At 47.8% G+C, this 71056-nt stretch overlaps 1 protein-coding gene across 4 annotated transcripts; it reads left to right on the top strand.

Annotated features, from left to right (window-relative positions):
• The first annotated feature begins 19130 nt into the window (after window positions 1-19130).
• Window positions 19131-41287, top strand: MAB21L3 (mab-21 like 3). Of its 4 annotated transcripts, none has more exons than XM_058302995.2 (8): window positions 19131-20040; window positions 23578-23754; window positions 27504-27644; window positions 29741-30813; window positions 31106-31397; window positions 34707-34888; window positions 35337-35531; window positions 40484-41287. In XM_058302995.2, the coding sequence occupies exons 4-8, from the start codon at window positions 30637-30639 to the stop codon at window positions 40715-40717; spliced, it is 1080 nt and encodes a 359-aa protein (XP_058158978.1). In that variant the 5' UTR covers window positions 19131-20040; window positions 23578-23754; window positions 27504-27644; window positions 29741-30636; the 3' UTR covers window positions 40718-41287. The 4 variants fall into 4 exon arrangements, with proteins under 4 accessions (XP_058158978.1, XP_058158977.1, XP_004478372.2 ...); XM_058302994.2 differs by having other exon boundaries at window positions 27795-30813; XM_004478315.5 differs by lacking the exons at window positions 23578-23754; window positions 29741-30813.
• Window positions 41288-71056: the final 29769 nt, after the last annotated feature.

Below are 71056 nucleotides of genomic sequence, written 5' to 3'. Positions count from 1 at the left end.
TGTAGCTAGACTGCTCAGTCTCACCACTCTTACTCAACATAGCATTAGAAGTTCTAGCCAGTGAAGTTAGGCAAGTGTTGATGGATTGAACTGGCGGTCTTGAAACGTCCGTTCAAGTTCTAATCCCTGGTCCCGTGCATGTGATCCTATATGGAAATAGGAACTTTTAGGGTGTTATTAGTTAAGATGATTAACTGAATTAGGGAACAGCCTAGACCAATAGGACAGTCGTCCTTATAGGGAGAGGAAATTTGGACGCAGGGAGAAGGAGACAGAGAGAAGACAGGCGTGGGCTGGCAGTGAGGGCGAAGGACACCGCAGATGCCGTGGCTCGCTGACAAGCCATCACCAAAACCTGGCTGGCTCAGAGGAGGAGCAGTCTTCTGACACGGGGATTGGGACTTCTAGCCTCCAGACCCTGAGACAATAAATGTCTGTTGTTTAAAGTCTGTGGTACTTTGTTACAGAAGCCCAGCAAGGGAAGGAAATAAAAGAAACGCAGTTTGGAAAGAAAGAATTAGAGCTGTTCCTATCTACAGATGACATAATTGTTGATGTAGTAAAACCCAAGGAATCTACAAAAACAAACAAACCAAAAAACACCCAACAAAAAACACTCCTAGAACTTGGAAAGGAGTTCTGCAATGTTGCAGGACAGATATAGAAAGTAATTGTGGGGGAATGGGCATGATGGAGGCAGAGTAAGGAGCTCCTAGAGTCAGCTCCTGTTACAGGGCAGTTAGCAAACATCCAGAGCTCTCTGGAGCTAGCCAAAGCACCTTTTTGGGGGCCAGAAGAGCATCCTGCCACATCCTTGAAGGAATGGAAGGAGGAGCCTGCCATCTGCAGAGAAGACTCGTAAGTAGAGTGCTCCACGCCCCAGAGGCCGGTGCCCATCCTCCACTGGAGGCACAAGCTGCCTTGGGAGCTATTCCGCAACTGGAATTGAAAGCTCCACTTCCCCAAAACAGGGAGGAAGAGACGGGTGGGCACCAACTTCAGCTACTGATGAGTAAATTCAGTGGGCTACAGTATAATCCTGAGAACAGGTCCAAGTCAGAAAGACGCTAGGAGCCACAATTTTGACTCCACCCCCAGCCTGAGGGGAAGCCAGGCTGACTGAAACTCTCAGTGAAAGTAGAGACCAGTTTCTTTCACCCAGATCATCCTGCACTCCTAGCCTAGGCTTTAGCCCCACCTCTGGCAGGGAGGAGGCTGGTGGTCCCTGTACCAGCCTATCCAGGAAACTGCAGGTATAGTCAGCAGGCACAGACTGACTAGTCGGAAGTCTACTGGGGCAACTGTGGTCATCTTGGACCTGCACTGCATAGATTGTGCCCACACCTGCAGCTCCATCCCCACCCCAGGCAGGGGAGGAAGGGGTGAGAAGCCTCATCAGTTTCTCTGGGCAACTACAATCTAGGCCTGCATGACTTGGATTATTCCACACAGCTGTCCCTATCCCTGGCAAAAGAGAAAGTTGGTTGAAGCTTCATCTGTCCCTGGGGCAATGAGGGCAGCTTGAGCCTCCACAGCTTGGAGCACCAATTACAACCTTGGCTCCTACTGCACAACCAGCAAGGGAGAAAGGGCAGGAAGCCCTAAACTAAAGAGGAAAACTACACCCAGAATAAATATTCTAGTAAGCCAGATGCCAAGACACCAACAAAGAATTACAATCCACACCAAGAAACAGGAAGATATGGCCCAGTTAAAGGACCAAGATAAGCCTCCAGATGACATAAAGGAATTGAGACAACTCATCGTAGATGTTAAAAAAAAATTTCCTTAATAAATTCAATGAGATAGCTAAAGAGATTAAGAAGACACTGGATGAGCACAAAGTAAAAATTGAAAGCATACATAGAAAAATAGCAGATCTTATGGTAGTGAAAGATGCAATAAATAAAATTTTAAAAACATTGGAATCATATAATAGCAGATTTGAGGAGGCAGAATAATTGATTCGTTGAAGAAATGGCCTCTGAAAGTGAACATACAAAAGAAAAGATGAAGAAAAGGATGGAAAGAATTGAACAAGGTCTCAGGGAACTAAATGACAGCAAAAGGCGTGCAAACATATGCGTCATGGATGTCCCAGAAGGAGAAGAGAAGGAAAAAGGGGCAGAAGGAATATTTAAAGAAATAATGGTAGAACATTTCCCAACCCTATTGAAGGACATAGATATCCCTGTCCAAGGAGCACAACATACTCCCATCTGAAAAAATCTGAATAGACCAACTCCAAGACACATACTCACCAGAATGTCAAAATGCCAAAGACAGAGAATTCTGAGAACAGCAAGAGAAAAGCAATGCATAACATGTAAGGGATATCCAATAAGATTAAGTGCTGATTTCTCACCAGAAACCATGGAGGCAAGAAGACAGTGGTATGATATATTTAAGATACTACAAGAGAAGAACTTCTAGCCAAGAATCTTATATCCAGCAAGAGTGTCTTTCAAAAATGAGGGCGAGATTAGAATATTCACTGATAAACAGAAACTGAGAGAATTTCTAAGCAAGAGACCAGATTTTCAGGAAATACTAAAGGGTGCACTAGAGCCTAAAAAGAAAAGACAGGAGAGAGAGGCGTGGAAGAGAGTCTAGAAATGAAGGTTATATCAATAAAAGTAACTAAAAGTGTCAAAAGAGTGGTAAAAATAATTTTTTATTTATATGACAGATAAGATTCAAATAGTCAGGAATAAACTTAACCAGCGATGTAATGTACTTGTATTCAGAAAACTGCAACTCAATGTTAAAAGAAATTTAAAAAGTCGCCTAAATAACTGGAAGAACATTCCATGCTCCTGGATTGGAAGACTAAATATCATTAAGATGTCAATTCTACTCAAATTGATATACAGATTCAATGCAATCACAATAAAAATTCCACCAACATTGAAAAAAAATGAAAACATAATCATCAAATTTATTTGGAAGGGTAAGGAGTCCTAAATAGCCTAAAAACATCATAAAAAGGAAAAGTGAACCCTTATCTCCAGACTTTAAATCATAATACCTACCTATAGTGATAAAAACAACATGGTACTGGCCTAAAGACAGACACAATAGACCAATGGAACCAAATTTATGGTTCAGAAACAGACCCTCACATGTATGGTCAAGTGATTTTTGACTAACCTGTCAAACCCACATAACTCAGACAGAACAATCCATTCAACAAATGGTGCTGAGAAAAATTGGATATCCATAGCTGAAAGAAGGAAAGAGGACCCCATCTGATACCTTTTTCAAAAATTAATTCAAAATGGATCAAAAACCTAAAAATAAAAGCAAGAACCATAAAACTTCTAGAAGAAATTGTAGGAAAATATCTTGAAGACCGGGTGGCAGATGGTGAATTCTTAAAGGAGATAAGAGGAGGACTGTGATGGACTACTAATGTTTAATGTATATAGAAGTTTTAATTAGCTTTACTGTAAAAGTGTGGAAATGTATAGAGTGGATGGTAATATATAGTAAGTAATAGCTAGTTTATAAATGGGGATGTGGCTAAAAATGGTAATCTAGGATGTAAATGCTAATTGACAGAATGCTAGAGAATAATCTAGGAACTGAAAAGCACAGTAAACCAAGAGGTGGATGAGAATTGTAGTTGATAGTACAGATGCAAGAGTGGCCTTTGTGAGCTAAAGCAAATGTACATCACTACTGCAGAGTGTTGGGAATGTGGAGAAGCATGGGAAAAATACAGCTGGAGTGACCTATGGACTGTGGTTAGCAGTAATAATATAATATTCTTGCATCTATGCGAACGATGTCTTGTGCTGATAATGAGGCAGTATGGAAAATGTGAGCCAAATGTATACTATGGACATGGTAACAATCTCCACCACAGTGTGGTGTGTTGATGAAGGGGTGTTGTTTGGGAATTCTCCACATGTGCATGATTGTTCTATAAGTTTACAACTTCTGTCATAAAAAATTTATTTAAAAAATAATAATAGGGTGGGTTGGGGGAAAAACACACAAATTGTGAGATAAGTACCATGATTAGTAGTAAGATTTTTGACAATATTCTTTCACAATTTGTAACAAACATCTCATGACAATGCAAGGTGTTGGTGAAGGGTTGATATGGGACCCCTGTATGATGTCATGCATGTTTGCTTTGTAAGTTCACAACTTTTACTATACATTTAATTGTTGATGTATGTTCATATACAAATGATATAAAGATAATAATAATAGGGTTGGTTTTGGTTAAATAGTTTGGTTAATAGTAATATTTTGGCAATGCTCTTTAATCATTACTCAAAAAGATTTAACAACAATGCAAGTTATTGGTGGTAGGGTGAGTTATGAGAGTCCTGTACGATGTTATATATGTTTGTTTTGGAAGTTCACAACTATTAGTATACACTTTTTGTTTATATATGTTTATGTATGAGTGATATACTTCAATAAATTATTATTTTTTTTTAAAAGTAATCGTGGGGAGCAGATGTGGCTCAATGGTTGAGTGCTGGCTCCCCACATACAACTCAATCCCCAGCCCCCAGTACCTCAAAAAAAAAAAAAAAGAAAGAAAGAAAGGAAAGTAATTGTATTTCTTCATGCTTGCATTGAACACATGGACCACAAAATTAAAAATACATAGCACTTACAGTTGCCACCAAAAAAAAAAAAAAAGGAAGGAAAGAAGTAAGAAAGCAAAAGGAGGGAGAGAGGGAGGAAGGAATTGCGTGGTGTCAACTCAGGAGACATACTGGTCTTGATACCAAAAACATTATAATGCTGATGAAGGAAATCAAAGAAGATATAAATAAATGGAGAGACATACCATGTTCATGAATTGGAAGACAAAATATAATAAAGACGTAAATTCTCCCCAAACTGATATACATAATCCCAATCAAATTCTCAGCAAGATTTGTATAGTTATAGACAACATTACTCTAAAAATTATATGGAAAAACAAAGGGAATAGAATTGCTAAAAATTTGAAAAGGAAGAATAAAGAGGGATGAGTCAACCTACCCAGTGTCAAGACTTATATCTACAATAATTAAAACTAAGTGGAACTGGTAGAAGAATTGACACATAAATCAATGGGCCTGAGTAGAGAATCCAGAAATAGACCCATATAAATATGACCAACTAATTTTTTATAACAAAATCATTTCTATTGAGGAAGTGGTACTGGAACAGTAGTGGGAAAAAATCTTAATCTGAACCTCATACATTACCAAAAACTTAATCCAAAACTGGATCTCAGATTTAAATGTAAAACATAAAACTTTCTTTTAGGAAAAAAAAAAGAAAATTACCAGGATCTAGGACCACACAAAGAGTTCTCAGAATAAAAACATACGATTTAAAAGGGAAAAAAAGATACATTGAACTTCATTCAATTAACAACTTTTACTCTGAGAAAGACCCTGTTGAGGGAATGAAAAGACAAGCTACAGAGTGGGGGGAAATATTTGCAAACCATATGTCCAAAAAGGATTGGTATCTGGGTTTTATGTAGAACTCTCAAAACTCAACAACAACAAAAAATCCTATTAAAAAATATGCAAAGGCACGAACAGACATTTCACCAAGAAAGATACACAGACAGCAAATAAGCACATGAAAAGATGTTCAGCCTACTAGCCATTAGGGAAATGCAAATTAAAGCCACAGTGAGCTCTCACAACACACTTATCAGAATGACTAAAAGTAGCAACACTACCCAAAGCGGGGAAGGATGTAGAGACACTGGATCACGTGCATGTTGCTGGTGGGAATGTAAAATGGTACAGCCACCCTGGAAAAGCGTGGCAGTTTTAAAAAAGTAACTGAACATGCAACTACCTTAGGGTCTAACAATCCCACTCCTGGGTATTTAACACAGAGAAATGATGACATGTTCACACGAAACCCTGTGCAGTAATGTTTACAGCAGCTCTATTTGTGAAAGCTCCAAACTGAAAGCAGCTTACATGTACCTCAAGGGACAAAAGGCTAAACTAACTGTGGTTCAGCCACGCCATGCAACATTGCTCAGCAATAAAAATGAATGAACTCTTGATACATGCAGGAACTTGGATCAATCTCCAGAGAATTATCCTGAAAGGATAAAAAAAAAATCCCGAAAGGTTAGTATTGTAAAATTCCATTTATATAACCTTGTTGAAATGGCAAAATTATAGAAATGGAGACCGGACTAGTGGTTTTCAGGATAGATGTGGGGAAGGAGAGAGAAGTGTGCAGACGATAAGAAGACAATAGGAGGAATCCTAGTGGTTATGGAAATGTTCTGTGTCTTCACTGTATCAAGGTCAAATCCCAGTTGTGATGTACTAGAGTGGTTTGTTTTAGGTACCGGGGCCAGGGATTGAACCCAGGTCCTTGTATGTGGGAAGCTGGTGCTCAGCCACTGAGCCACAGTTCCCCTGAGTTGGTTTTTTCATTTGTTTTGCTTGTTGTTTGTTTTGTTGTTGTTGTTTAGGAGGCAACGGGAACCGAACCTGCGACCTCCCATGTGGGAAGCAGGCACTCAACCACTTGAGTCACATCCACTCCCTGTGAGGTACTATAGTTTTGCAAGATGTTACCATTGGGAGAAACTGGGTCAAGTGTCCAAGGATTTTCCTGTATTGTTTCTTGTAATTGCATGTCAATCTATAATTATCTCAAAATAAAAATTTTAATCAAAACTATTAGGAGGGAAGTGGAAGTTGCTCAAGAGATTAGGCTCCTGTCTACCATATGGGAGGTCCAGGGTTCGATTCCCAGGACCTCCTGGTGAAGGCAAACTAGCCCACATGGCGATCTGGCTCGAGTAGAGAGCTGGTGCAGCAAGATGATGCAACAAAAAAGAGACACAGAGCAGAGACAATAAGAGATGCAGCAGACCAGGGAGCTAAGGTGGTGCAAGAGATTGAGTGCCTCTCTCCCACTCCGGAAGGTCCCAGGATCAGTTCCTGATGCCACCTAAAGAGAAGACAAGCAGACATAGAAGAACACACAGTGAATGGACACAGAGAGCAGACAATGAATGGACACAGAGAGCAGACAATGGGGCGGGAGGGGGATAGGAATAAATAAAATTTTTAAAAAAACTTTTAGGAGAAAATTTTGGGGAATCTTGTAAAGCTTTTGTGGGGGAGACCCTCCTACACAAGATCAAAAAGTCAAGGAGCCATGAAATTAAAAGGAAATATATTTTACCATGTACAAATGAAAAGTAAAAGGTATGATAAAATTCTATCACAAACAAATTCAAGGAACCTATTTGGACTGTGGAAAACTTTGTAATAGATATGACAATTAAAAGATAATGCCCCTGGGAGCAGATGTGGCTCAAGCAGTTGAGTGCCTGCCTCCCACATGGAGGTCCCAGGTTTGGTTCCTGGTGCCTCCTAAAAAAGGGGAAAAAAAAAAAAAAGATAATGCCCCTGAAGTACAAGTGGTTCTTATGAATTGATAGGACAAACACTCAATTAAAAAAATAGCCCATTTTTTAGATCTTTGTCAGAAGAGAAATTTAAATGCCAATAAACCCATTACGAGGTCTCAGCCTCACTAATACAGAAATGCAAATTAACACAACAATGAGATACCGTTTTCACTCTGTGAAATATTCAACCAATATTAAGTGAGTGCTCACATCCAAAGCTATGAACGTTTTGGGGAAATCCTTTACTATATTGCTTATTGGACTATTTATTCCTAGAGCTTGTTTGGAAATTAACTTGGCAATATGATGAAAATTGACGGTGCATATAGCCTCTCATCTAAAAATTCTTCCTTGGGGAATCTCTTCTATATAAATAAATAAAAACACTGGTATGAACGGATACGCTTGTATATCTACAGAAGATGCTTATTGCAGGATTGTCTCCAGGCACAAACATCAAAATAAAGGGGATGGCCATAAAGTGAGTCAACTGGGGTACACTGATATCATGGAATATAACTATTTAAATAATGAAATATATGTATAATTGTATGTAATATTAGTTTTGTAAAAAGAAATGGCACCAAATTTAAGCAATGTTCATGTGAAAATGTAGGGATGGTGTAGAGTTTTAAACTTTTTATATCATTGACTGGTTTCCCTTTGTACTATGAGAATATATTACTTCTACGATGAAAATCCAAAGCGAATCGGTTAGGTTTTGGATATGTTGGTTTTTGAGAAATCATTAACATATCTAAATGCAAATGGCAAGGGGTTAAGATGCTGCCAAGTCTGGAGTTTGGGAGGGAGGTGTGGCCGGGAGGTCAGTGAGAGCCACTCAGCTGTGGCATTTGGAGTCATGGGGATAGATGGTGTTTGTTGGTGGAGAGAAGCGAGTGAAAAATAAAGCCCAGGACCAAATCGGGAAGAACTTTGCCAGGGAGATGGTGAGTGAAGGGGACAGAGTGGACCAACCAGAAGGGAACCCAGTATCAGATACTGAGGGGTCTGGGAGTATAGATGAACCCCACTTAGTGCAAGTACTGGGTATCTCAGAAGCCCATGGCAACAAAAGCTCCCCAATTCCCCTTCCTTTCCCTTCCATCACCAGAGAAAAGTATTGTTGACCAGTTGTCCAGCACACTTCTCTACTTTTTTTCCAAGCTAGCACCAGGACAAGTGTTTGTAAGTCCTTAGTTCAAAGAGCAAAGCTCCCCTGGGAAGGCTCTCAAGCTTAAACACTATCAGTTGAGCATACAGGAACCTGGGATCAATCCGTCGAGATACCGGTGCCGTGGAACAAGATTTCGAGAGCAGACTTTCCTAGCAGAGTCCCCACTGAGGAGTTCAACGGAGCAGATTTGTCAGAGAGGACCCCGCTTTTGGTACATGATATCCAGGATCCCTCAGAGCAGCCACTGCAGGTAGAGTACAGGAGAGTGTGTCTCTTCGACGTATCCCCTTCTTTCCAGTCTTACTGCTGTCACCCTACGTCAGTGCTGATCCAGTCATTTCTGGATGGGTGCTCAGTGTGGATTCTCAGAACCTCCACCTGACGTTGTGCAGGTTGTGCACTGCATGAGGATGCCTGAGTGAGGGGCGAGGTGGGCTGGACTCTGGCATGCTGTGCTCACCAAGCCATGAGCCCTGGTGTGGGCTGGTTTTTTCTTGAAGGAAATGGTGCATTGTGCTCTTTCTCACCCAGGTACTGTCTGCTCGCCAAGCCTTGGCCCCGCAGGCCTGGATGTGCCCAGAGAAGCTGCCCTTCTCTTATTTGCACAGTGGTGCCAGTGAGATTAGCAGCAACCTTAGGACAAGAGTCAACTAGACGCAATCTCTGCCCCCAAGGCCGACAGGCTAATGGAGATGGATAATTTCATCGCCAACTAGCTGCAAAGTAAATCAGCTTAAAAAACAATTTCTAGGGAAGCGGATGTGGCTCAAGTGATCGGGCTTCCACCTACCATATGGGAAGATCTGGGTTCAATCCCTGGGTCCTCCTAGTGAAAAAGAAGATTAAGCGTGCCCACACGGCAAGTCAGTGCCCACGCGAGTGCCCGCGTGGTGAGCCAGTGCCCCCATGGTGAGCCAGTGCCCACGTGCGTGCCCGTGTGGTGAGCCTGTGCCCACGGGAGTGCCTGCGTGGTGGGGCAGTGCCCCACACAAGGGAGTCACGCAGCAAGATGGTGACGCATCAGAGGAGAGACAAGGGGAGAGTCAAGGTGAAGCACAGCAGAGAGCAAGAACTGAGGTGGCAAAAATCGACAGGGAACCTCTCTCCACATCAGAGGTCTCCAGGTGAATCCTAGAGGAGAGGAGATGAGAAGAGAAGACAACACAGACAGCAAAAACAACAGGGCAGGAGGAGGGGAAGGGCAAAAATAAATAAGTCTTTGAAAAGACAAAAACAAAAGCAATTTCTATGTTACTAGAAAAAAATTTACATAGGACTGTACAACACAGTGAGCCCTAATGGAAACCATGGACTATAGTAAATAGTGTAAAAAATATATTCTCTCATCATTTGTAACAGTATAGCACACTAAGGCAAGGTCATAACAATAGGGAGGTACACAGGAATTCTATTTTCTGCATGATTTCTCTGTAAATCTTTGACTTCTAAGAAAAAAGAACGATTTCTATCAGATCCATCTGTTAGAATCTTTCGAAGGGTCTCCATTGCCGAGAGGTAAAAGCTATGGGAGCTCATCTGGCGTACTCTCCCCCCACCCCACCCCCCACCCGCTGTCCTCCACTGAACTGCCAAGACCACGTCCCTTAGCGTGGCTCGACGCTGCGGGGCGCCATCACCCGTCTTAGGACACTGTCTCAGTTTGCCTCAGGGCTGCCAATGCAAAGTACCAGAAGTGGGCTGGCTTTCATAATGGGAATTTTATGTAGGGTAAAGCTTACAGTTCCAAGGTCAATCAAGACATCAGCAGAGATGCTTTCTCACCGAAGTCAGCCCCCTTTGATCCTGGGGTCCTGCCACGTGGTGAAGCAAGAGGGCCGCCCATCTCTGCTGAGGTCCCGCCTTCCCCTCCAAGCTCGCGTCTCCCGGAGCCCGGCTGTGGGAGACCAGGCATACTAGTCGTCTCTATGTCTTTGAGCTGCTCCATGGGCCCTGCCTCTTGAGGGCTTCTGCTTCAGCTTTGGCTGCTAGCGACCTTTGAGTCTTCTCTCACACATGGTAGGACAAAGATGGCCATGGCTCTCTTTTTCTGTGTCTCTCTGCTTCTTCTCAGTTTATATAAGACCCAGCAAGAGAATAGAGACCCAACCTGAGTCATGCCTCACTGGTGTAGTCCAATGAAAAGCGATCTGATCAGAATGCAGATGTGGCTCAAGCGACTGAGCTCCCGCCTACCACCTGGGAGGTCCTGGGTTCAGTTTCTGGTGCCTCCTAAAGAAGACGAGCAAAACAGCAAGCTGACGTGGCAACCTGGCACAACAAGATGGTCCAACAAGGGACACAAGGAGGAAAACTGTAATGAGAGACTCAACAAAGCAGGGAGTGGAGATACCTCAAGTGATTAGGTGCCTCCCTCCTACATGGGAGGTCCTGAGTGTGATTCTTGGTGCCTCCTTAAAAAGGAAGATGACCACGTGATGAGGCGGTGGGGAGAAATTAATTAATCAATCTTTAAAGGAAAAAAAGCAATCTGATCAAAGTCCCGTAACTCAATCTCATCAAAAGGCCCCATCTACACAGCATTCACGGGCATAGGAATGGGCTGGCTTACTAAGGACCGTTATTTTCTGGGGTCCACAAAAGACAAACCAGGACAGACGCCGTCGCCCACCCACTTCTCAGCACTCAGCAGCGCAGCGTGTACTGAGCCTCCGTTCTCGTGTTTCCCTGCAGCAGTGACAGTCCGGGTCAGGAGGACCTTGCCAGTCGGTACAAAGCAGAGGGACAGTCATTCTTCGTGTTCTGGCTTGGCTCTCTCCTTTTGCTCTTAGCTTCCTAAAGCAGGAACCTGTGGAGTCAAGATGATCTTCTCATTTTCCAAATCCAGCCCAGGACTCGCACCAAGAGGACAGCAACAGAAATGAGTTTCCTTGCATAGTCTGAAGAATTTTTTCAAATTTCCTAGTGTCCTCACATGTATTTCTGTTAAATGCTTGCCCTTGAACTTGTGTGGCTACCTTGAGATGTACTGTGAAATGATTTATGAGTGCTCTCTCACTGCCTCTGGCCTACATGTATTTTTGTTGCTTTTTTTGCTTATATCTTTCCTCCCTCCCTCAGCATGATACATCTTAATAAAGGAAACCACTGCAGAAATATATACTTTACAATCTTGCTAACAATATTTTCCTGTTTCAAACATTTGAAGCATTTGCTATGAAATTGGGTCTACTTTCCAATTATGCAGAATGATGTTGGTAAAACTGGAAGGCAAATGAAAAAAGATGCATCAAGGAATGAGTTTATTTTATTTTAAATAGGCTTTGTGGTGTTTATACCTTTTTCTGATAGTAAATAATATAGGCTTAACGTGAAAAGAAAAAAATGCCCATGGTTCTTCCTCCATCTAAAAACAACCACTGTAACTTCTTGGCATATTTTATCTCGGTCTCTCTCCCTTCATCTCTCCTGCACATTCTCAGTATTTTGCAGAATACCTGTTTACTAAAAAGTGTCCTTCAGCAGGGCCACAAAAAAGAAACAAGTATATATGGGTACCCGGGCTGGTGACAGAACATACAAATCCAGAATGCAGGTCCTGCTCTTTCCTTCATAATATTAGACTTAAATATTTAAACACGATTTGCTAGCTGTCTGATGCTTAAAGTTTAAAATAGTCATTAGGATTTTAACAATAAGCAATTAGATGTTTGAGATCTAATGAGAGGTCAAAACACTATTTGAGGACTTCACACAGTAAAATAGCACAGAAAATATTATCCAATAAAATAGCACAGAAAATATTTTCTGGGAGGGACTCTGTACCTTAATTGTGTTTTCATTATAATTGATATCCTTGGATTGCGTCCCTTTATTTTTTTGAATTATCATATGGTAAATTTGACTTTCTTTTTGGTATAAAGTCTTATGAGTTCTAACACATGCTTGCGTTCATGTAAAAGCCACAAAATCAGGATACAGATCAGTTCCATTGTCCCAAATGATTCCCTCATGCTATTCCTGCAGAGTCACACTCTTTTTGAGGATGTCAAAGAAACAGAATCGTACAGTGCGTAACCTTTTGAAACTGGGTTCTTGTGATCAGAAAAATGTCTTTAAGATTCATCCAAGTTCTTTTGTGTGTCAATAGTTGGTTCCTTTTATTACTGAGCAGTATTCCATGGGATGGTTGTACCACAGCGCACTTATCCTGTCACCAGGATAAGGGTGGGATCTGGTTTTTGGCTATCACAAATAAAACTGCAGCAAACATTTGTGTACAGGTTTTTGCATAAACCAAGTTCTCATTATGGTGGGGTGTATACCTAGGAGAGAGATTGCTTGCGGTCATATAGCAAGCGTGGATTAACTTCATTAGAAACTGCCAAAACACTTTCCAGGGTGGCTGTACCATTTTGCATTCCCACCAGAAATGTACGAGAGTGCCATTAATTCCACGTCCTCGGCAGCACTTGGTTTTGTCAGTATGTTTTATTTTCGCTATTCTAATAGGTATATAAGTAATGGTATATTATCATAGTTTTCATTTGCATTTTCCTGATGGCTGATGAATTTTGAACATCTTTCTGTGTGCTTATTTTTCATCCTTATATTCTCTTTGGTGAAAGTTACATTCAAGTCCTTTACCCATTCCTTAATTGTGTATTTGTTTCCTTATGTTGTTGAGTTTGAGAGTTCTTTATACATTCTGAATACAAATATTTCGTTGGATATGTAGTTTGCAAATATGTTCTCCTAGTCTGTATCTTGTCTCTTCTTTCTCTTGACAAATTTGTGAGGACAAATATTTAAATTTGAAGAAGGGTTTTATTTTGTTAAATGCTGCCAAAGCAATAAAGCAGCAACGAGTTGGCCTTTACAGTGGGGATTTGTTAGGTTAGTAGCTTAGTGTTCTGAGACCATGAAAGTGTCCAAACCAAGGCGTTGTCAAAGAGGCTCTCTCCCCGGCCTGCAGCTGGGACGGATCCGCCCAGGGCTGCCTGGCGGTCCCCCCTCTCCTTGGGGCCTGCTTTCAGCGTCTGGCTCAGGGGGCTTCCCCTCAGCCTCTGGGTGCAGTGATTCCAGCTTCTGGTCTCGGGGCCTTCTCAGCTTCTGGGTTCTTCTCCCTCTGCGGCTTTTCCCGCGACTGCAGGCTTTTATTCCTCCTCTTATAAGGGGCTCCACTAAGAGGACTAGGACCCACCCTGGGTCTCCAGTCTAATCCAAGGCCCTTAACTGAAGCGATTTAATCCAACGGCACCTGCAGTAGGCTCGCACGCACAGCAGCGGGTTAGCTGGGAGAACAGGGTTCTGGGCTCCCCACAGCTGCACTGCCACCTGAAGTCTCAGGGATGCTCTTTTTCCTTTTCTGAATGGTTCATTTGGTGTCATTTCCAAGTCCTCTTTGCCTGTCCCCAGGTCACAAAGACTTTATCCTATGATTTCTTCTAAAAGTTCTATAGTTATATGTTTTCATTTAGATCTGTGATCCACTTTGAGGTAATCTCTGTTTAAGGTTTTTTTTCCCTTTGCATAACTAAACCGTTTGTCAAAATGACTATCTTTTCTCCATCACATTGCATTTACACTTTGTCAAAGATCAAATGGCCATATCTGAAGACCTGTTACTGGGCGGTGGACTTGGCCCAATGGATAGGGCATAGTCCTACCACATGGGAGGTCCACGGTTCAAACCCCGGGCCTCCTTGACCCGTGTGGAACTGGCCCATGTGCAGTGCTGATGTGCACAAGGAGTGCCCTGCCACGCAGGGGTGTCCCCCGCGGAGGGGAGCCCCGCACACAAGGAGTGTACCCCGTAAGGAGAGTCGCCCAGCGCGAAAAAAGTGCAGCCTGCCCAGGAATGGTGCCACACACACGGAGAGCTGACACAACAAGATGACGCAACAAAAAGAAACACAGATTCCCGTGCTGCTGACAACAACAGAAGCGGACAAAGAAGACGCAGGAAATAGGCACAGAGAACAGACAACCGGGGTGGGAAGGGGGGAAGGGGAGAGAAATTAAAAAAAAAAAAGACCTGTTAACGGACTATCCTATTTCATTGAACTATGTGAACTTTGGGTCACTTTCAGCTAAAAAAACAAAACAGATTTGTCATGAGTCCTGAGTAAGAGGGATAATAGCAGAGAAATATTAACAGCAGGGAAAAGAGTAAACCCCTTGAAGGAATCTCTTTTCCCCAAGAACTAGCAACAATTAATTCCTTCCGCTGCTTATTTTCTGCCATTGCTAAAGTCAGACATCACAAAACCGAGGTGAGCATCTCAGTAAAGTTACCATTTAGCTTCATGATATAACAAATTAATAAGAACAAATGTCTGATCCCTTAAATTCCTTCCTCACAGTGTTTCTCCAATGGTGTCACCTGAAAAATGCACCAGCCTCACATGGCACAGAGCAAAGGGGAGGGAGTTGCACCCTGATTAAGGAAAAGTTTCAGATGAAAAATACGCCTTTTTTTTTTTTTTACCAACTACAGGGATGTAAAAATAGAAACACCTTCTACTATTTGATTTGAAAATAAAGTGCCACCAAAACCATAGCAGGAGTTCCATTACTTTGGCATCTGGCCTGTATTAAAAATAAGTTTCTGGTTTGCCTTCCAGCATACATCATTTGGATGAGGAAAATCCAGAATGGCATTCTAGCGCATGGAAATAAAGACAGATGGACGCACAGACCAGATGGAATTAGATCTAGAGTGCGTCCCTTTCCCCAGCCCACACTGGGATCAGAGAGTATATATTATTTTGTAACTGAAATAGTCACCTTGAGAGCACAGAAAACTGAGGTTGGCAGCACTAATTATTTCTCACTACTTTTGTTTTTCACAGTCCATTCAAGTAATAGAGCTATTGGCATTAAATAAAAAATAGGTTTTCTCCTTCCAGGCTGATGTTGAAGAACTGCTTCTCTTTCTGGATATATTAAGATAATAATTGCAGCTAGGAAATAATGCACTTTTTATTGAAATGGCCAGATGGGGCCATGACTTTTACAAAGATGTGGATTTTGGCTTCCAAGAGCCACATGGCGTATTCTAATTACCGGGCAGCTTTTCCGTGGCCCGAGGTCTTGGGTTGTGGACAATGGCTTTCTGCAGCGGTGACTACATTTTGCCATTTTGCTTTGTTCTTTCCAAGCTGAAGTCAGCTCTTCCAAGAGACCCTTCCCCATTCCCTTTCTCCTTTTGTTAACTAGTTGTGCTCCCAAATGAAAAAATAAAAGATAACTCAGTATTTACCTTTTCTTTTCCCACTTCATCTTATGCATATGCGTAGAACAAAATCAGCCTGTAGAGTAAGGAAAGGGGCCTCATTCGTTCATGCACTCATGCAGTAATTCGTTCACTTTCAGGTATCTAGTGATCACTTATTGTATCTTAGGCGCAATGACCAACAGGGTAAACCTTTGCCCTCACGGGGCTTACGGTTCACCAGGCGATGGATAGCAGTAAACAAGCAGAACGCAGTGTATCAGAGGCGGGGGTTGGCGTGCAGAGAAAGCATGCAAGGATGAGGCACGATTTAACCAGGCAGGCAGAGAACTTATTGGCGGATAAAGCAAGAAAAAGAAAGTACACCTTTCAGAGTGCAAGGCGGGCATTTTCAAGAGGGAAGTGCGAAGTGCTGCTCTGCGCTGCTGGGCGTCTTTGCGCCAAAGCCGGGGATCTCTACTGGGCGATCTGGTTCTCTCCGCGGGCTCGGGTGCTGCTGGGGGCGGCTGGCCCCCTGGCATGAGCTCTGCAGGCGTGCTGGCTGCTGATGACCGCTCCCTGGTCACTGTCCATGACGCACGAGTAACCTGAAGTGTGGGCGGGGTGCCCCCTCCTGCTTCCCGGCCGTGTCGTGATGGTGCTGGCTCCGCTGACAGCAGCCGCTGGGCGTGTGCTGTGAGCTGCCCCCCAACCTGCCTGTGTGACTAGCAGGCAATGCGAGCCAGCAGGCCGGTGCCTCGGTTTCTCTTACCAGGCTCGTTAGGTTCTCTGGCCCCTTGCTCCTTAGGTCCCCGTTCCCCCCTGCCTCTGGGTGAGGAGCGTTTAAGCCCTGGGTAGTCTAGGAGCACTGGACAGAGACACTGGACAGGCACCGGGCACAGGACAGAGGCCCCTGCTCAGCCTGGAGAATCAGAGGCGCCCCCAGAGCAGAGGGCGGCGAGGGGAGCCTCGCAGGGCAAATAGGAGGTGACCCGGGGACGAGGGGGCTCTCCGCAAACAGTGTCTATTTTAGGATTATAAGAGCGTGGAGTCCAGGGGTAGGTTTTGTGTGTGGTGCAGGGCTGCTTAAAAAAACGTTTTAAAACAGAGCCCAGGTAGGGCACGCCTTCTCGAGTCCCTCGCAGGCCCCCCTTTCCATTGCTCTACCCCGTCTTGGTTTATTTTATTACCTGCCTGGCCCTCGTGGGCCTTGGAGCTCGGGATGCCCTACCTCTGAACCTAGACAAAAGAGCAAGTTCAAACCTTCCTGGGCCTCGGGTCAGACTCTCAGCTGCCATGTCCCGCCTGGGAGAAAAGGAGACTCGTTCTTCCGGGGAACTGGGAAGGCCGAGCTGCCGACGAGCCCGCCCGCTGGTAAGACCAGGACGACTCTCACGGACGTTGAAAGAAGGGTCTCTTTCCTCAGGGAAGAAAAGGGAGTAAGAAGACAGGCTTCTTGGGGTCCTGCTGTATGCCTGTCTCTTTGCTAAGTTCTTTTACATTCTGCCTTTCTAGAAAAGTAGACGCATGTTTGACATTAAATTTATAAAGTGGTTTTATGCATTGTAAAAGGCTTTATTTTGTTTGCCAGACTGTCACCCTCATGTGGCAGTTAGTCAGTAACAGCCGCTGGGGGAGGTGAGGTGCGGTCCTGGCGCTGCTGGAGATAGAGAAGACAGGTGACCGCTGCGCAGGGGTCCTCTCGTGGGCCCAGCACTGCACGATCATCTCCGCCCGCTCCTCTGGCCGGTCAGACTTGAGTCGTCCCAGGATGAAAGGAAATCTTCGAAAGAGAAAGTCAGACGTTATATCTTCAGCAAACTGGAGCAAATCTGCCCATTTAAGATGAATTCGGAACAAGCCGAATCTTGGGGTGCAAATCGTTAAGACAAATGCCGGTAAAGAAAGGCAAGGGGCCCCTTCCAGGCCTGGATTGTTGGCTTCGGGGTTCTGGATACCTTGTAAAACCGACTGTCAAAGGTAACGTCTTAGTCCTCACCACAGAAAAGGGGCCAAGGCTGGTTCACACTTTCCTGCTGGCCCCTGTGGGGCCGCGGGAGGGGGAGGAGAAGCCCCTCAGCCGGCTGCACAGAACCTGAGGCCCGACGGGGCGCGGTGCCCCCCTGCGGATGGTGCCCACTTAGCCCCCGAGCCGGCGTGTGCCAGCCGGTCAGGAAGAAGCCGTCGGAGAGGCTGGACCGGGGGGGCTGCCCCGCACTTCAGGACCCGTGCCCGTGCCGGGAACCGTGTCGTGGCGGGGAACAGGGCTGTGTCCCTACCACACCCCGGTTTCCTGGCCTCAGCGCCCCAGTGAAATCACGCTGCGGCAAGCCGCCCCGGGCGCGGCTTTTCCCTCTTCCTGCTCCTGTCTGGCCGGTGTCCCTGGGCCCCAGCGAGGGACGCGTGCCACTGATAACGTCTCTGCGGGCTGCGGGCCTGATGGCGCGGCCAGAGGGCAAGACGGCGGAGTTTGTGACCGGTGCCAGGCGTCTGGGGTAGCCCTGGGATGCCAGGAGGGGTCCCACCTGGACACGGCCACCCCGGAGCTGATGACTCAGTGGCAGCAGCGGGAAGGTGGGAAAATCAGGGGCCCGGGGCAGAAACCGGAGAACTTGAGCGAAGTTGAAAAACGAGGGGCGGAGAGAGAGTTCTGAACCGCAACATGTTCAGCGCCAGAGACTTGGGTTTCATCTGTGAAAAGTGAGGCACTACGTTTCTTCAATAGTCGGAAGTATTCGTTATAAAAGGGTTTACACACAGGAGCAAAGAGGAAAATCAAGACAGCTTTTTTGTTTTGTTTGTGCTTTTTTCTCCAGGTGCCGGGGTCGAGGATTGAACCCGGGAAGCCGGCGTTCAACCACGGAGCCACATCCCCTACCTTGAGTTGTCTTTTTGTCGTTTGTTTTGCTTGTCCTTTGTTTCTGTGGTTTTAGGAGGCGTCAGCGCTCGAACCCAGGACCTCCCGTGTGGAAAGGGAGTTTTGAGGAAGGTCGTTCTAGGGTCTTTGGAAAGGAGTAGCTTTACGTTTACAATATTTATATCAGACGACAGATTCGGGTCTCTGTAGAAGCCAGACTGACACGTGGGGCTCGTGAGTGGGTGGAACCAGCCTCAGATGCCTGGGAAGTTAAGCAAAGTCTCGGGGCGCAGAAAGCCGAGGGGCTGAGCACCCTGACGCAGGTGTGGGAAGACACTGCCTCCGGAGCATTAATCATACCTGAGACGGGATTGCAAAATTTTTCTAAATTTTCAAGTTTGTTGCAACTTTGAAAATTACAATTGTAAGTTTTTGATTTTTGATTTTTTTAGCCTCCATGATAGCATACTCTGTGATATTTACTAGGTTCAGGGAGACCAGGCCATTGTGTTTTTTTTTTTTTTTAACCTGTTGTGAAACTAGTCTCAACCAGTCAGACTGACGGGGAATTTATTGCCCGAGCTGTTTTCCAGCATGAGTTGTGCTGGTAAAACCAGACAGGAATGTTTCCTTGACTCTCAAAGGGCCTGTTTACACTGACTTTATTTTTACTGCCGGCTTTCAAGTGGGAAGAGGGAAATTGTATTTAAAGGTCAGTAGGTGAACAGAGGATGCCATTTCTCTGTGGGTGTGCTTTGCCAAGTGCAAGCCATTCTGCCCTGGTCGGTTGGCATGACCTGATCTTTTGTTTTTAGACATAATGATGGGTGTTTGGCAGTTCCCTATTTGTTTATGGTAAAGAAGGTAAATCAACCTGCAGGATTTCCTGGATTGGACGGCAAGAAATATTTACTGTCAACAGAATAAGGACAAGGCCATAAAAGATACTGAGCTCAAGAGTGCATCCAGTATCAGGAGAAGAAAATAAAAGGGGAGGGGAAACCAGCTGCAGCGCATTTCTGTTTTGAATAGACATTAGAGTGGGTGAGACACACATTTGGAGACTTGCTCTCAGGTCGAAGCCCCCGTCAGTAGAGCTAAAAGGTGAAATTAGATTGGACTCACATTCAATTTCATCAGCACTTCTTTTAAAAAAAAAAGTTTTATCTCCAAAAGATGACAGATGGGTTCTCATAATTTGAAAATGAAAACCTGAGGGAGGCGTTGAGGAGGCAAATCTCTGATCTACATCCAGATTTCCAGAGAAACTTGGCAACCCACGCCGGCACTGGGGAAGGCTGCCCACCGAGCTGCCCTCCTGAGCAGCGCAGGCAGTTCTTGCTCCACTCAGGACTGACCGAGAGGCCATGAAACCCCCGCCGGAGGGAACCTTGGAAGACCGCCTCCTGCGCAAGGTAAGGACAGACGGACGCTTTCTCCCTGCAGCAGCCCCTCCTCACCCCTGCAGCAGCCCCTCCTCACCCCACTTCCCCACTGCCACCCCTGCCCTTGATGAGGCTGCCTCCAGAGATACCAGGACTTCCTCAGGAAGCAAAGGCCGTGCCCGGCAGTGTTCGGGACGAGCATTTTTCAGTCCTCTCTAGTGCCCCGGGGGCGTGGTGGGTAATGCCTGTGGAACGTGGGTTGGAATTCCAGCTCTGCTGCTCCTGTTTGTGCGGTCATGAGCACGTCACTTGACCTCTCTGAGCCTCAGATCTCTTCCCTGTAAAATGGGGAGGAGGATGGGCTCTCAGCACAATCACTAGAAAAGAATAAACGGAATTAACACAAAGTTTTTTGAAAACTGTAAAACAGCCAGGGTTTTAAAAAAATGTATTTTAATATATACTAATTAAGAACTAATTTATTTTTTTTCTCTGTAGAATCAACCTGCAGAATTTCCTTAGAGAGGAAGGGACTTTTTTTTTTTAAGATTTAGTTATTTATTTATTTATTTCTCCACCCCCGCCCCCCAGTTGTCTGCTCTCTGTGTCTGTTTGCTGCGTCTTCTTTCTCCGCTTCTGTTGTTGTCAGCGGCACGCGAATCTGTGTTTCTTTTTTTTGTGTCATCTTGTGTCAGCTCTCCGTGTGTGCGGTGCCATTCCTGGGTAGGCTGCACTTTCTTTCGCACTGGGCGGCTCTCCTTACGGGGCTCACTCCTTGCGCGTGGGGCTCCCCTATGCGGGGGACACCCCTGCGTGGCAGGGCACTCCTTGTGCGCATCAGCACTGTGCGTGGGCCAGCTCCACACCGGTCAAGGAGGCCCGGGGTTTGAACCGCGGACCTCCCATGTGGTAGACTGACGCCCTAACCACTGGGCCAAGTCCTAAAGGGACTTTAAAATAGTATCAAATTCAACCATTTACAGATAAAGCTGCTAAGGCTCAGAGCCTCCCTTAAAGCCAAAACATTTCAAGAGACTGAGAGTTAGGGAGTAGTCTACAGTTTTCATGTCTTTACGTAAATAAGTAAATAAAGCAGCAGTTATTGGCATAGTGATAAGCAAAGTAGATTTCTTAGGCAAAATCTCTGAGATCTGATAAATAGGAAACACCTATGATGATAAAAATTATTTCTCATTATTCCTCTTTTTGGAGTTTCTAAATAGAATGGTGTTGCCAGACAGCTCCCATGGCTTTATAATTTCTGAAGAAAAAAGCCCAGATTCCTCAGCCTGGTGACAGACTTCAGCTGTCCTGTCCCTGTACCTTCTGCTTCTGCTGCACTTCCAAGAGCAGAAGTGCTGAAGGGCAGTCGACACTGCGACTCCAGCCTCTGCGCCTATTTCGTTTAGCCTGCAGAGGATGTTTCAAGTTTGTTACCAACATTTTAAAATTGTGAGCTTTCACAAGGAAATCCAGGTTTCCATCTTCTCTACAATGCTGGCAACCTCAGGGCCCGATCTGCTGCCTGGCAACAGTGGGCGGAGCTGGACATCTGGTAGACAAGGCACCTGCTGGCCGGTTCTCAGGAGGCTGCCCCAAGCGCCCCTTCTCCCCTCCACCAGGGGAGACCCTCCTCCCCTCGCCACTTCCCCAGCCCCTTCAAGGTCCACTGTCTCAAGAAGGATTTCCTCGACCGCCAGCACTAAAAGTATTCGGCCTCCACGAACTCTGATCGTAATTACTCTTGGTGATGTTTATTTAGTGATCAGCTGTATATTAACTCCTGACATCTTTCCTATTATACTCTTGTTCAGGGACTTAAATCCTATATTATTTTATTCTTTATAAGCTCCCGGAGGGAAGACCCATGGGTATCTTTCTTCCCCTTGACATTCGCAGAGCATCTTGCACATTTGTGGTCAGAAACAGCTTCAGAGTTGGTTGACGATACCCAAGCATAGGGCAGAAGGCGCTGGCAGGCTGAGGTGCGTGGAGCGTCTCCTGCACCATCCTAGGCAACCACAGGACGGGGGCGCGTTACCGCCGTCTTTACCGGGAGGAAACAGAGGCTCGTGGAAGCTGAGTAACTTGCCTGAAGTCGCACAGCTAGACAGCGAGCCTGAGTGGGAAAGCGCAGCCAAGGCCCTCCAGGGCAAGAGAGCCTCACGTGAGATGGCCTGGGCCCACCCCGTCCCCTTGTCTTGTGGAAGACGCACCAGCGCCGTGGTTGCACATATTGGCCTCAGAATTATTCGGCCTGAGTGTAAATCCCTGTTCTGTGAGTAACTCTGGGACCCTGGGTAAATTACTTAAACTTTCTAAACTTCCGTAAAATGAGGATAACAATAGAATCCATCTTAAAGGATTATTGGGAGACTCAAAGGAACGAAGCCTTATAAAGTGCCCTCCCCAAAATAAGGACTCAGGTCTCTGAGCTCCATGACGATGCGCTTGCTACAGCTTCTGCTGCCATAGAGCAGCGCAAATATTCTGTGTGGCCCATGCCTTTGGTTCATGGAAGGGTTAGTCTGAAAAATAAGAATATGAGAGTGGAAAACCTACTACTTCAGCTATATCGCTGAATTTAAGTTTCCATCCCTTTAAATTAGCTCTTGGGAAAACAGAGAAGATACCACCCTCTTTTTTTTTTAACTGATCACTGGCTTGAATGCAACTCCAGCGGGAAAGGCCTGACTTCCTGCTCTCTGGAAGGAAGTGCTCGGCTTTTCCCCCAGAGGCCTTCATCACTGATGACATCACCAGGCTCCTGGGTGTGACCGGGCGAGGGTGACATTCCTGCCCGGCAACAGCCCCACCCCTGCATCTCCCTCAAGAAAGCTTATCAGAAAGAAGTGAGTCAGAGTGGTATTATTATAGGAAATAACCTTGAGTTCCCAATAATTTATATTTGGAACAGTTAATGGTTCACAAAGTTGAGCTATTAATAGTAGCAAGTCACCTGTGGGACAACACTGGCCCTTGACAGCCCCGGCTGGTGAAGTGCGTGTGTACAGCATCGCAGACGTGCCCTGCAGAGGATGGCGTCTTTGAGGTTGCCACTGAGTACTGTTCTTCCATGCACGGGTTAATCGGGGCACCTGAGTGTGCATGCTAATCATCGTGCCTTCCCAGGGCTGGACTTGGCGTCTAAGCCCCTCTAGCATCCACCTGCCTGGCTAGCTTACTACAAGGCCCTGCTGCTACACCTGATTTCATCAACTAAGGAGGTGGGTGAAACTTCAGGCACCCCAGGGCAGGTTTGGATTGGATGTGCTTTGATCCCATCTTCTTAAATTATCACGCTTTCCCCTTAAAGTCATTTTAAAGCTTTGCCATGAACTACATTTGGTGACAAGGTTGACTCAAGGCCACCAACGTGTATCTTGCTGGCTTCCCTAACTTTGAGAAGCAATACAGGGAGGCTGGGGTCGGACCTGCGGTGGTGTCGGCTTGGAGCCTTCTGGTGGATACATCTCCCTCTTTCACCAAGACCACCCCCTGACATGGAATCTTCTTGCTCGACTTTTCTACTTCCTGAACTGGAAATTTCTTGTTCTGCTATTCCAGGCTGTGATCAGGACAATTGAAGAGAAATAACCTGGGGGTCTGTGTTGAGATGGACACCATGGGAGTGAGAAGAACTGCGTGGGAATGAGCCTGGGAAACAGCCGAAACCAATTCTGGACTGCTGTTATCAGCGATCGCAGACAGGAAAGCACCTCTGGCCGAAAGTAGAGCTCTCTGGTGTGAGGAGAAAGAGGGCCGCCCATTACCCAGTGGGAAAGAGGCTCCCACCAAGCACCCACGGCCCGGGTGTGGGGAGGGGAATGGCCTGTCCAAGGCAGGGCTCCTCCCCACCTCCTCTCTGAACCCGGCTTCGCTGTCAGGCCCTGCTGGTTGACCCACGTGCGCTTGTGGGAGGCTGGGACAGTCGATGAGGCCCAGATAAACGGAGATGTTGAACTCAGTGTGTCAAAGTGAGGGTTGTTTAGGCTCAGGAAGAGGATGGAGTATATTTTACTTCTGGTATGTCCGTACTTGAGGGAGTAGCCCAGTATCATGGAAGAGAGGGGAGGAAAATGACTCCAGACAAGATGATTTCTGAATCTTTTCCAATTCTAAGATTTTTTTAAAAGACATTTTATTTATTTATCCCCCTACACCCCATTTTTTGTGCTTGCTGTCTGCTCTCTGTGTCCATTTGCTGTGTGTGCTCATCTTCTCTTTAGGAGGCACTGGGAACTGCACCTGGGACCTCCCATGCGGGAGACAGGTGCCAATGTATCTCTCACTGTCTTTTCTCTTTGTATCTCCTTGTTGCATCATCTTGTTGTGTCACCGTACCACACCTCTCTGTTGCACCAGTTCACTGTCTTGCTCATCTTCTCCAGGAGGCACCAGGAACTGAACCTGAGACCTCCCATGTGGTAGGTGGGAGCCCAATCTCTTTAGCCACATCTGCTTCCCAAGATTTTTTTTTTAAGGAGGTACTAGAGATTGAACCCAGGACCTTGTACATGGGAGGCAGATGCTGAGCAACCACTGAGCTACATCTGCTCCCCAGTGAAAGCTGGTTTTTTTGTTTGTTTTTAGGAGGTACTGGGGAATTGAACCTGAAACCTCATATATGGGAAGCAGCACTCAAAACACTGAGTTACATCCACTCCCCCAATTCTAAGCTCTTGAGTCTCAAGTGCAGCAGAAATGATGGGTGATGAAAGCCAAAGCCAGAGTTTGTAGCTGCAGGCCCCGTAAAGCATTCCCCTGTTTGATTGTCACCTGGAGAAACAGGTCATAAAGGCAAGCCAAGAACCCTGGATAAGGAGTGTGAGGTTGTAGGTGTCTTCCAGGAAGCAGATGATATGAGTCCCAGCATCAGTGAGGGCGCAGCTCATGAGAGGGTCACAGTGGAAAACATTTTCCTAATAGGTGACTCACCACGTGAGTGTGCTCACACACACATACTCTCTCTCTCTCTCTCTCTCTCTCCAGCGTCTATCAGTTAAAAATGATTTGATGGTGTTAATATGGTGACAAGTCTTTCACTAGTTTTTAACTCAGGGAAAAACACACACAATCCTTCCTTATTATTCATGGAATCTGTGTCTGCCAACTCTCCTACTCACCTCCATTTATTTGTAACCCCCAAACCAATACTCAGTGTGCTTTTGCGGTCGTTTGCGGACTTAAAAACAATTTAAGTCACCTGAGAGGCATGTTTCCAGCTGAGCTCCAGCAAATTGACACTCTGCCTTACTGTTTCAGCTCTGCTGGAAATGCATCCTTTTCATGGTCCAATTAGTGCCATTTTTTTTGCTTTTTTGTGCTTTTTGTTGGTGATCTTGCCATTTAAAATGCCCCTAAGCACAGTGCTGAATTGCGGGCTGGTGTTCCTAAAACACAACAGGCTGTGATGGGCCTTGCGGGTGGGTAAGCTTCACTCAGGCATGGATTATAGTGCTGGCCGTGAGTTCAGTGTCCACGAATCAGCAATATTATCAAATAAAATGTCGTTAGGGAGCGGATGTGGCTCAAGCAGTTGCGTGCCTGCTTTCCACCTGGAGGCTCTGGGTTTGCTCCCCAGTGCCTCTTAAAAAAAAAAAAACAAAAAACAACAAGCACAACAAATGAGAAAACCAACCCAGGGGAGCCTGTGTGGCCCAGTGGTTGAGCAGCAGCTTTCACATATGAGGTCCGGGATTCAATCCCCAGCCCCAGTAACTTAGAAGATAACAAATAAATAAAATGTCTTTAAACAGAAGCATACATAAATGAGGTTATGTATTGATCATTTGGCCAAAATAGATGGGATGAAGTTTAATGTATCTAGTCACCACGAAGATTCTGGAATCACACCAGTGAACTTGCGGGAATTAGCCTTATTCCTTAAAGCACTCTGAGAACTTCACTCCTTGAGAATACTCTTTTCCAACTCCTCTGACCGCAGTGCCCGAGCCAGTTAGCTCTTGCATTACTTTTCTTCCATTGTGCCTGATTGGACTTCTGGTCTCTGAACTTGTCCAATGTCCCTTAATCCACTAAACTGTCCGTGCCCTACCTAGTCTGGACACCATGGCCCATCGCTGAACCTCCCTCGCTCTTTTCTCCTCTCCGGCTCCCACAGACTCCAATGTTAGCTCCTCGACACCTAGCGCCGGGCTGAGAGGGGCTGGAGAGCACGTCCCAGGGGAGCCCCTGCTGCCCCCAGCCTCAGGCAGCCGCCCCGCCGAGCCCCAGCCCTCCCTGCCAATCTCGACGCGCGTACCCACCAGTCGCTCACTCGCATTCTGTGCACGATGGCTCGCTGGCTGGTGGGAGGTGTGACAGCTAGTTGGTAAGGGTTGGACTAGTTGATGTAGCTTAGGAAAACGGACAGAAATCACTTTGATTTGGCCTCCTTTTCAGAAGTCTTGACCAGTTTATGATTTTCCTCAGAACCAGATTCTGAAGGCTTATGAAGATTGATGGATGGGCTTTGGGTTAGATCTATCAAACATTGCCTAAAAGCAGCCTCGGCTGTGCTCGGTGGGGTCTCTCTGAAAGGCCTCTCGAAAGGGCTCCCGCTGCACCTGCCCCCTAAGAAATGAGATCAACACTCCCCTTGGTTTCTGGAAAAGTTGCAGACTTATTTCCTCGGGCTTTTCCTGGAGTTTCGTCTTTCCTACAAGCATCTATTTCTCTAAGCCTTCGGTATCTTTTAAGGTATATGTATTTTTGGCTTTTAATCGTCGGTAGGTATTTTCCAACTCTTGGTGACACACGGCCGCAGAGTCAGAAGAAACATAAATTCATGCCTTTTCTTCTGGATCTAGTAGCCATGGGAGAGGGTAGTACAAGGAAGCCCGGGGCCATCGTGTATCGACGCCCGAAGGGGAAAGAAATGCGTAGGGGCTTGCACACAAAAAACATTTAATCCTCACCAGCCAGGAAAGCAGGCATTATTATCCCACCGTCCCTAACGTCCTGCCTGACCCGGCCCCTGCCCTCCTTTCCAGATTCACCTCCCACCGCTGGCCTTTTCCTTTCCCACCAAGCCTGCGCCTGCTTCGGGGGCCTTGGAATCTGCTTTCGCAGGCTGTCTTCACAGCTCACTCAAGGCCACCCTCTTAGAGAACCTTCCCGGGCGCCCTGTCTACAACGGCAGCGCCTCACCTTCTGGCCCCCATCCTAGTTTATTTGCCTCCAGTTTTCCTGGTACTGTGTTATGTATTTTGGGGCTTGGGGGCCTGTATCCTCAAGTAGAGGGCAAGTGTCTTGCTCTCCGTTGTTTATAGTTGGATCTCCAGGCCTAAGTTGATGCCTGCCACATAGCAGGATTTAATAAATATAGAGCAGATTAATCTATTTTCAGAAGAGAAAACCCAGGAGCTGACAAGTTTCTGCTCGGTGAGAGTCAGAGCTCAGCTTATCTCCCCTCACGTTCTTGGAGGCACCTCGTCACGCATTTGCACAGGCCTTGAAATAACCACCTCTGCGGACCCCTCCCAACCCAGGTGGACGAGAGGCGCCAGCTGATCTCCCAGACCGTGGAGGAGGTACAGAAAGTCGTCCACCTTTTGACCACAGAAATCAGCCACCAAGACGTCCGGTTTCAGCCTGTGCCTTACTGTGACACGTACAATGGGAACATCAAGGTAAGCCATCGCCCTTGTCCCTAAGTGGCCCCCAAGTCAGAAGGCCTGGGGGAGCTCAGCCGGGGCGCGTGCTCACACCACGACATGCAGGCACCGACTGTGAAACCATCGCAGAGATGCTCCTCATCTGAGCGTCTTCCTCCTCCTCAGGTGATGAACACTGAAGTCTGGAGCAGTCAAATGACTCAAGTCTTACTAGCAGGAAAGCCAGGCTCGAGAGACTTCTGATTCCACAGCACTTTCCACTAGAGTCGTAAAAGTCCAGTTAAGCTCGCGTTCCTTTGTGAGCTCCTACTGTGTTCTGTGCCAGGCTGTGAGGACATAGAGGTGGATAAGGTGCATTTCTGTCTTTGAGGTGATTGTAGTCTAGGGGGCTGACCCCTGCAGACATGTCACATTGGTGGGGAGCGCCGTGGTGGAAGTATGCCCAGGCTGCTATGGCGGTGCCAGGGAAGCCCTCAGACAGGTGACAGGTGTGCGGAAGCAGCTAGTGTAACACACTAGAGGGTGGTGGGGACTGTGGCCACCAGTGAGTATTTGTCCTACTTAAAGGTATTCAATTAAAAACCAAAATCAAAACTTCCCGGCTAACCAAAACATATCCAAAGGCTGCCTTCTCCCGCCTTACTGTCACTTTGTAGCTCCCCCAAACCCCAATAACTGGCATAACAGGCCTATTTGGGACCATCAGAGATGACTGGGTGCAGTGCCGTGGGTGTTCAGTTGAGCTGAAGGAAGTGGGAATTAGAGGATGCGCATTTGCTCCAGTATATCTTTGTTTTTTTAAGATTTATTTATTTTATCTATTTCTCTCCCCTACCCCCCCCCCCCCCGCAGTTGTCTGCTCTCTGTGTCCATTCGCTGTGTGTTCTTCTGTGACCGCGTCTATCCTTATCAGCAGCACCGGGAATCTGTGTTTCTTTTTGTTGCATCATCCTGTTGTGTCAGCTCTCTGTGTGTGCGGCACCATTCCTGGGCAGGCTGCACTTTCTTTCGCGCTGGGCGGCTCTCCTTACGGGGTGCACGCCTTGAGCATGGGGTTCCCCTACGTGGGGGACACCCCTGCGTGGCAGGGCACTCCTTGTGCACATCAGTACTGCACATGGGCCAGCTCCACACAGGTCAAGGAGGCCCGGGGTTTGAACCGCGGACCTCTCATGTGGTAGGTGGACGCCCTAACCACTGGACCAAGTCTGCTTCCCTCCAGTACGTCTTGATGGTGGTTGGATGCAGTTTAGTGGACATGAAAATCACTCACAAGATTCTGGGATTTGTGAATTTAGGGACAGAGTTAGATCTTAGGAAATTTATCCCAGAATAAAACTTGTAAAACTAGATAGCTCCTGGAATGTCAGAGCATCACCTGTCTACCTCTCTCATCCAGGCCAGTCTGAGTTACACAAATATTGGCCAGTGACTAGGAGTATAGAGATAATATCATTACTTTCCCTAGAATTATACCCTAGGCAATTACCCCTGTGGCCCCACTTATAATTCATAGCCTAAAATAGATTTTGAATGTATATATATCATGTCCTACACATTACATTTTGAAAATAGTTATAGTATGGCACATAAAAGCAGTTTTTATTCTTAGACCTAATGTTGCAGCAAAGCCAGGAGTTCTGAACCAGAGAAACACCCAAAACCGGCACTCCAGAGAGGTGGAGGAAGAGATTTATTACGCGCGGGCCCAGAGGAGAGTCAGTCTCCAAATTCTGAGCCCCATTTTTCAGTTTTCATAGGTTTATATAGCATTTCAGGTGGGATCAGCATAAATTTTACTCATTGGCTAATGTGCTAGATGAAATTTTGCAAATGGGGGCTGTTACTAGAGGCAGAAGGCAGCTGCAAGCTTGTGGGCTGATTTACAGAAACCAGGTGGGGAGAGTCACTCATTTGATATCTTCCCATTAGGCCATGTTTTCACAGGCTGATTTACAGAAACAGGGGCAGGAGTTATTCACTTGATCTTTCTGCAAGGCCATGCCCTCACAGGCTGAGCCACAGAAGCAGGGGCAGGAGTGACTTGTGAGATATTTTGCAAGGTCATGCCTTTTATTCCTCCACACTAATGCAATGAATATTTCTTAAAGCACCGTTTACATGACCAGCAACGTGATGGAGTCCTCTTGAATTCACATGCAAGTGAATTCAAATAACTCACAGCTGGGGAATTCCATGGCTTAGCTTGTGTTTCCTCTTTTGATCCAACCGCCTTCCTATGGACACCAGGCAGCACGTGGACCCGTCACCTAAAACCCCAGCCGTGTGCCCTGAGCGTGGGGCAGAGTCAGTGGGAATGCTCTTCGACATTCACCCCTGGACTGGCCAAAGGCTCGACCCTGGGCGAAGGCTAAAAGCTTCCACCGTCAGGCTTCCTGTGACGCAGAGGTGGTTCCCAGGGACAGCTGACCGGCGGGGAAGCAGCAGCGTGGAGTGGGCTGCCTGGGACGTGGCCACAGCTCAGGCTCCCTCTGGCCGCACAGCACCGGTGGCCAGCTTGGGCCACGCCGTGGACTGTGGGCCTGACCGCTTTCACCCTGACCGTTGCTGGACTGGTTCCTGTAGAAAGGCAGCAGGTGGATTCGGACTGAGGGCTTTTTCCCAGTGAAACCTGAAGCATCTCAATAGCTTACATTGTTTCCACAAACAGGCCTTCGTTTCACCTTAGATTCTGAAAGGATTAGTCGTGAATACTGGCCACGGGGTCATCCGTGCAGGTGAAAAGGAAGAAAGGCAATTTGCAGAATGCACCCCCTCCTCTTCTGTTCTTCGTTCGTCGCAAACCTCTCACCCACCCGCGGTCTCTGCTTGACCGAGAGCCAGCCGGGGCAGAGGCAGGACGTGGAATAAGCCATCGGAAGACGTGGGCGCGCGAGCTGGCGCTTCCCTCCCTGGCCGTGCGCTCTTGGGGGCTTCCGAGCCCCCTGGAGCCCCAGTTTCCTCTACTGGGAGCCCCCCAGGGTGATTACAAAGACCAGATGGGCTAATGCATGAGAACTACAACCCAGGGCTTAGGATGGGAGGGACACAGCGGGTCCTCGCCCCTTCCGCTCCCTTTTCCTCTCCCCCCAGACTTTACGTCCCCTCTAGAGTTCCAAGCCTAGTTCACTCTGTTTGCGGATTCACGCCACCAAAGGCTCAGCGAGGCAGTTCACCTGCCCAGGTCAGCACAGTGGGTCAGGGGCGCCTGCCCAGGTCAGCGCAGTGGGTCAGGGGCACCCCCTGGTCAGCGCAGTGGGTCAGGGGCACCTGCCCAGGTCAGCGCAGTGGGTCAGGGGCGCCTGCCCTGGTCAGCACAGTGGGTGAGTGGCAGAACAAAGTTGGCCCCCTCTGGCCACGCCCAGGTCCACCTGTCGTAGGACGCGGGCTGAGTGGTCTGGCGAGCTCGGCGCCAGGCCCCTCTGGGCCCCCGCGTCTGTGCGCTCACGTGCTTCTCCCTCCTTCCCCGGCCCCAGGTTCTGGCCCCCTGCCAGCTCCTCGTCACCGTCCCCCTGGCGGGCCTGGCCGGGTACCAGGAGGCCCGGGCGCGGCGCTGGCGCTACTACAGCCTGCAGGGGCCCAGGCTGCCCTCCCCGGCGCGGGAGCCCGAGGCCCTGCAGCAGTGGCTGGCGGCCGAGCAGTTTACCAAGAGACGGTGGCAGTGGCACGAGGCCGACGTGAACATCGAGGGGGACATCGTGCCGGCCAGGGTCTCCCAGGCGTTCCGGAAGCTGGTGGAAAGCGCGATCAGGACCTGTCGTCTCACAGGTGAGCCCGCCGGGAAAGCGCAAGGGGCGTTTCTGGCATTTCCCTTTGACTCTAGAAAACACTCTGCTTGGGAGCTGGCAGGCAGCGCCCTGCTCCTTGAGGCCCGTGGCCCTAACTTTAGACATCGCCCAAGTGTTCTTTACATTTCCGTCATCCTCACGGTTTGAATTAGCTGCTGCTTTTCTGCCGTGACACACGCAAGAATGGATTCTTCCAACACACTCCCATGGGTTTGCCTGGATTGCTGCCCGTGGCGGTAAGGTGGGCGGCAGGTTATGCACCCTTTCTAGGATGTTAGCTTAAAAACTTTAAATGTACTTTTTTTTTTGGAGGTAGAGGAGGCTGGTGATTGAACCCGGGACCTCGTATGTGGGGAGCCAGGGCTCAACCTCTGAGCCACATCGGCTTCCCTGAGTTGGTTTTCTTGTTTGTTTTGCTCGTTGTTGGTTTTTGTTTTTTGTTTTTAGGAGGTACCAGAAACTGAACCCAGCACCTCATGTGTGAGAGGCGGGTGCTCAATCACTTGAGCCACATCTGCTCCCTGTACTTTTTAATAAAAGTAAATCACTCACAAACCTCAGCTCTTTGTCAACAGCCCCACACCCCAGTGGGTAGAGAGACCACATTCAGTGACCACTGATTTGTGCCACAAACAAAATTCAGAAGCCACAGGAGCCACGGTTAACACAAAATGTTAAGCTACTGTGCAGTGTGGTATATGCACACACACGCCATACCTTTTTTAATTCAACCCAAAATAAAAGAGTGAATTGCAGACTGGGGAAAAATTGCTAAACTCCTAAATTATCGAAGAGTTTATAAATCAATAAGAGAAAAGATGAACAGATCAATAGAAATAATGACAAGAACCATGAATCACAGAAAAAGAATATAAAGGCTAGCTTTTACTAGTGAAGTAAAAATGTCCCATCAAATATATGTTTCATGAAATGCACAATAAAAATACGTAACAGGAGCAGCGGGTGTAGCTCAGTGGTTGAGCACCTGCTCTGCATATATGAAGTTCTGGGTTCCACCTCCTGTACCTGCTGAAAAAACAAACAACGACAACAACAACAGCAAACATGTAACAGGTTGACAGAGATGAAAAAGTGTGATCGTGCTCTGTGTCAGGGTGGGTATGGTAAAAGAGGCATCTTCATACATTGTTCTTTGAAGTGTAAATTGATGTCTCCTTTTTAATAGGCAATTTGTCAATTTTTGTTTTTATAATGTGCTTATGTGGCAATCTAGCAATTCCAGTCCTAGAAATATATCCTATAAACACACACAGAAATATGCATGAGGATATCCACTGCAGTAAATAACTGGCCATAGTCTAAATGGCTAACAAAGGGAAATTGGCTAAATAAATTGTGGGACCTCTGCCTCGTGGACTACTATACAGGCTTTTAAAAGAATAAGCTACACACGCACACACAGTTTTGAAACAAGCCTGTGCCAGGTAATTAAGTGAAAAATAGAAGTGCTGATCAATATGCAGCTCCTTCTGTGTAGAAAGAAAAGGGTGCATTTGTATCTGCATTTGCTCGTCTAGGCAGAACAGTGCTGAAAGATTCCGTAACTGTAAGAGTTCACTTTTAATGGTTTTTTACTAGTACATGACACCTTCATGGATTATTGGATTTAATCCTCAGAACAACAGGACAGAGTAAGAGTTCTTTTTCTACCTGTTTCACAGATGAGAAAACTGAGGCTTAGAGAAATTAGGTCTACACGACCAGTCAGCGGAACGAGCGGTAGAGCCAGGGTGCGGGCCAGGCAGGTGCTCCAGCACGCACTCGCCTCTCCCCCTGGGGACGTTACTAACAGTGAGAGTGCAGATAAGCGCTGCAGACTGGGCCGGGTGGACCAGATGCTTGCAGTAAATAGTGCTGAGGTGCCAGCTGCCCGTCCTTCCTCTCGGGGCAGCTCCGATAGACGCAGGCAGTCAGCGATTGTCACCTGCCAGCCAAGGAGAGCGATGTTTGGCTTCTGAACGGTCTAATTAATGAACTCCATCTTCTTCACTGAGAGAAAAGCAAAATAGTAGCTCCCAATGCAAGACAGGTTTTCCTTATTTGAAAGGTAAGCCCGCAAAGGAACAAAAAACTACAGTGTATCTTTTGAAAGAAGGGGAGCAAATTGGAAGCCAGGAGAGTCTTATACAGGAAATGGCCAGCTTTACCATGTGCATGTGTTTTCTCCACCCCTTTCTCTGGCTGGAGAGGGAGGCAGGAGGGTCCTGATCCACTCACCTGGTCCCTTATGATGGTGGCTGTGACGTGCTTTGAAGTATTTTCTGATTACAAGGAGGTTTTTTTGTTGTTGTTAGGACATTTTTTTTCTGTTTTTTTTACTTTTTAATTAAATAAAAATCCCCTGCCCCTCCCCCAGATGGTTCTCATGTCCGTCTGCTCATTGTTTGCTCACCTTCTCCAGGAGGCACTGGGAACCGAACTCGGGACCTCCCACGTGGGAGGCAAGAGCCCAACGGCCTGAGCCACACCTCCTCCCCACGGGCTGCAGCCCCTGCTGGCCTGCGGTGGCCGCTGCTCCTTTAGGCACCTGCTCGTTGCAGCAGGGTGTGGTGTCTGCTCGTCTCCTTCAGGAGGCACGGGAACCCGAACCCAGGGCCTCCCATGTGGTAGGCAGATGCCCAGCTGTTGAGTCACATCCACTCCCCTACGAGGGGTTTTTATCTAAACACATCTGCAGTTAGGATGACTTCTTGGGTGGTAGGAACAAATATCATCTAAGAGACTTTGACTCAGATAAAAGACAAGTTAGCCAAATTCCATAACAGGCATAAGAAGAGTTAGGGAACAGAGGCTGTCCCAAAACAGTGTTGTAATATCCCGACGAAGAGTGAGAAAGATGGCCCTGAGCTTCCACATGTTTGCCTCACTCGGAAACCCAGCTTCCAGGTGCTCGCGTGGAATAGAGATGGAGTTAGAAAAATAGCTCCATTTCGTTTTTCAGTATGAATGCATGTTCTTTCTATTTTGTGGCACTTTCAGTTTAGCCTTCTCAAAAGAACCTCATTTAAAAGAAAAGATACCGTGAAAGGCTTAGCAGAAGAAAGGAACATGAGAAAGCCCATTAACAACAAGATTTTTCAAGCACCACTTCTACCAAAATTTCCCTGGCTACCTGTCTGATGTTGCCATAAATGCCCCACCCCTGGTATGTCACTGATGCTGTGAAAATCGCCCGCCAGTGGCAAGGAGCTGCTGGGATCCCTTCTTTGGATGCTCGCATTGAGCAAGCCTCTCTCTTCTCACCGTTGGTTTGGTAATTTCCCACCAGGTAAGGTCAGCCTGCGAGAGAGCTACGGCTCCGTGGTTTGGGTTGCCGTGGAAACGTCCGTGTGTCAGGTGGAGCTCGAGCTGGTCCCGTCTGTGGAGATCCCCACCATCTGGCCCGAGAGAGCCCGGTGGCCTCGGTGCCTGAAGCGCTGGCCTTCCCCGAACAAAGTGGAGTGTATCAAGGTATCGGCACAGGTGCCCCCAGCCCCAGCCAGGCCGCGCGGTGCTGAAAGCCAAGTCCACCCGCACGTGTCACTCCATCAGCGGCTCCCGGGTCATTCCCTGGGAACTTACTAGAATCGCTAACTCCCGGGCCCCGCCTGGAACCTACTGGAGGAGAGCTGCGGGCAGGGGCCCCTGAGAGTTGGGAACCAGCCTTCCCAGGCGGTCCTGATGCAGCGCAGGGTTTGACAAGCACCACGGCAGCGAGAGCGGGACACAGGCGTCCCCCGCTGACCTTCCTTTCGAAGGTGGCAGGTGCTTTCCCCGAGGCCCCCGTGATACATTCCCCGGGGTACATGGCCTTCCCCGGGGGTAAGTCCACAGGCCGGGGGGCTCCAGCAGAGGCGGCTGTCTCCTGCAGCGGGCAGCAGCCATCTCCCCTGCCCAATGCCTTCTCCTCTTCTCCCAGTCGCTGGGGTTTAAGCTGCTGGCCCGCTCCGGTTACCACTGGCAGCTGAGCTTCTGCCCGGCCGAGCAGGCGCTGCTGGAGCTGCTGGACGCGGACGGCGGCTGCCGCAGGAAGTGTCTGCAGGCCATGCGGCAGCTCACGGAGGACGTCTGGTGCCCGGGCAGGCGGCCGGTGATCACGTCCCACCACCTGCAGGTGAGCGTGCCAGGCGAGGGCCCAGGGCTGTGAGCGTGAGCGTATGCCCGTGTGAGTGTGCACGAGTATGTGCAAGTGTGCATGTGAATGTGTGTAAGCGCACGTGCGTGCGAGTGCCACCGATTATGACTCCTGGTGCACGCTGACACACCCAGACTGCGTGTGACCGCAGCACCCCGACCAGGGTAGCAAACGCCTGTTCCTTGTTCCTTTCTTTCCCTTTCTTTCTTTCTCTTTTTCTTTTCTCTCTCGTGCTCTCACTCCTCCCTTTCTTGATTCAGCACATCAATGTGAATGCTCACTAAGTGTCGGGAACCCTGCACAGACTTTAGGAAGTTACATTTCCGGCGATTGCCCTGGCCCTTGCCCTGGAGAAGTGTGCAGCCTGGCGATCTGTTCAAACCTCTGAGGCCCTGATGTTTTGCCTGGTGTTATGACCCTGCTGCAACCCACGCGCAGCCACTCAGCGCCCCCCACACAGAGGTGGGGGGAGAGGGGGCCCGGAGATGCTGCGGCTTCCACACAAACTGTGCCGCAGGTGTGCTCCGAGGCTTTGAACTTCAGAGTTCAAAATCACCAGGCAAGGCTTTGGTGTCGCTCTGCCAGCCCCTGCCTTCCCTTGCCCAGACCCGATGTTATCTGTTCATTCATGCATTCGCTCACTCACTCTTTCATTTGTCCATTCAACAAATGTGCCTTGGTGCCGCGGGGGGCGAGCCACCTCCCCAGCACCTGCTCTGCAATCCGCGTCTGGAGGGGCCATGCTGAACGAGAACTCTCGAGGAGCTGGCTGTCCAACAGGGAGAGAGAGGAGGGACCCAGAACCCCACTAGTGCCTGTGGAGCCACTGGTGCGGGGGGCCTGCCGGCAGGAGGGCTGTGGCCTCCGTCAGGCTGGACCTTGGCCTGCTCTCCTGACTCCCGCTTTCTTCAGCTGTGGACCACACCTGGGGGGCTGGACGCCCATGGGCCCACTGCCTGCAGCTCCACTGGGGGGGGGTGTCAGGCCTCCAGGGCATCCCAGCCCCAGGCCAGCAGGAACTGTCCAGGAGTCAGCCCCTCTGCCGGCCCCAGAAGGGACAGGCTGCCCTCCTGTCTGTCTGCTGCCTTCTTGTCCTCCCTGCGCCTCCTCTCACACAGCGACCAGACATCTTCCAGGGCCCCCGGTCATTCTTTCTGCTCCAGTGGAAGCTTCTCGGGGACACGTCCCATCTTGGTCTCATTCACCACTGCCCCCCCCAGTATCTCTCCCATTGCTTTCTACATAATAGCTGCTCAGTAAATATTTGTTGAATGAATGAATGACTTCACATCTTATTCAACCTGTGTGTGTGCAGGAGTGGAGCAAAATCACTAGTCTTTTCTTTGCTCTCTCTTCATTCCTGAAAACCTTCCCGCTTTCGTCTGCCGGAAGGATCTGGTGACATCCCATTTGTACAGGCTGGGGCTTTGCTCTGACGTTTCAATCTTCTCGACTCGTACCTGAGCACACAACCTGTTCTCCTGGACCTTGAACAAACACTTTCGGGAGAGAAAAACAAATTCATTTTGTGAATTTTCCTTCCTTCTGATTGCCTTTTTATAGGCCATGCTAGTAAGGGCAGAGCTGAGAAGCAAACTCAGGCCTATCTCATACCAAAATTCATAGTCTTAACCATTGACTACATTGCCTCTCAATCAAGACAGAGGACTGCTCTCAATCCAAAAAAAAAAAAAAAAAAAAAAGGAAAAGCCATGAAAGGGAATAACTATTTTAGCCAAAATTGAGCAGGGTCACCACAGGCCTCCAGCCTGTGACTTTCTGAGCTCTCAAAGCTGCATTCCACCCAGGGATTTACTTCTGTTCTGATGAGTTCTTTTTAAAAAAAAAAAAAACAACAACCGAGAGGCGTTTAAGGCGCTCATTAAAGGGCCTCTGTTTTGGTCCTTCCTAACCCGCCTGCAGTACACAATAGAAATGTGCCTTTCCAAGGAAGGACGTTAAAAGGGGGAGGGGAAGGGAGCAGAGGGGGCGCAAGTGGTTGACCACCTGCTTCCCACACGGGAGGTGCCTCCTGAAAACAAAAAACCAGACAAACGGAAAAACCAACTCAGGGAGCCAATGTGGCTCAGTGGTTGAGCGCCAGCTTCCCACAGGTTTAATCACCCGCCCTGGTACCTCAAAAAATGGGAGGTGGGGGGCGGGTGGGTAGGAAGGGAATACTTGATAAGAAGAACTGGAACCAAGAGAACGAGGACTAACTGGCTTTCCTCTAGCCCCCACCCTTGGTGAAGGGTCAAGCTTCCCTTCCAGTTGGGCATTGCTGCCTCGGAGGGTGCGGCTGGTGAGAAGCACGATGGGGGACCCCTGCCCCGGATGCTGGCGTGGGTGTGTCGGGTCCTGGCTTTGGAGAGGGGAGCCTTCAGGGGAGATGTTGCCATCACGGTCCCGTCCCCTTAACCCGAGACGCCCTGCCCAGGTCCTCACCCTCTCGCTTTGTTTGAAGCGGGAGCTTATTTTCCATTCGCTGATGGATTCCTGAGACCCGTTCAAAGGCGCCCGGGCTCGATCACAATTGGCCTAACTGCCTCAGGTTGTCTAGGGAAAAAAAACCTTAACAAGAGGAATTACAGCTTTTTCCCTTTTTTGTACCTAGAGCTATCTTGACTAGCATGAAATTAGTTCTGACTCATTCACTCAAAACAGCATAATCTAAATCAAAGCATACTTGCCATAAGGCTTATTTATTCACTTCTTCAGTAAACGTGTGTGACAGTCTCCCGTCAGCCTGTCCTCTGGTGGGTGCTAGGGACATAACGGTGAAGGGAAAACCCACTGTCTCCTGCTCTCACCGAGCTTCCGGTGTAATAGGGGAGAGGGGAAAATCAAATAATCCTATGCCAAAAAAACTGCTGTGATCATGGTTCTTACAAGAAGCACATGGCCGGGGGCATGTGTCACGGAGGGAGCAGGAAAATTGGACCAAACGAGTTTCCTGAGCCAAAGGAAGAGGCAGCGAGCTCCAGGCAGAAGGCATGGGCTGCGCAGGGGCCCTGTGGGTGAGAAGAGCTAGAAACGGGGCCCACGTGGTCAGTTGGAGAGACCAGGAGGGCACGGGGCAGGGGAGGCTGGAAAGGACGGCAGTGCCCAAGGGCATCAGCAGAAGCAGCCAAGGATTCCGTTAGATGACAAGCAGTGGCAAGGCCTCGAGTGCTTTAGACCAGTGGTTCTGGACAGAAGGAGCATTTGGGCTGCAGTGTGGACCGTAGCCCCGATGGTGACGGGAGCAGGTGCCCACAAACCTCGAAGGCCATGTGGAGGTCCGGGGAGATGGGACGGCAGAGTGGAGGAGGACGGTCGATCGGAGGTGCAGAGAAGTAGCTGGACCTAAAAAGTGCTCAGGAGGAGTGACGGGGCCTGGTTGGCCGGGGAGGCGGGGACTCCCAGCCCCGGGTCTTGGCAGCAGGCTGGCGGGGTCGTTGGGGGAGACTGTGAGCTCAGTCGGGGCATGCTGAGGCTGCGGTCATTGCTAAACAGCTCAGAAGTGTCAGGAAGCAAGTCAGAGATGTCTGGGCTGGGAAAACTTTGCAAGTCAGCTACATTTTGTGCAGGGGGTCCACAGAGCCCAAAGATTTCATGGGTCCATGAGTTTGAATTCAAAGTTCAAAAAAACACTGTTGCTGTGGGGACGTGTTGGTGCGGGTGTGATGTATTTATTAAATAATTCGTAGTAGAGTGTGGGCTTGGTAGGGGGTCTGTGGTTTTCACCTGGCCGGCAAAGGGGCCCGTGGAACAAAAAGGTCAGAGCCGGCTTTAGTGGGAATGAAAGTCCCACTTTAGGTTAGGGTGCCTGGGGATGGGCAGAGAAGGAGGAGACGGGCCTGGGACGGAGGCCTCAGAAACGCCAGCGTGCGGGGCAGGGGGGCGACGCGCTCCTGAGGGGCTGTCGGCCAGGAGACCGCCAGGGGGGAAGGCAGCGGCCAGTGAGGGCTGCAGGCTCCGAGTCAGGCTCCGCTGCCGGCTCGAGCGGTGGGGACTGAGCCAGGCCCGCTGGATTTGGCACCGGAGCCCCTGGCCCTTGGGAGCAGCTTTTGAGAATGAATGGCGAGGGGTCCACGTTGGAGAGGCTGGAGGCGGGTGACGGGAGAGCAAAGGCGACAAGTGGGGGGGGTGGGGCACGAGGCCTGGAGCTGCAGGTGAGAGGAGGGGGGTGCGGGCTGGGGGGGAAGGAAAGCTTTGAGGGGGCTCAGGGTCACGAGGGAGACGGTCGCCTGTCATGTCGGGCGCCTGGGAGGCCGAACCCAGGACCGGCGTGGGGCACAGGCTGCGTTCAGGTGACGAGCAGGAGGGAGAGGGGGCGGACAGGTGAAGGCAGAGCGGTCTCGTGTGGGAAGACGAGGACTCCCGTTTTCTTCCTGTGACACAGGAGGCAGCGAATGGCATCTGCACAAGCTGGGAGGGTGGTAGGTTTAAAGAGTGCGATGACACGGGGCTGTCAGGAGAGGATGAGTTAGGAGGGGCATGGGGGGCAGCAGGGCCGGGGGCCCGAGGCTGGGCATCGGGAGCCACTGCACGGCGGGCCGGCCTGCCCTGGGACCGCTTGCGCCCTCCTCCCAAGGGCCGGCCTGCCCTGGGGCCCCTTGCACCCTCCTCCCAAGGGCCGGCCTGCCCTGGGGCCCCTTGAGCCCTCCTGCCAAGGGCCGGCCTGCCCTGGGGCCCCTTGAGCCCTCCTCCCAAGGGCCGGCCTGCCCTGGGACCGCTTGCGCCCTCCTCCCAAGGGCCAGCCTGCCCTGGGGCCCCTTGAGCCCTCCTCCCAAGGGCCGGCCTGCCCTGGGGCCCCTCGGGCCCTCCTCCCAAGGGCCGGCCTGCCCTGGGGCCCCTTGCGCCCTCCGTCCAAGGCAGCGTAAGCTCAGTCCTGCGCCTGAGACCCCTCAGTGGCCCTGAAGGCCTTGACCCGTCTCTTCCTCCCGCAGACCGTGCTCTTCTGGACCTGCGAGAAGCACCCCCGCGCCCAGGACTGGCAGGTGTTCGGCGACGCCCTCCTGCGCCTGGTGCGCAAGCTGCACAAGTGCGTGAGCCAGCGCTTCCTGAAGCACTACTTCGTCCAGCAGAGCAACCTCCTCCAGTACGCCAGCTCGAGCGACCTGGACGCCGTGGCCCGGAGGCTGGCCTCCTTCCTGAGGCGCCCCCAGGCCCCCCTGCCCTGAGCCCCCCCGCCGGCTCCCGACGTGCCATCTGCTGAGAGCCGCCGGGGGGGCAAGTAGGACAGAGGAAAGGACTGAGCCAGGAGCACTCAGGGGAAACCCGGCTCCCACGAGGTCCCAGACCCCCCCGCCCCCCGGGCCCAGCAAGCATTCAGCCCTGCCTGCCTCTCCAGGGGTGGCTCCCGCCAGCCTCCCCAGGCCACAGGTTCTGAACCGCGACAGTCCCGCGGGGACCTTCCCTGGCTCAGGCTCTGCTGGTCCCGCAGGGAGGACGGAGAGAAGAGCCCTGGAGGGCCAGGACGGGTGCCGCAACCCGCTGACCGTGGCACAGCTGTCTTCCCAGGCCAATGGCGCTGCCACCGCGCCTCCCTCAGAGCAGGCTGGGACCCGACGGGCTGTGGCGGTGCCATCTCAAGGGCAGGGCGTCGGGTCGGCGCGGGGTCGTTCGCAGGCTGGCACTGGGCTTTGCATCCCGGATGACGCTTATGGAGGAGAAAGGGAATGAACAGACTGATAAGACTGTTACAGACTGTAGCCAGTGTTCTGAGCGAAATAAACAATGTTAAAAATAGAGTTACAGGAGGGACATTGAAATTGAGATTTGAAGGGTCCCGTGTATCACACACAGCTGGAGGGGAAGGAAATGGTGCTGTGGACGGGCTTGGAATGGGTGGTGTGAGCCGAGGATCTGTGTTTTATTCTCAGATCAATAATGCAGCAATTGGTCTCTCCCAAAGTGTGTGTGGTGGGGGGTGGGAGGGTACTGTGATAGGATTTTCATTTAGAAATGTTCATTCTGGCTACTGCGTGAAAGGGCCTGAAAGAAGGGGCCTTGTGAAAGTCAAGGACACAAAGGCCCGGGGCCCGCCCCTTCTGAGTTTCACTGAGGCTTTCCAAGGCACACATGCGCCCCAGCACAGTCACAAGGAGTTCTAGGTTCTCCACGAGAGCAGTGGCTGCTGCTGGCGTTTACTCATGCTTCTCAACTCAAACAAAGCCTGTATACCTGTTGAACATTTTGTTCCAGATATATTACAAAGTGAAATTTCTAATGGCGTGGACCGATCTTTTAATGAAAAGTCACGTTTGAAAATGAAAGCAATCATTTTTGCAAAATTCTGTGACCTTGGACTCTCGCATAGGAAACCGTAGGTTTAAAAATGTCTTTCCAAACACACACTTAGTAGACAATATTGGAAAACATGAAATGATGAAACCAGTGTTTCGTTAAATCACCAAAACTTGAATTCTACTTCTCATATTCTTGGGCTTTGGAAAACAGTTATTGAGAAGATGGCAGATGTAAGAGTGTTTTATGTTTTGATTTTTTTTAATGGAGGAAAACCGCTGAAGCAGTTTTCAAACAGCATTAGAGTCCCAGAATGCCGGAAGTCGACTGTGCCATTGGTAGGAGATGTGTGCCTGTGTGCAGAGAGGGGCGGGCTGGGCACACTCCACAGTCTGGTTCTTGTTGGTTAGCCCACCTCCCCCACCAGATCTGCCCCTCCAGAGAAAGTGGGGCTCCAGGCACACCCCTAGCATTCCCACTTCTCTCTAGCAGAGGGCAGTGAAGGCCCACGTAGGAATTCTCAGTGCCCAGCCAGCTCCCGCTCAGTCTGTTACTAAACCGGCATCTCCAAGAAATAGAACCAGGGACAGCGGATGCCAGCTGACGTTACGTTGTTGGCCTTTTCCATCACTTTGGCCAAAAACCACAGCATTTCTATCTAAAGCTCATATAGCCTTAAACAAGGAGCGCAGGAGAGAGTCTGTCCCGAGGCCTGTGGCGCCTTGGGTGCCATCCTGCCTCCTGGACAGAGGGCGCAGCTCTGCGGTCTGATGATCTCACTTCTTTACCCTGGTCAGCTGCTGCTTTTGTTCCCTAAGAGGGCTTTTCTGTCCATCTCCACTCTCCAGGTGCATGCTCTGTTCTATAGCGAGATGGCTGAGCCTTCAGCCCTGCCACCCACCTGCTGGCATTTGCCTCCCGTCTCTGACACTGTGCCACGGCACGACCTTGGCAAGTTGTTTAGCCTCCCCAAGTCACCATTTCCTTATCTCCGAAGTGGACATCCTGTGAGAATGCATATCTCATGGCTTTGACAAGGAGAGCAAATGGATATTGGATGCAACAAGCTCTTAGTTTAGCACCTGGCACACGGTAACTGCTGAATGAGTACATACCAACTTAGATGCCTACCCCTCCCTGCATATAAATTCTTCATAAAGAAAATAGAAATCATGCACAAAAATTCCACCACACGTTCCATAAACCCTTTTCCTTTGTTCCGTTTCTTTCCTTTTTAAAGATTTATTTATCTCTCACCCCCACCCCCACACCCATTGCTTTTGGGCTCACTGTCTGCTCTCTGTGTCCATTCACTGTGTGTTCTTCTGCGTCTGCTTGTCTTCTCTTTAGGTGGCACCGGGAACCGATCCTGGGACCTTCCAGAGTGGGAGAGAGATGCTCAATCTCTTGCGTCCCCTCAGCTCCCTGGTCAGCTGCTTCTCTTATTGTCTCTCCTTTGTCTCTTCTTGTTGCGTCATCTTGCTGTGCCAGCTCTCCACATGGGCCAGGAACTGTTTCTTCTGGAGGGCCAGTTCCTCCACGTGCACACTTGCCAGCTGCTGGGGACTCTCTCCTTTGTCTTTTCCCACTAGTATCTCCAGCATCCTCTGTCACTACCACCTGTCTCTCTTGTCCCCTTCAGTGTCCAGCTTCCTGAGTCATTAGTCACGTTGTCTCCTCTTCCTCACCTCTCTTTCACGCAATTGCTTTTTTTCCATAAGAATATATATATATATAGGGAAGTGGACTTGGTCCAGTGGTTAGGGTGTCCGCCTACCACATGGGAGGTCCACGGTTCAAACCCCAGGCCTCCTTGACCCGTGTGGAGCTGGCCCATGCGCAGTGCTGATGCATGCAAGGAGTGCCGTGCCATGCAGGGGTGTCCCCCGCATAGGGGAGCCCCACGTGCAAGGAGTGCGCCCCGTAAGGAGAGCCGCCCAATGTGAAGGAGAGTGCAGCCTGCCCAGGAATGGTGCTGCACACAAGGAGAGCTGACACAGAAAGATGATGCAACAAAAAGAAACACAGATTCCCATGCCGCTGATAAGGACAGAAGCGGTCACAGAAGAACACACAGTGAATGGACACAGAGAGCAGACAACTGGGGGAGGGGGAGAAGGGGAGAGGGGGAGAGAAATAAAATATAAATCTTTTTAAAAAAAGAATATATATATAATACTTTTACTTATACACCATACAATCCATATGAAGTGTACAGTCAGTGGTCTTCAGTATAATCACAGTCACCACAATCAATTTTAGAACATTTTCATCACTCCAGAAAGAAAAACCCCACCCCCTTTATACCTGCCTATTGCTGACCCTTAGCATAGATATATGCTTGCTTCAATGGAAGGAAAACATATTACAGTATTCCTGTGAACCATAGTCCATCGTTTGCATTATTTGTGTTTTTCCCAGATACCTCCCTTTTTTAACACCTTGTGACTGACGCTTGTTCTAGTTCATGGAAGAGCGTTCTTGTGTTTGTGCTTTTAACCACAGTCATCGCCCGCAACCAGGTTCACTCTGTTGTACAGTCCCAAGGCTACTCTCTAACTTTCCTTCTATTGACAGGTAGGACCCGAAACTCCCCTTCCAACCACAGTCACATCCATAAATCAGCACCGTTAGTCATGATCACGGTCATGTATTAATTACACTCACCTCTGCCCATTTCCGGACTTCTACAATCAACTTTCTTAGAAACTACCCACATTACGCCTCCGCTCCCCGTTCTCAGCTCTCATTCCGTCTCCTGGTAGCCTGTACTCTAGGTTTTAACTCCATGAGTTTAAGCACTATGATTAGTTCATATTAGTGGGACCTTAAAAACGTGCCCTGCATCTGACTGACTTGCCATAGTGTCTTCCGGGTTCATTCATGTTGTCACATGCCATCATACGTCTATGCCACAATTTGCTTATCCATTCATTACTTGGTGGATGCTTGGATTGTTTCAGTCTTTTCACACGATTGCTTTTAAGTGTGAAAAATACCATATATGCAAGAATCTAAATTGTTTCAAGACTAACAATAAAATGAACACCCATAGAAACAACTTCCTAGATGAAATAATAGCACATTGCCAGTACTTCAGAACTCCCCTGCACACCCTTTCCTTTCCCAGCTCCCTCCCTCCCTGACACATTGTGTTAATCGTTCTGCTTTTCTTCATTATTTTACCACCTATCATATTTCATTGAACCTTAGCTCCCAACATTTGAGAGATGCATCATTATTTCACGTTTGTCTAAGCAAGAAAAACTGTGGCCATATGTAGTTGTAAGACACCACTTATTATAAGGTGTACCCGAATTTTGGAGAGATTATACTGTTAAAAAAAAAAAAATTCTGTCTTAGAAACAACAAAACATGACCTGTGTGAAACAAAAAAATGTGTTTCTGGGAAGCAGACTTGGCCCAGTGGTTAGGGCGTCCGTCTACCATATGGGAGATCCACGGTTCAAATCTCAGACCTCCTTGACCCGTGTGGAGTGGCCCACGCGCAGTGCTGATGCGCGCAAGGAGTGCCCTGCCATGCAGGGGTGTCCCCTGTGTAGGGGAGCCCCACGTACAAGGAGTGCACCCCATAAGGAGAGCCGCCCAGCACAAAAAACAGCGCAGCCTGCCCAGGAGTGGCGCCATACACACGGAGAGCTGATGCAGCAAGATGACACAACAAAAAAGAGACACAGATTCCCCGTGCCGCTGACAAGAATGCAAGCGGACACAGAACACACAGCGAATGGACACAGAGATCAGACAAATTGGGGAGAGAAATAAGTAAAAAATAAATAAATCTTTTTTAAAAATTTCAGGTTCACAGAATATATGTATGTTTAATAGGTAATGTCAAAGTATTTTCCAAAGGGATTACATGGATCTAAATTCTCCACTTGAATATAATTGAATTTTCAGTGACTTTCTGCATTATAACAAAGCACATTTTGCGTCTTGTTTAAGAAATTCTTCCCTATGTTAAGGTTACAGGGATATTCTCCTATATTCTCTAAAATTTCACAGTTGTGCCTTTCATCAGTGTTAGGGAATGCTTTTGTTTGTTTTTTTTCCAATCCTTTATTCTGTTCCCATAATATTGGAATAATCTCTTTGCTTGAAAGTTTGGCAGAACTTACTAGAAAGCTTGATGTTTTCTTTGTCAGAAGATTTTAAACTATTCATTTTCTTACAGGGATAAAAGATATTTAGGTTTTCTATTTCTTCTTGAGTAGGCAAGTTAATTTGTATTTTAGTAGGAACTTATCCATGTCATCTAAGTTTTCAAATTTTCTGGCATAAAGTTGTTCATAATATCTACTATCATCTATTTAAATTCTGATAACAGCTATATTCATTTTTCTTGATAAATCCCTAGTAGATTTATCAATTTTATTAGTCTTTTTGAAGACTCAAGTATTGGTTTGTTTGACCTTATCTATTTGTTTTCTGTTTCATTTATTTCTGCTCATATCTTTGTTTCCTTCGCTCTACTTTCTTTGGGCTTATTCTGATATCCTTTTATATACATAATTTCCTAAGTTAGATCCTTAGCTCATTAATTCTCAGTTTTCTCTCTTTTCTTGATGTATAAATTTCCTAATACCATTTTAGTAGAGTTCTAAAGGTTTTTTGGTATATTTTCATTTTCTTTTAGTTCTGTTTATTTCCTAAATTCCACCATGATTACTCTTTGAGCCACGAGTTAAAACTTAGAAGTTTTAAAAAATTATTTCCACATATTAAAAAAAAATATTGGGTTTTGTAGTTATGTTTTTGTTATTGATTTTTACTAAATTGCATTACAATCAGAGAAAGTGGTCAGTGTGCCCTCAGAGCTGTGGCCCCCTATTCCGTCTAACACTCTGTGAGTAAGACCCATGTGTCCACTCGGCCAGGTCATGGTGCCCAGACGGTTGGTCAGGCAAGCACTGGCCTAATTGCTGCTGTGAGGACATTTCATGGACTTAAATCATCAGTGGGTTGATTGCATCTATGGCTGATTACATCTGTCATCAACTGTGGAGATCACCATTAGCAACGAGGGAAGTCTCATCCAATCAGCTGAAGACCTTAAAAGGAGAAGTGATTTCAGCAGTCAGGGAGAGACTTCCCAACTCCACTTCAGACATACAGCCTCTCCTGGGGAACTAATCGGGACCTTCACTGGAGCTCCTGGCCTGCAGCCTGGCCCAGTGCGCCCTCTTACTGGTGTGACACAATTTTATAGAATCTCCTAGTGTTTACAAATATCTAGAGAACTCTGACTAATACACACTTCTTCATTGCTCGATGTGCATTCAAAGAAGAGGCAAAGATTGGGGCCCAATGTTTAATAAGTGTGAGTTAGATCATGCACTGATCAAATTTTCTGTATTCTTACTGATTTCTTTTCGGTGCATTTTCCATCATTTACTGTGAGTTGTTTTAAAATCTCACATTATGATCATGGGCTTTTCAATTTTCCCTTGTATTTCTGTCAAAATTCTGTTTAATATACCTTGAGACTATGTTATTAGGGACATACAGGTTTATACTTTTTGGAAGGGTAGTATTGACTCTGAACTTTATTTTTAAAGTTTTAGATTACAGAAAAGTTACACTGAAAATACAGGAGATTCCCATAGACTCCACCTCCTCTCCTCTCACATTTGCCCCTATTTATAACATCTTACGTGAGTATGGTACATTTGTTACAATTGGTGAACAAATATTGAAGCATTGTACTAACCGTGGTCTATAGTTTACATTATGGTTTACACTTTGCACTGTACAATTTTACAGGTTTTGACAAAATGTGTAATGGCCTGTATCTGTCATTGCAAAATCATGCGAACAATTCCAAGGCCCTAAAAATGCTTATATTCTACCTATGCTTCCCTCCTGCTTCCTTCTGCACCTCTGGTGACCACGATCTTATATCAGTGCTACAAGTTCTTCCTTTACTACATTAATACTGTCTACTTTGGTTCCTGGTGGCATTTTTCAATCCTGAGGATTTGAGGATGGTGATGCCCGCTCTGCTTCAGATTGAGAGGGGCTTAGAGCTCATGGGGCAGCAGGTTTAGAATTTGTATGTCTTCCCAGCTAAGCGAAGCTTTTATCATTATAAACCATTATGACCTTTTCTTAACTCTCGCAACTATTTTACCTAAATACGGATTTTTTTCTGATAATAATATAGTAACACTTTATTTTGTTTAGTAGTTGCCAGTATTTGTTTTCCATCCTTAATTTTTTTCTGTTTTGAAAACAATTTATTGAAGTATATCATTCATAAATGAACATACATAAACAAGAAATGTATAGTAAAACTTGTGAACTTACAAAACAACCATGCCTAACCTCATACAGGGTCCCACACAGCACCTCAGCACAAATACTTTGCATTGTTTTGAAGCATTTGTAACCAGTATGAAAGTGCATCTTCAAAGTATTACTACTAACTATAGTTCATATCTTTGATTTGGTGAAAAACCCCAAACCACCTTATTATGTTTTTTATTCATCGACCATATAATTTATCTAAAGTATATAATCAGTGGCATTTGGTATAATCACAGAGTTGTGCTTTCATCACTTCAATCAATATTAGTGCATTTTCATTACTCAAAAAACCCAAAACAAACCACTATATACCCATATATTAGCACTGCTGATTACAAATCCTATGTTGTGCGCTCAGCATTTCTATTCATTTCCAAACATTTCCAAACAACTTTTTACCATTTCTGCAGAGATTAAACCTCAGCTTTCCATTCTCTATAACCACATTCTATTCGTTGGTGACTTATATTCCAGCTATTTTTTTTTTTAATTTCTCTCCCCTTCTCTGCCCCCGCCCCCGGTTGTCTGCTCTCTGTGTCCATTCGCTGCGTATTCTTCTGTGTCTGCTTGTATTCTTGTCAGCAGCACCAGGAACTGTGTCTCTTTTTTTTGCATCATCTTCCTGTGTCAACTCTCCGTGTGTGCGCCACCACACACAGGCAGGCTATATATTTTTTTACACTGGGCAGCTCTCCTTATGGGGTGCACTCCTTGTACGTGGGGCTCCCCTGCACGGGGGACACCCCTGCGTGGCAGGGCACTCCTTGTGCGCATCAGCACTGCACCTGGGCCAGCTCACCACACGCGTCAGGAGGCCCTGGGTTTGAACCCTGGACCTCCCATGTGGTAGGCGGATGCTCTATCAGTTGAGTCTAATTCAATTCCCTATATTCTAGCTATTAACTCTATTAGTTTGCTCATTTAGCTCATAATAGTGAAATCAGATGTCCTTTTGTGCCTGGCTTGCTTCACTCAACATAAAGTCCTCCAGGTTCATCCATGTTGTTGTATGCGTCACGACTTCATTTCTTCCTACAAGTGAATAATATCCCATCATGTGTCTACACCACCGTTTGTTTATCCATTCTTCAGTTGATGGACATCTGGGGTTGTTTCCATCTTTTAGCAATCATGAATAACACCGCTATGAACATCGGTGTGTGTTCATGTCACTGTTCTCGGTTCTGGGTATATACCTAGTAGTGGTATTGCCTGGTCACAACCCATTATTATTTTCCAAGTATGTTTATGTTTTGGTATATCTCAGTGTCTCTTAGAATTGGCTGATTTTTAAAAAAATCCTGTCTGACAGTTGTGGTGTTTTGTGCATTTATATTTATTTTATATATATTTCTGTATTATGATTAATAGTGCATTTGGATTTATATTGCTACTATCTTATTATTTACTTTCTATTTGACTTGTTTTCTATTTCTTCCTCTGCCTCCTGCCCCACCTTTTTTTTTTTTTTTTTTTTTTTTTTTGAGGTACCAGGGTGGGGATTGAATCCTGGACCTTGCTTGTGGGAAGGCAGTATACATTGGCTACCCTGAGTTGATTTCTTCATTGTATGCTGTTTGTTTTTTGTTTGTTTGTTTTTAGGACACAGCAGGAACCAACCTGGGACCTCCCCTGTGGGAGGCAGGCACCCAACCACTCAACCCCCATCTCTTTTCCCTCTTGTGTTTTTTAAAATTAAGAATTTTTTCCTCATTCCATTTTTCCCCTTTATCTTATCTTTGTCCTTTTAATAATTAGCAAGGCTATTTATACTTATGGACTAAATGCCATAGACTGAAATAGAAGTTAGTCAATATGTTTTTTCTCCTCTCTTGCAAAGACCTTGGGAGGCTTTGGCTCCTATCGCTCACTCTCCCAGCTTACCTGCGACTGTGCTACAGGGTTTTGGTCCTACCCTGTTTGCCACGCCCAGTCCTACACATATACACATATATAAAACGGTATTTTTATCATCATTATCTTATAAAGCCCAGAATTCCTAACATTAGTCATATATTTGCCACTACCTTTGCTCACCAATCTTTCTTGCATGTCGTACTTTCTATCAGGGATCATGTTCCTTCTGCCTGAACTGTGCTCTTCAGCATTTCCTTTAGCGAGGATGTGCAAGAGGAAACTCTCCGTTTTGATTTGCCTGAAAATTTCCTTATTTCACCTTCATTCCTGAAAGGTAATCTCTGTGAGTATTCAATTTTAACTTCATACTTAATTTTTTGCAGAACATTTGAGGTGTTTCCCACTGCCTCCTGGTTTCCATTGTTGCTATATCAAAGTCAGTTGTCAGACTATGAGCTATCTGCCGTTCCTCTCTGGATGCTTCTTTAAAGAAACAAATCAATTTTATTACACATATTAATAAAGCATATAATTCTTCCAAAGTATACAGTAAATGGTATTTGGTATAATAACATAGTTGTGCTTTCATTCTAATAGCATATTCACTATTAGAGCATTTTCATTATTTCAATAATAATAATAATAAACAAAAAACAAACAATCAAGAAAATTCTTCCCCTCTCAATTTCTCTTTGTTTCCCCTGCTGCTACATAGCTGCTATTTCTGGCTATTCTTTCACATTTATTTATTGATTAAGAAGTTTTATTGAGGTATATTCACATACCACATGATCTATCCAAAGTATATAGTTAGTGGCTTTGTGTATAATCATAATGTTGTGCATCCATCATCACAAAAATTTTTAAAACAATTTCACTACTCCAAAAAGAAAAACTCCACACCCCTTAGCATGCCTTACCCAACCCTACATAACCATTAATCTAATTTCATTTTTAAAATTTGATTTATATTTACACTTTATATAAATGGAATCATACAATACGTGATATTTTGTGCCTGGTTTCTTTCCCTTAGCATAATGTGGGGGTTTTGTTTTTTGTTTTTTTCTTTAAAATGTTACATTAAAAAAATATGAGATCCCCATATACCCCACTCCTCCCACATCAACAAACTCTTCCATCATCGTGGCACATTCACTGCACCTGGTGAATACATTTTGGAGCACTGCTGCACCACATGGACAGTGGTCTACATTGTAGTCTACACTCTTCCCCAGTCCACCCAGTGGTCCATGGCAGGACACACAATGTCCAGCATCTGTCCCTGCAGCACCACCCTGGACAATTCCAAGTCCCGAAAATGCCCCCACATCATATCTCTTCTTCCCTCTCCCTACCATCAGCAGCTACCGTGGCCACTTTCTCCACATTAATATTAAATTTCTTCCCTTACTAATCACAGTAGTTCCCCAGCAGAACACCAGTAAGTCCACTCTAATCCATACTCTATTCCTCCATTCTGTGGACCCTGGGATAGTTATGTCAAGAGGGGGCTTAGATTCCAAATGGATGATGGATGCAATTCTCCTGCTTGCAGTTGTAGGCACTCTTGGCTCCCTGGTGTGGTGGTTGATCTTCTTCACCTCCCTGTTAGCTGGCCAGGGTAAGTCCAATAAACCAGAGGGTAGGAGTTGCAAGTCTGCTGAGGCTCAGGGCCTGGCTGTCACATGGACAGTCCAGAGATTCAGATCTCTTGAGTATACACCAACCCAAATGCCAACCACAGGTCTGGTAAAAGTAACAGAAGAAGCATGTGTAGAAAGGTCATATCTGAGTCCAACTCCATCACACTCAGGAACACAAATTCCAAAGTAGGGCCAACTGACATGGTTCTGAACTCCAGAGCCATCTGCCATGACCATAGAACCTGTGGGTCTCCATAGCCCTCAGGAGAACCAGTACCTGGGTTTCTATCTACTTTTGCTGTCTCTGGTACCCTGCTGAGGCATGCATAAGCATTACCCCTCTGATGACTGCCTGACTCTTTTTTGGAGACTCATAGCCATATAAACTCATTTGTCCTTTCCATTTCCCCCTTTTATCCAAAGTCAAAAAGCAGTTTTTAACACCTGATATTACATGTAGGCTGACATACTCAAGGTCTTTTTCTAGTGACATCATCAGTTGGTGCTTGGTAGTAATCCCTCAGCACCAGGGAGGCTCATCCCTGGGAGTCATGTCCCATGCTGAGTTTCACTTAGAGAGTGGCCACATTTGAGCAACATGGAGGCTCTCAGGAGGTAACTCTTAGGCACCCTGCAGCTCTAGGTCTAGTTCATATTTCAGGCACACAGACTCATAATTGGAGCCATCAGTATCAAGGGCTCATTGTTCGACCAACCATCTTTATTGGTCTTTGCACTGCACTTGGGGGATTGTTGCTGTTCCATTGGGGAATGTGATAGAGCTCCCCTGGCAAGGAATTCAGCACTCTCTCAGTTGTCGTTTTTAACTGAAACCACTATGAAAATATACAAACATTTTTATGTACCCTGTATACCTGCCCTGGAGAACTCCATCCCAACCATGTGCCCCCTATCAATAACACCCCACACCAGTGTTCCTCCCCTGCCATAGTTGAACCTCTCTGTAGTCCAAAACTTCTTTAAAAAGGAAGCTTAATATATTGCCAGATTCCATTAATAGTAACATGGAATATAGTGATGGGTTTAAAGAATGTGGGTTTTTTTCAGTCTCATATTAACATTTTGTAGTATTAACATTCAGCTTCAAAGAAAAACAGTTTTATATATGCAATTTTACCCATATTCATATTTCACATGCTATTTTACTATGCTATACAGTTCCATGTTACAATTTTTAGCTTTTCTTTGAGTAATACACATGACCTTAAAATTTCTCTTTAAAGTACTCTCATACCCACATAATAGTACTGCTAGTTACAAACATTATGTTGGGCTTTCACCTTTTCTATTCACTTCCGAAGATTAACACACATCCTTTTTACAATTCTGCGTAAGTTAACCCTCAGGTTTCCATTCTCATAACTCATTCTGTTTTCTGGTGACCCATATTCAAGTTAGTAACTCCATGAGATGACACAATTTACTTAGGTCATAGTAGCACAATCATGTAGTATTTGTCCTTTTGCTTCACTCAACATAATGTCCTCCAGGTTCATCCATGTTGTCATATGTTTTATGACTTCATTTCATCTTACAGTTGCATAATATGCCATCATGTTGTATAAACCACAATTTGTTTATCCATTCATCGGTTGATGGACACCTGGATTGTTTCTAACTTTTGGCAATCATGCATAATGCTATTATGAACATTGGTGTGCAGATGTCTGTTTGTGTCACTGCTCTCAGTTCTTCTGGGTATATATCCAGCAGTGATATTGCTTAGTCAATGGCAAATCTATATTTAACTTCTTTAGGAACTACCACACAGACCTCCACAGTAGCTGTAACATTCTACATTCCTATCAATAGTGAATAAGCATTCCTATTGCTTCACATCCTCTCCAACACTTGTAGTTTTCTGACTTTTTAATAGTGGCCATTCTGATAGGTATGAAGCAATAGCTCCCTGTAGCTTTAATTTGCATTTCCCTAATTGCTGGTGATGTTGAACATTTTTTCATATGTTTTTTTGTTTGGTTTTGTTTTTTATGTTTGTAGTTCTTCTTTAAACAAATGTCTATTCAAGTCTTTTGCCCATTTTTTAATTAGGTCATTTGTCTTTTTATTGTTGAGTTGCAGCATCTCTTTATATATCATGGATATTAAACCCTTATCAGATATGTGATTTCCAAATATTCTCTCCCATTGAGTTTGCTGACTTTTCACCCTTTTGACAAAGTCATTTGCAGTTCAGAAGAGTTTAATTTTGAGGAGGTCCTATTTATCTGTTTTTTTCTTTTGTGTGTGTGCTTTGGGTGTAAGGTCCAAGAAACTACCACCTACCATAAGAACTTTAAGATGTTTCACTACATTTTCTTCTAGTAGTTTTATGGTCCTGGCTTATACATATATATATTTAGGTCTTTGATCCATTTTGAGTTAATTCTTATATAGGGAGTGAGATGGGGTCCTTTTCATTCTTTCGGTTATGGATATCCAGTTCTCCCAGCACTATTTGTTGAAGAGATTGTTTTGTCCCATCAACATGGACTTGGTAGGTTTGTAAAAACCAGTTGGTTATAAAGGTGAGGGTTTATTTCTGGACTTTCAATTCTATTCCACAGATCAATGTGTCTGCCTTTATGCCAATACCATGCTGTTTTGACCATTGTAGCTTTGTAATGTTTCAAGGTCAGGCAGTGAAATTCCTCCCATGTTGATCTTCATTTTTAGAATGCTTTTGGCTATTTGGGTACATTTTCCCTTCTAAATGAATTTTGTAATTGCCTTCTCTATATCTGTAAATTACAGTTTTGGAATTTTGATTGGTACTGCATTGAATCTATTCATCAGTTTGGGTAGGACTGGCATCTTCCATATATTTAGTCTTCCAGTCCATGAACACAGAATGTCTTTCCATTTGTTTAGGTCCTTACTGATTTCTTTTAGCATTGTTTTGTAGTTCTCTGCATATAGGTCCTATACTTCTTTGGTTAAATTCGATTCCTAGGTATTTGAGTTTTTTTGTTGCATTGTAAATTGAATTTTTTCCCTAATTTTTTCCTCAGATTGTTCAATACTAGTGTACAGAAACATTACTGATTTTTGTGAGTTGCTCTTGTATCCTGCCACTTTGCCAAACTCATTTATTAGCTTGAGTAGCTTTGTCATAGACTTTCAGAATTTTCTAAATATAGGATCATATCATCTGCAAATAGTGGGAGTTTTACTTCCTTTTTTCCTATTTGGATGCCTTTTATTTATTTTTCTTGTCTAATTGCTCTTACTAGGACTTCTGGTACAATGTTGAATAACAATGGTGACTGTGGGCATCCCTTTCTTGTTCCCGATCTTAGAGGAGTAGTTTCAACCTTTCCATATTAGGTACAATGTTGGCTGTGGGTTTTTCATATATGCCTTTTATCATATTGAGGAATTTTCCTTCTATTCCTATCTTTTGAAGTGTTTTTATCAAGAAATGAATGCTGGGTTTTGTTGAATGCCTTTTCTCCACCAATTGAGATAATCATGTGTTTTTTTCCTTCAATTTGTTAATGTGGTGTGTTACATTAATTGATTTTCTTATGTTGAACCACCCTGGCTTATCAGGAATAAATACCAGTTGGTTGTAGGTGTATAAGTCTTTTGATATGCTGTTGGATTTTATTTGCACGTATTTTGTTGAGAATTTTTGCATCTTTGTTCATTACAGAGATTGGTTTGTAATTTTCTTTTCTTATAGTGTCTTTATCTGGCTTTGGTATTAGGGTGATGTTGGCTTCATAAAATGTGGTGGGTAATTTTCCCTCCTTTTCAATTGATTGGAAGAGACTAAAGAGGAAAATAGGCTTAATGTTAACTCTACTCAAAATACTCAGTATAATCACCTGTGAAGCCATCTGGTCCTGGACTTTTCTTGGTTGGGAGATTTTTGATGCCTAATTCAATCTCTTTCAATGTGATTGGTTTGCATTGCAATGTGATTGTTCTTGTGTTTCTTGTAGCATCAGTGTAGGTGGTTTGTGCATTTGGGGAATTTGTCCATTTCACCTAGGTTATCTAGTTTGTTGGCATGTAGTTTCTCCGGATATCCTCTTATGATCCTTTTTATTTCTGTTGGGTCAGCTATAACTCTGCCCCTTTCATTTCGGATTTTATCTCTTTTTTTTTTTGCCTCTTTTTAAAAATTAAATTAAAATTTTTAAAAATTTGTTTTATTTATTTTTTGCATCTTCTCTCTATTTTTCTTTGTTAGTCTAGCTAAGGGTATGCCAATTTTATTGATCTTCTCAAAGAACCAGCTTTTGATTTTGTTGGTTTTCTCTATTTTTTTTGTTGTTGTTGTTATTGTTCTCAATTTCATTTATTTCTGCTCTAATCTTTGTTATTTCTTTCCTTCTCTTGTTTTCTTTCTTTTTTTTTTTTTTTTTGCTTTTTTTTTTGGTTTTGACTTTTTATGGTTTTATTTCACACAAAGAAAACTTGAAAATAAGCTGTCTATTCATTTTCCTTGCTGTGCAGCTGGGCGTTGGGATTGGTGACTAATGGCCAGCTGGGCTGCTCTTTCCACTATGGCTTTGCGGTTCTTGGAAGAAACGTTGTGTGCCATCTCAGCACAGAAAGATTTGTTGCACATCAGCAGCACTTCCAGCTCCTTGACATTGTGGACCAGGAACTTTTGGAAGTCGTGGGCAGCAGGTGCTTCATTTTCTTGTTGCGCCCATCATCACTGTTGGGCATCAAGATCTGGCCCTTGGATCTTCTCCACACCCTGTTGTCAGTGCCTCTGGGTCTCTGCCAGTTATGCTTAATTTTGACGTATCTGTCTGACTGGTGCCGGATGAACTTCTTGGTCCTCTTTTTTTTTTTTAAAGATTTCTTTCTATTTATTTCTCTCCTCTTCCACCCCCCCGCCCCCTTGTCTGCTCTCTGTGTCCATTCGCTGTGTGTTCTTCTGTGACCACTTCCATCCTTATCAGTGGCACCAGGAATCTGTGTTTCTTTTTGTTGCGTCATCTTGCTGTGTCAGCTCTCCGTGTGTGTGGTGCCATTCCTGGGCAGGCTGCACTTTCCTTCGCGCTGGGCGGCTCTCCTTACGGGGCACACTCCTTGTGCATGGGGCTCCCCTACGCGGGGGACACCCCGCATGGCACGGCACTCCTTGCGCGCATCAGCACTGCGCATGGCCAGCTCCACACGGGTCAAGGAGGCCCGGGGTTTGAACCGCAGACCTCCCATGTGGTAGGCAGATGCCCTAACCACTGGGCCAAGTCCGCTTCCCCTTGGTCCTCTTTTTGATGGTCTTGGGCTTCGACGAGGGGTCTGAGGACAGCCATGATGCCAGGCAGGAGATGGTGGCCACCTCCATAGACTGCGCTGAGCAAGAGGACTTCTGCTTGTTTTGGGAATGGTTTGTTCTTTTTCTAGTATCGCCGGTTGTTCAGTTAGATCTTTGATTTTAGCTCTTTCTTCTTTTTTAACATTGGCATTTAGGGCTATAGATTTCCCTTCCAGGACTGCCTTCTCTGTATCCTATACGTTTTAATAAGTTGTGTTCTCCTTTTCATTCATCTCAATATATTTACTGATTTCACTTGCAATTTCTTCTTTGATTGACCGATTATTTAGGAGTGTGTTGTTTAGCCTCTACTCATTTGCGAATTTGCCTCTTTCCTGTTTACTATTGATTTTCAGTTTCATTCCATTATGATCTGAGAAGGTGCCTTGTATAATTTCAGTCTTTTTATATTTATTGAGAGCTGCATTGTGCCCTTACACGTGTCTACCCTGGAGAAAGAGCCATGGGCACTTGAGAAGAATATAGAACCCCCTGAGTTTGGATGCAGCATTTTGTATATGTCTGTTAGGTCTAGCTCATTTATCATATTTTCAAGTTCTCTGTTTCCTTTTTGATCTTCTGTCTGGTTCTATCTAATGATGTGAGCACTGTGTTGACATCTCCAACTATTATTGTTTAGATATCTTTTTCCCCTTCAGTTCTGCCAGAGTTTGCCTCATGTATTTTGGGGCACCCTGGTTAGGTGCGTAGATATTTATGACTGTTATTTCTTCCTGGTGGATTATGTCTTTCATTAATATATAATCGCCTTCTCCATCTCTTACAACTTTTTTGCATTTAAAGTCTGTGTTGTCCAGTATTAGCATAGCTACTCCTGCTCTTTTTTGATTACAATTTGCATGGATTATCTTTTTCCAACCTTTCACTTTCAGCTGGTTTGTATCCCTGGGTCTGAGGTGAGTCTTGTAGGCAGCATACGGATGGCTCATGTTATTTTATCCATTCTGTCAGCCTGTATCTTTTGACTGGGGAGTTTAACCCATTCACATTCAGTGATATTACTGTAAACGCATTCTTTACTTCCACCATTTTATTTTTGGTTTTCATATGTCCTATCTTATTTTTGTCTGTCTTTTTACCCTCTGGTTACTGTTTCTTCTATTCCTTCTTCTATAATCTCCCCCAAACCTCTCTCTCCTGTCTTTTTCTTCCAGGCTGCAACGTTTCCTTTAATATTTCCTAAAAAGGTAGATTCTTTTTTATGAAATCTCTTAGTTTCTATTTATTTGTGAATGTTTTATAATCACCTTCATATCTGAAGGGCAATTTTCCTGGATAAAGATTTTCGACTGGCAGTTTTTCTCCTTCAATTTTCTCATTGTATCAAACCACTGTCTTCTCACCTCCATGGTTTCTGATGAGAAATCTGCACTAAATCTTAGTGGGTGTCCCTTGTGTGTGAATATTGTTTCTCCTTTGCTGCTCTCAGAGTTTTCTCTTTGATGTTTGACATTCTGAGTAGTATGTGTCTTGGAGTGGGCCTATTTACAGTTTTTCTGATTGGAGTATGCCGTGCTTCTTGGATATGTAAGTTCATTTCTTCAATAAGAGTTGGGAAATTTTCAGCTATTATTTCCTCAAATACTCATTCTGCCCCTTTTCCCTTCTCTTCTCCTTCTGGAACTCTCATGAAATGTATATTGTTGCCTTTCATGTTATCATTCAGCGGCCTGGGCCTCTGCTCTATTTTTCCATTCTTTCTCTTTTTGTTCTTTTCTCTATTCAATTTCAGCCATTCTCTCTTCAGTATCACTTATTCTATCGTTTTGAGTCTGCTGTTGTATGCCTCCAACGTGGTTTTGAGCTCACTTATTGGGTCTTTCATTCCCATAAACTCTGTTACTTTTTTTTATTCAGGGTTTCAATTTCTTCTTTGTGCTCATTCAGTGTCTTCTTGATGTCCTTTATCTCTTTAGCTGTATAGTCTTTCAACTCATTAATTTGATTTTGGAAATTTGTGTGCATCTCATTGATTAGCTGTGTAAAATCCTGTGTCTCCTCTGGGAATTTGATATAATCCTTTTCTTAGGCCATTTCTCCCATTTTCTTAGTATGGCTTGGAATTTTTTGCTTATGTCTAGGCCTTTACTCAGATGCTTAATTTCTCTCTCTTTGTAGGGTTTTAGTGGGCTGAGGCTGAGCGTTACTGTTGTTCTTTGATTCTTGGTTCAACCTAGTCTGGGTCTTTAGAACGGTCTCTGTTAGCTGCTCAAATCTGGGCCCTGGACCCAGTAATGGGTTGAAGACCCGCTTCCTAGGACCTTGGGGAGGGAAGCTGTAAAAAAAAAAAAGCCTCTCTTATTTACTTTTAAGTTCCTCATGTGCCTTTCTTTGGTCTGCCAGCAGATGGCGCCCTCTGGCAGCCCTCTCCATTCCACCCCTCAAGTGTAGTTCACTCAACACAGGCTGGAGCAATGTAACAGAGGTTGCTGCCTGAGGCTGAGAGCCTCCTAATTCAACCTTTCTCCGAGACAGTTCTTCAGCCTTCCCTGGCAGCCCCCTCCCTTTTCTCTGGTAGGGAATAATTCCACTCCCCTCTGAGTCCTCAATGGCCAGTCCCCGTCATGGAGAGGGAGGCTGAGAGGGCCGGATCTCCAGCCCTGATACGCTCCCACGGCAAAGGATGGCGCAGCCCACCCGGCGGGGAGGTGCTCCTGGGACACAGCAGACCAAACCTGGGAGTCGAAAGCGAGTCGGCCGGCGGCTGTGTCCCTCTGTCTCCCCTGTCCTGGGGAGGTGGAGGTCTGTAGCTGCTGGCCCCGAGGCCCCTGGGGCCGGGCAGGTGCTGGCGTTTGCAAGTGCCCCTTTTAACTCACACTTTTGCCGTTGTGATTCTTTTCCTTTGTCCCTCGCCCCTCTGCGTGGTGAGCAGGCTTCTCCTGGTGTCTTAAACCCTGGAATTTTTTCCAGGCCCTTTCTGCCTGTCCTCCAGCTCTTTTTCTGGGCGAGGAGAGAGTCCCATGTCTTTCTAGCCCTCCGTCTTCCTGGAAGTCTCTCTGAATACTGTTGATTCTCTCTCTCTCTCACGTGTGTGTTTTGCATGTTTCGTAAATTTTGAATGCCAGCTGTTCGTTTTCCTTAGAACTTTATCTGTGGTTATTGTTTGAGATCGGAGAGGAAGTTGAGGTATTCTAGAAAGGATTTGCTTTTGATTCTGCCAGTTACTGAGGGCATCATCAACCCAAAACCAATGAAATTGAATTTGATGCTTGAGGTTTTTCAGGTCAGCAGGTAGATGAATTCGGACAGAAAACATCCGAGGTCAGCTTGTGGTTACAGATCTTTAGGGGATGTTTTTTCCCTTCATCTCGCGCCAAGGTTGAGCTAAGCAAGTTGCCTCTGTGTGGGGGCTTACTCCTCATTCGCTCTTGTTCTGAGAGTGCGGCCTTCCGAGTCCCAAATTTTTGCAGGTGCCTCTCGCCAGATTTCCTCCCTTGGGCAGGCCCCAGGTGTTCTCGGCTGCCCCTAGACCCACACGGCTTTCCACGAAAAATCCACGATCGCTGGGGCTCGGCCAGCCCCGCGAGGGAAAGCCACCTCCGGTGTTCCCTCAGCCCCGGCGTTCCTAGTTAGACTTCGCCTTTAGAATCTGGGGTCCCTACTTCCATCCTGCCTCAGGGATGCATTTTGAAAGGTTTTAAAATGTATGATGCGCGTATATATGCGTGTGTGTGTTTATATCCCAGCATTTTAGCTCTTTTTTTGGGGGGGGGGTCAAGTCTAGGTACCTAACCTGCTACCCTGCTAGTATATAACCTGACCCAAGCCAACCAGAAGCTTGATCCAAAATAATCCCGATGGCCCCGTGTGCCCCATCAAGTGCCGCCTCTGGGTTCTCATTCACGCAGCCTCGCGCGGCGCAGTCGTCTCCTTGACTCACCTTGCCCTTGGTCTCCTGACACCACTTTCCCGCTTCGCCTCTTGCTCCTTCTTGGTTTCTTTTCCGACTATCCCCTCTGCCCTCTGGATGCCGTCATCCCTCCCTCCTGGCTTGGGAGGGCCTCGGCTCTTCAGACGCCACAGTTTTAGCCACTCCCGTGGCCCCAACACCACTTACCGTCCGAGGATGTCGGGGGCGTCCGCGCAGGCCTGCCCCGGGGCTCCGACAGCTCCCAGCACCGGCTTCTGCTCGGGTGTTCACAGGCAGGTGCAGCTCACCCGCGGGGACCCGAGCCTCCCGGCGCAGCATCCCGGGAATTCCTCAGCCAGAATCACGCGTTTCTTATAGAAAAGCACGCAGGCTGGTATTCCACTGGCCACCTGTAGCTTTACGTACAAAAGGCAACGTTTACTTTTTTCCTTCTCGTTACTGAACAGAGGGAGAGGTTTTGCTAGCATGCCTGAGTACGACCTTCTCCAGGCTGCCAAAGAGCGAAGACGAAAAGGAAAGGAACGGATTGGCCAAAGGAGGGTGATTGTCCCTGCCAGCTGCTCAGCTCTGGGCCCTGGACCCCGTATGGGCAGCAGACCTGCTTCCTAGGGCTTTGGTGAGGGAGGGCGTAGTTGCAGATGAAATGAAAGGAAAATGCAAAAACAGTTAAAATGGAAAACACGGTGGAAAAGATAGCCTAGAGATCATCCGTAACAAGTCGAGTTTACACGTGATCCTGCGATGTTCCTGTACCTGAAGGAGCCGGGCCGTCCCTGAGACTACGCGACGAGGTGGCGAGAACACGTGCGCTGGCCTCTGTGAGCCGTCACTAGATCCCCGTTTGGGAAGGGAGGACTTATTGCCCGGCTGCTGGGAGTGTGGTCCTCAGTCGACCTCCCTCGGAGGGCCTGGCCTTGAGAAGGAAAACCGCTTCGCCCCGGCGACCGCTCCTTGCAGCGTGGCCACGTAAAGGCGTCCCAGCCCCGCCACCCGCTGGCCAGCAGCCTTGGTTGTGACTCCATAGAAGGGGGCGAGATGGTGCTTTGTCCCCGTAGTGTCCCCGTGTGGGGCCCTCAGCAGACGACCAATAACCCTTCAGGGGGTGATTGCAGGGAAGGTGCCGGCTGCACACCCAGGCCCAACAATTTTGGTGTGAGCATTTGTTGAAACAAATGCACCTGACTGCTTTAGCCTCTAAAGCTGTGCTTAACTCTTCTGCTCCACGAACCCCTGTGCCATCAGGCGAAAACCAGGGAACCCTTCTCAAAACGCAGCGGCAGAGAGTTTCAGGACACTCGGCATTGGAGGCAGAGAAAATAAAGATAACAAGTTGGTATATTTTCAGTTCAAGCTCACAGACCCCCTGAATCTGCCCACGGACCCCTTGGAGGCCCATGGGCCCCTGGATAAGAACCCGTGCTTTAGAGTTTAAATCACTTTTTATGTTAATTAGCTACATTGGTTTTTTTTTTAAACCAATCAATTATATTGATACATATTAATAAAGCATACAATTCATCCAAAGTGTACAATCAATGGTGTTTGGTATAATCACAGAGTTGTGCATTCATCACTTCAATCAGAGCATTTTCATTATTTCTATAATAATAATAATAAACAGAAACCAGACAAACAAGAAAATTCCTCACCTCTCGATCTTTCTGTTTTCCCTGCTGTACATAGCTGCTATTTCTGGCTATTCTTACACAGTTATTTATTAAGCAGTTTTGATGAGATATATCCACAAACTTACAATCTATCTAAAGTGAATGATCAGTGGCTTTTCTTTTTTTTTAATCTGGTTGCGTCATCGTCTTTTTTGGTGCGTCACTTGGCCGCGCAGGGCCTGTGCCTCTCCACACAGGTCTGGGACACCTTTTTTTCTTTTTTATCAGGAGGTCCAGGGAGAACCCAGGTCCTCCATATGGTAAATGGGAGCGCGACTGCTGGAGCCACCGCCACTTCCCATCGACGGCTTTCAGTGTAATCAGCATGTTGTGCATTGATCATCACCAAAAATTTTTTAAATTGTTTCATTACTCCAAAAAGAAAAACTCCAACCCCTTAGCAAGCCCTCCCTAGACTTACATAACCACTAATCAAATTTCATCTCTATCAATTGATTGATACTTACATTCTGTATAAACTGAATCATACAATATGTTACACAATATATTTAGTTCATAGTAATGCAATCATTCAGGATTTGTCCTTTTGTGTCTGGCTTGCTTCACCCAACATACTGTCCTCCAGGTTCATCTGTGATGTGTCACATGCTTCATGATTCATTTCTTCTTCAAGCTGCATGATATGCCATTGTGTTAATACACCACGGTTTGTTTATCCAGTCATCTGTTGACGGACACCTGGGTTGTTTCCAACTACCGGCAATTGTGAATAATGCCGCTTTGAACATAGGTGTGCAGATGTCTGTTCATGTCACTGCTCTCAGCTTCTCTGGGTATAGACCCAGGATTGGTATTGACACGGCAAGTCTATGTTCAACTTCTTTAGGCACTGCCAAACAGTCCTCCACGTGGCTGGACCATTTTACACTCCCACTGACAGTGATAAGTGCTCCTATCTCTCCACATCATCTCCAACACTTGTAGTTCTCTGTCTTTTTAATAGTGGCCATTTTGATAAGTGTGAAATGCTATCTCATTGTTTTGATTTGCATTTCACTAATCATGAGTGGCGTTGAACATTTTTTCATGTTTTTGTTTTTTGCCATGTGTGTTTCTTCTTTGGACAAATGTCTATTCAAGCCTTTACCCACTTTTTAAGTGAGTCATTTTTCTTTTTATTGTTGAGTTGTGACATCTCTTTATATATCCTGGGTAATAAGCCCTTATTGGAGATGATTTCCAATCATAGAGCGTGAAGCGTTCTGCCGCTGCATCTGATAGCCCAGGGGTTCCTGTGCCTCCATGTCCCGCTCAGCATTTGGGTCCTCTTTTGGTTTCTCAGATCATGCTCCTCTTCTGTTCAGAGCGCTCCGACTGCTTCCCACCGCACTCCAGTTAAAACCCAAAGGCCGTGGATGATCTGGGCCCACCTCTGAGCCTCTACCCCCTCCCCCCTTGCTCACTCGCCCCCAGTCGTTCTGGCCCCCGGGCCTCTCCTGGAACAAGCCAGGCACGAGGCCACCCCAGGACTTTGTGCCTGCTCCCCGCCGAGCCCTTCTCTAACCGCCCTGTGTAAAACAGCGGCCAGGTGCCCGTTCCCCCTTCCCAGTCGTGCTAGGCAGCCCAAGGGGTGCTGATGCAGAGTACCGGAGACCTGTCGGCTCTTAGAAAGGGTATTTATTAGGGGTAAAAGCTTACCGTTACAAGGCCATACAGAGTCCTGCTTTTTCACCAAAGTCAGTAGCTACGCGTTGAAGCACGGTGGTTGCCAGTCCCTGCGAGGGTTCAGCCTTCCTCTCGCCCAGCTACAGGCTGACACACGGCTTGTTTCTTTCTGGTCCTCCTCAGCTGCAAGCTCTCAGGAAATGGCTCAGCTCTCCCGGGGCTTTGCTGTTTGAGCCTTCTCCTTTCTGTCACACGGCAGGACCGAGAGGACCAAGCTCCCTCCTTCTCTTGAGTGAGTGTCCATTTACATCAGCCCACCAGGGGGTGAGGACTCACCTGAGTCACGTCTTTATTGACATGGTCGAATCAAAAGCCCTAAACTGATTTAATCAGGTAAACGTAAAATCTTTGAGTTTACTACATTCGAAGGGTATCACACCAGGAGCAACAGGTCAGTTTACAAATATAATCTTTCTCTTTTTGGGGATTCACAAAAATAATCTCAACCTGCTACACCAACCTTGGTATGTTCTACCCTCCTTCTCTGCTTTATATCCATAGTGCTTATCAATCTGTGCTTGTCCATCCACCCACCATCCACCATCCATCCATCCACCATCCACCCATCCACCATCCACCATCCATCCATCCACCATCCATCTATCCACCATCCACCATCCATCCACCATCTATCCATCCATCCGCCTACCATCCATCCACCATCCACCCACCATCCACCATCCATCCATCATCCATCCACCCATCTACCCACCCACCATCCACCCACCATCCATCCACCATCCACCCACCATCCACCATCCATCCATCATCCATCCACCCACCACCCACCCACCATCTATCCATCCATCCACCTACCATCCATTCACCATCTATCCATCCATCCATCCATCCATCCACCATCCACCATCCATCCACCTACCATCCATCCACCACCCATCCACCATCCACCCACCATCCACCATCCATCCACCATCCATCCATCATCCATCCACCCATCCACCCACCCATCCACCCACCCACCATCCACCCACCATCTATCCATCCATCCACCTACCATCCATTCACCATCTATCCATCCATCCATCCATCCATCCACCATCCACCATCCATCCACCTACCATCCATCCACCACCCATCCACCATCCACCCACCATCCACCATCCATCCACCATCCATCCATCATCCATCCACCCATCCACCCACCCACCATTCACCCACCATCCACAATCCATCCACCATCTATCCATCCATCCACCTACCATCCATCCACACATCCATCCATCCACCATCCATCCACCCATCCACTCACCCATCCACCCACCCACCATCCACCCACCATCCACCATCCATCCATCCACCCATCCACCCATCCATCCATCCACCCATCCATCCACCCACCATCCATCCATCCATCCTCTATCTTCCAACAGAGTGGACGCTCTTTGAGGAAGAGACCTTCTCTGTATTTTCAGATTGTATCTTTAGAGGCCAGAACAGGGCCTGACACATAGCAAGTGCACAATAACATGTGTTCGATGACAGTGTTTGCAAAACTCCTTTACAAACTAACAACGCAGGGCTCTTTGATATGCATTTGTGATTTCTTTCCTCAAAAACAACAGGATGGTAGACTGTTCTAACTGAAAGAGCCACTAGAGGGCTCTCCATGTACGTGCAGGAAACCGAGGGTCGGACAGGTTGGACGACTGTGTCGGGGCTTCAGCGTCAGTGAAGACTCCCAGGCCGGCTCTCTTTCCACGAGCCCACAAAGTTTGCGGTAGTTCGTCATTAAATGTTTAAAATGCTTTTCCTATCAGGAAAATGAAACTTCCAAAATGCACACGTGGGCGCTGCAGGCGCAGGTGGCGGCCTGAGGGTCTCCCGCTGGCCTTCTGGGCTGGACCCTCCTTCGCCCTCCGCCTGGGCCTCTCCTCCACGCCCTCAGGGAACTTACATTCCAGTAGGGGGCTTGTTTCTGTCTTCCTCCCCCTTCTCTCCCTCCCTCTCCAAAAGAGAATTGAGTCCGGCCATTTCTTTTCTCTGGATTCAGAATATATTTATGGGTGTAAAAGACATTGGAAGATGGAAGAATTAAGAAGAATAACCCTAATCACCACAGGAAAGATCCACTGGGCCAACACCTTCATTTTACAGGTAAGAAGGCAGCGGCCCCAAGAGAGGATTTGCTCCAATGCTTATGTCCCAGCCTGGCCTCTTGATTTCCTGCTCACAGCTACTTCTCACCGCTGTAAACGGAGTCACTCTTCAGCCATTCGCCTAAGCCAGAAACCCAGGACCACCCTGAGCTCTCTCCTTCCACCATCACCTCCCTCCCCGCATCCAACCCACCAGCCAACCCTTTGGGCTGTGCTTTCTAAATATTGCCCACGTCTGCCGCTCACGCCCTCCTCCCCAGCCCCTCTCCCTCCCGGCCGGTGGCCCTGACTTCCTGACTGCACCTGCCCTTGCCACGCCCCCCACCAGTCTCCCCGCACCCGGGCCAAGGTGATCTTTCCAGCATGCAGTCAGGTCACGGTGCCCCGCTCCAGTCTGTCCAATGGCTTCCCGTCACCCCTGGGAAAAATTCCAAACTCCCTCCCCTGCCCCCACCCCGCGCCCTCCCTGCCCCCACCCCCCACGGCTGCCCTTCGTTCTATTCAGGGACGCAACCTGGCCGCTCGCTGAGCTGGGCACACACCCAGCGCGCTCCTGCCTCAGGCCTTCTGTCCCCGTTTGCCCCTCTGCCTGGAACCCTCTTGCCCGAGTGCTCGCATGGCTCGCTGCCCCCTGGCCAGCTGAAGCCAGGTAGCACCCGGTCCATCCCTTACCCTCCCTGCCTGGACTGTGAGCTCCATGAGGCAGAGCGCCTGCCTTGCTCACTGTGGTACCTCCTGAATGCCCGGTGCACGGCATTTGCTCACTGCTTATTTGTAAAGTGAGTAACCGGAGGAATCAACGAGCGCGGGGCTTGGCCCTCGTCGTCCATCTGCTCCGCGGCGGGGCTGAGCCGGGGCCTCCTGGCCCTCTGACCGGGCTCGCTCCCCTGCGACGCTCCATTTCGCGGGGTGGAAGAGTGACATCTCGAGTTCAGAGCACGAGCGTCTCTGCCCCTCTTGTCCTGGGAAGGCCTGGCTCTTCTCAGGGCCGAGCCGGGCCGGTCGCGCCCGGTGCACCTGCGGGCTGTTCAGGGGCCGGCACCGCAGCTCGGCCTCCAGCGCACACACCTGTGGCAGCAGGTACGTGCTGGACACAGGTGGCTTAGGCTGCAACGCCTGCCTTTTGCAGACTGGGCAGCCGCACGCTTTTAACACAGCCCCAGAAAGGAGGCGTCCCCTCCCTTCCTGCCGAGCAAAGGGTGGGACGGCAGTGGTCTTGGCCGAAGGTCCCTGTCCCTTCTCTTTGTCTCCGAGTCCACAAGGTTCATTTCCTCTCATTCAACAAGTTCTATTTTTGGCTTTGTGACCTTCTTTTGTATGCTTATCTCAAGTTCTCAGACTTTGGAACCTATGAATCCTGGTCAGGACCCAACCCTGGAATCTCCAAATTCAAAAAGATGAAGTGCCAAGTCCTGGTTTGAGAATGTCACTGAAAACGAGGAAATGTCACTGAAAATTTAATGCCTAACACGAAACCCACGTCTTTGACTAGTTTGTAAAGTGTCGCCTCTCCGTCAGGTCCCCTCAGGGAACAGAGATGGAGGCGGACCACCCAGTCTCTGGGGACCCTCAAGGGAAGCCCCCTTCAGACCTGTGAGCCAGGTGAGAGGTGAGCTGCCCTGGCCTGGGCCCCCATTTGAGCCATTTGGTGGTCCCGGAGTCCAAAGAGAGTTCACCACAGCCCCTCATTCCGGGGCCCCATCTTTTTTCTTCCCCCCTAAGGTTAGTTTTATTTAAATTCCCCGCTCCCGTCTGGGGTCCCTGTCCGCTCTCTGCGCCTGCTCGTCCTCTTTTCAGGAAGCACTGGGAACTGACCGCCGACCTCTCGAGCGGTAGGCGGGCGCCCAACTGCTCGAGCCACACGCAGGTCCCCTCTCATCTAGCTCTTTCCTTTCCCGTCTCTTTCCAAGATGCTCTTCATTTCCCTCGCAGTGAACTGTGCGGGGCCATCAAAACAGCCCGGGCCTCTGGCTGGCTGCCCCCAGTGCCCAGAACCCGGCTCTGGCGCGGCGGCGCAGGGGCGGGAAGCGCAGCGCGCACCCACCGCGCTGCTCCCGCGCAGCCCCGCCCGCTCCCAGGGGAGGGGGAAGGACCGGGCCGGCGGCGTGCGCCTGCGCGGCGGCTCCAGGCGGCAGGGGGCGCCCGCGGCCCTCCGCGCCCACCGCGGCCCGCGGGTGGCGGCGCGCGGGATCGGGGCCCGCGGGTGGCGGCGCGCGGGATCCGGGCCCGCGGAGGGAGGCCGGGCCCGCCGGCAGGGGAGCGCGGGGGGCGCCCGGCGGGGCTCTGCTGCCCGCTCCCGGGCCCCGCCTCCGCGTGGGCACCGTGGACCGCACGGGGGCTGGGGGCGGGCGGGCCCCGCAGGCAGGTGCCGCCCCCCAGGCAGGTGCCGCCCCCAGCACCTTCCTGCGCGAGCCCCTTCCCGCGCCCCTCCCCAGCAGCCCCCTCGCCGCGGGCCGGCCTGGAGGGGCGCCTCCAGCCCTTCCCCACTCCCTTTCCTGGCCCCGAGCCGTGGGGGGCGCCCGGGGGCGGGGGAGGAGGGTTGGGAGGGGGGAGGTGCCTCGGGAAGCCAGGCTCTCGCGGGCGTGTTCTCTGGGCGGGCCCATTTTTGGGGTGCTTCATCTCGTTTAAGCCCTCAACCACCCCTATGAGGACGGTGGGGGGCACGAACCCATTTTGCAGATGAGCATTCGGGGGCGCAGAGAGCGAAGAGAGCGCGCCCGCCCGAGGGCACCCCGCTGGGTGCGGCAGGGGTCCTCGCGCCTTTGTCCTAGGAATTTCTCGCTGCGCAGGTGATGGGGGGACCTGGAGAGCAGCAGGCCCGGCTTCCTGGTGCAGGTGCACAGGCAGACCTGCGAGGCAGGGCCCCGCGGCGCCGGGGCTGGCGGGGAGGGACCCACAGGCACCCGCTGGGGCTGCCTTCCCTGCCCTTGAAAGAGCAGCACGGCCCGCACGGGTCAAGGTCCTCGAGGAAGGGGGACAGGTAGAGCCCCTGAGGTGACTCACGGGAGAGCGAGCTGCTCTTAGGTTTTACCCCGGGCTAGGATTTTCTAGTTGCACTTTTAAATGCTTGTTAAAAAATAAAAAATCCTCAAAGCCACTTTCACGGGAGTTAATCATTCACTCTCTCTTCACGAGCCAGGTGACCTTTGCGATGTGGCTGGGGTTGTTTGCTTTTCTTAAAAGTCCTCGGGTTTGTAATGGGACCAATGTCCTCTAAGGAGGAAGAAGGGAATTGGGGGTCCAGTAAGCGGCCTGGTTTTCTTCCTGCCCTCCAGCTCCCAGGTGTGAGAAGGCTGGTTCTCAGTGGGAGGTGATGAATTCAGGACTCAACAAGTTCGTCAACTATAGCCATGGCCCCCGGGAATGCTAAATGCAGGAGACCCAAAGCGAGCAACCAAATAAAACCCAAGCCACCCTGCCTTCGTCTGGGTGGCAGCTGAGCTCACCCACAGAGCGGATTATCTTTATTTCATTAATCAGTACCCCAGACAACTTCGCCCTTGGAGAGAGAGGCAGGTCAGAAGCTTTCCCAGTTTAGTATTTCATTCCCTTAGATGTTAATTGGCCTCCTGCAGGGATTAGGGAGCTAATTGGCTGTCGGACCTTGCCCGTGTCACCCCACCTCTCCGGGCCTCAGTCCCCCCTCTGTGCAGAGGTGGGGGCGTGAACTCCAAGGTCCCTTTTGAGGCCAGTGCTCCCCCCTGGGCTCCTGCAGGCTGCCTTAAAAGGCCGCCCCAGCGCCGGGCCCCTGGCTATTTTCGGCTCAGTGGTGAGGAGGGCTCGTCCAGCCACACCGTGCTATCTGACAGCAGGCTGGACGCTTCATCAGGCATGGGGCGCTCAAACGGAATGTGCCCCGCAGCCCATGCCCTGCCTTCCTTCCCAGCCGAACTCCCCTTTCTGCCGCCCCCTCTTCCCTTCTCACCCGTGCTGGGACCCACAGTGTCACCTTTGACTCTTGCCGTCCCTTACCTGCACGTTGGGTGGGTTGCTGAGACTTGAGCGTGTGGTTGTAAAGTGTCTCTCGAGAGCTTCTCCACGGTCCCCGATTCCACCAGTTCAGGTCCTCGTCGCTGCCCACGTGGGCACCTGCTACTGCCCCTACACAGCCAGCAGCCTCCCCTCCTTTCTGCCCCTGCTCCATCCCAGGGGTGACTACCGGACCCTTCCCACCAGCCCAGCTCTGGCCTGCTTCCCCTCGCCTACGGAGAAGTGGGAACGGCTTCTTGTTGCCGAATGAGCAAACTACCTCGCCTGGCATTTGGGGCCCTCCCAACTTCTCTCCACACACACCCAATGCTCCAGCCGAGCTCCGCGTCCATCAGCGCGGGCTTCCTGCTCGTCTCCCCGCTCCAGCTCTCCTGCCTGCTAGAAACGTCCTGCCTGGTCATCGAGGCCCAGCTCAAAGGCTGCCTGCCTCGGAACTTTCCAGGAGGCCCTCCGTGAGGATAGCTTTCTCCTCTGTTCACTCATTCATTCACTCATTCAACCAATGTTCACTGAGCACCAGGTAGGTACCAGATTCTGTGCCAGGCACTGAGAATTCAGCGGTGGACGGGATAGACACCTTCTGCCCACAAGGACCAACCAGTGCAATGGAAAAGCTCTTTAGATTCGTCAGCCTTCATCACGGTCTACCGGTGATATGTCTATTTGAGATCAAATCCTACCTTATTAATTGTGAGTTCCCAGGTCTCATTTATTTTGTAAATTCCACGGTACCTGACAGCGTCATGTTTGCAGGAGCCCTTCAGTGGGCGATGTGTGTTTGTGGAAGGA

This window comes from Dasypus novemcinctus, chromosome 9 (genome assembly GCF_030445035.2).
Source record: "Dasypus novemcinctus isolate mDasNov1 chromosome 9, mDasNov1.1.hap2, whole genome shotgun sequence".
Lineage (NCBI taxonomy): Eukaryota > Metazoa > Chordata > Mammalia > Cingulata > Dasypodidae > Dasypus > Dasypus novemcinctus.
The sequence above is the reverse complement of the archived record's forward strand: the minus strand, read 5'-3'. Positions and strand labels throughout refer to the sequence as shown.

Bases quoted from the DNA above. Each gene is read 5' to 3' on its own strand.
- MAB21L3 (XM_004478315.5), top strand. From the start codon at position 19,993: ATGAAACCCCCGCCGGAGGGAACCTTGGAAGACCGCCTCCTGCGCAAG. The intron at 27,645-31,105 runs GTAAGCCATCGC...CCCCGGCCCCAG, and splicing joins CGTACAATGGGAACATCAAG to GTTCTGGCCCCCTGCCAGCT. The intron at 34,889-35,336 runs GTATCGGCACAG...CTCTTCTCCCAG, and splicing joins ACAAAGTGGAGTGTATCAAG to TCGCTGGGGTTTAAGCTGCT.